This window comes from Colletotrichum paranaense (genome assembly GCF_030867605.1).
Source record: "Colletotrichum paranaense strain IMI 384185 chromosome Unknown Scaffold_16.1, whole genome shotgun sequence".
In the NCBI taxonomy this organism is placed as follows: Eukaryota; Fungi; Ascomycota; class Sordariomycetes; order Glomerellales; family Glomerellaceae; genus Colletotrichum; species Colletotrichum paranaense.
This window is the reverse complement of record NW_026848974.1, coordinates 1-61,896: the sequence shown is the minus strand read 5'-3', so window position 1 is coordinate 61,896 and position 61,896 is coordinate 1. Positions and strand designations below refer to the sequence as shown.

The 61,896-nt window shown below is 51.5% G+C and overlaps 14 protein-coding genes across 14 annotated transcripts in view; 8 read left to right on the top strand and 6 right to left on the bottom strand.

Moving 5' to 3' along the window:
* The window catches only part of CPAR01_14547 (uncharacterized protein), a gene marked incomplete at both ends in the record, with an annotated part of 2,124 nt that extends 580 nt beyond the window's left edge, over window positions 1–1,544 (top strand). The window contains one exon of the mRNA XM_060498798.1: window positions 1–1,544. This exon is cut by the window's left edge and continues 71 nt beyond it. Coding sequence (XP_060342261.1) covers window positions 1–1,544 — 1,544 coding nt within the window.
* A 5,533-nt stretch (window positions 1,545–7,077) lies between these two features.
* On the top strand, window positions 7,078–8,521 carry CPAR01_14546 (Di-trans,poly-cis-decaprenylcistransferase; the record flags this gene model as incomplete). The annotated part of the gene is made up of 3 exons (XM_060498797.1): window positions 7,078–7,230; window positions 7,276–7,497; window positions 7,562–8,521. The coding sequence occupies 3 exons, from the start codon at window positions 7,078–7,080 to the stop codon at window positions 8,519–8,521; spliced, it is 1,335 nt and encodes a 444-aa protein (XP_060342260.1).
* A 37-nt stretch (window positions 8,522–8,558) lies between these two features.
* On the bottom strand, window positions 8,559–9,655 carry CPAR01_14545 (2OG-Fe(II)oxygenase superfamily protein; the record flags this gene model as incomplete). The annotated part of the gene is made up of 3 exons (XM_060498796.1): window positions 8,559–9,195; window positions 9,246–9,508; window positions 9,575–9,655. The coding sequence occupies 3 exons, from the start codon at window positions 9,653–9,655 to the stop codon at window positions 8,559–8,561; spliced, it is 981 nt and encodes a 326-aa protein (XP_060342259.1).
* Window positions 9,656–10,062: 407 nt separating this feature from the next.
* On the top strand, window positions 10,063–11,702 carry CPAR01_14544 (Met-10+ like-protein; the record flags this gene model as incomplete). Its single annotated transcript, XM_060498795.1, has 4 exons — window positions 10,063–10,098; window positions 10,168–10,423; window positions 10,483–10,716; window positions 10,765–11,702. 4 exons carry the CDS (start codon window positions 10,063–10,065, stop codon window positions 11,700–11,702), a joined length of 1,464 nt encoding a protein of 487 aa, XP_060342258.1.
* A 663-nt stretch (window positions 11,703–12,365) lies between these two features.
* On the top strand, window positions 12,366–12,467 carry CPAR01_14543 (uncharacterized protein; the record flags this gene model as incomplete). The annotated part of the gene is made up of 1 exon (XM_060498794.1): window positions 12,366–12,467. The coding sequence occupies one exon, from the start codon at window positions 12,366–12,368 to the stop codon at window positions 12,465–12,467; it is 102 nt and encodes a 33-aa protein (XP_060342257.1).
* Window positions 12,468–25,119: 12,652 nt separating this feature from the next.
* Window positions 25,120–25,948, bottom strand: CPAR01_14542 (uncharacterized protein; the record flags this gene model as incomplete). The annotated part of the gene is made up of 2 exons (XM_060498793.1): window positions 25,120–25,380; window positions 25,469–25,948. Coding segments are annotated over 2 exons (741 nt in total), but the record flags the coding sequence as incomplete, so codon positions are not given.
* Window positions 25,949–31,770: 5,822 nt separating this feature from the next.
* Window positions 31,771–33,547, top strand: CPAR01_14541 (protein phosphatase type 1 complex subunit Hex2/Reg1; the record flags this gene model as incomplete). The annotated part of the gene is made up of 2 exons (XM_060498792.1): window positions 31,771–32,468; window positions 32,515–33,547. 2 exons carry the CDS (start codon window positions 31,771–31,773, stop codon window positions 33,545–33,547), a joined length of 1,731 nt encoding a protein of 576 aa, XP_060342255.1.
* A 9,097-nt stretch (window positions 33,548–42,644) lies between these two features.
* CPAR01_14540 (Rad17 cell cycle checkpoint protein) lies at window positions 42,645–45,278 on the bottom strand (the record flags this gene model as incomplete). Its single annotated transcript, XM_060498791.1, has 1 exon — window positions 42,645–45,278. One exon carries the CDS (start codon window positions 45,276–45,278, stop codon window positions 42,645–42,647), a length of 2,634 nt encoding a protein of 877 aa, XP_060342254.1.
* An 854-nt stretch (window positions 45,279–46,132) lies between these two features.
* CPAR01_14539 (uncharacterized protein) lies at window positions 46,133–47,502 on the bottom strand (the record flags this gene model as incomplete). The annotated part of the gene is made up of 3 exons (XM_060498790.1): window positions 46,133–46,272; window positions 46,328–46,960; window positions 47,013–47,502. 3 exons carry the CDS (start codon window positions 47,500–47,502, stop codon window positions 46,133–46,135), a joined length of 1,263 nt encoding a protein of 420 aa, XP_060342253.1.
* Window positions 47,503–48,863: 1,361 nt separating this feature from the next.
* On the top strand, window positions 48,864–50,769 carry CPAR01_14538 (uncharacterized protein; the record flags this gene model as incomplete). Its single annotated transcript, XM_060498789.1, has 4 exons — window positions 48,864–49,599; window positions 49,650–50,008; window positions 50,087–50,543; window positions 50,600–50,769. 4 exons carry the CDS (start codon window positions 48,864–48,866, stop codon window positions 50,767–50,769), a joined length of 1,722 nt encoding a protein of 573 aa, XP_060342252.1.
* Window positions 50,770–50,882: 113 nt separating this feature from the next.
* Window positions 50,883–53,077, bottom strand: CPAR01_14537 (extracellular alkaline serine protease; the record flags this gene model as incomplete). The annotated part of the gene is made up of 3 exons (XM_060498788.1): window positions 50,883–51,518; window positions 51,560–51,797; window positions 52,032–53,077. The coding sequence occupies 3 exons, from the start codon at window positions 53,075–53,077 to the stop codon at window positions 50,883–50,885; spliced, it is 1,920 nt and encodes a 639-aa protein (XP_060342251.1).
* A 515-nt stretch (window positions 53,078–53,592) lies between these two features.
* On the bottom strand, window positions 53,593–55,205 carry CPAR01_14536 (uncharacterized protein; the record flags this gene model as incomplete). The annotated part of the gene is made up of 2 exons (XM_060498787.1): window positions 53,593–53,846; window positions 54,767–55,205. 2 exons carry the CDS (start codon window positions 55,203–55,205, stop codon window positions 53,593–53,595), a joined length of 693 nt encoding a protein of 230 aa, XP_060342250.1.
* A 452-nt stretch (window positions 55,206–55,657) lies between these two features.
* CPAR01_14535 (uncharacterized protein) lies at window positions 55,658–59,156 on the top strand (the record flags this gene model as incomplete). Its single annotated transcript, XM_060498786.1, has 6 exons — window positions 55,658–55,853; window positions 55,904–56,712; window positions 57,155–58,004; window positions 58,078–58,436; window positions 58,492–58,978; window positions 59,026–59,156. The coding sequence occupies 6 exons, from the start codon at window positions 55,658–55,660 to the stop codon at window positions 59,154–59,156; spliced, it is 2,832 nt and encodes a 943-aa protein (XP_060342249.1).
* Window positions 59,157–60,026: 870 nt separating this feature from the next.
* Window positions 60,027–61,500, top strand: CPAR01_14534 (membrane dipeptidase; the record flags this gene model as incomplete). The annotated part of the gene is made up of 5 exons (XM_060498785.1): window positions 60,027–60,234; window positions 60,298–60,526; window positions 60,583–60,646; window positions 60,699–60,819; window positions 60,872–61,500. The coding sequence occupies 5 exons, from the start codon at window positions 60,027–60,029 to the stop codon at window positions 61,498–61,500; spliced, it is 1,251 nt and encodes a 416-aa protein (XP_060342248.1).
* Window positions 61,501–61,896: the final 396 nt, after the last annotated feature.

The following is a 61,896-nucleotide window of genomic DNA, read 5'->3' as shown; positions in this document are numbered from 1 at the left end:
TCTTGGATCAGGGCTCGAAGACGCGGAGTAACGCCCAGCGCCCTAAGGAGCCAGAGGAGATAACCACTGCGGCATTCTCAAAATTGAGCATCTCACAATCCCCCGCCAAGCTTTCTCTAGCCGACCTCGTCAAGGCTGCCTGCGATCAGGCGGCTTTGTTCAAGGAACGCATAGAGCTCCGCTCAGAGCCGGTTGTTCTTGCACACGACGTCAGTTTCTGGTTCTGCAGCCGGCCAGAGATCCTCCTAGACGAGAAAGGACGTCGTTTGCCGGTGGTTTCCGACAAGTATGTAAGTGCCAGCGTCTTCGACGCTGTCCATAATGCCGTCAAGGCGGCGGTTCTGTGGAATTACATGCATCAGCTCCTCGAGCGTTTCGAAAGCTTGAGCCAAGACAAAGCCCACCGGACTATCCTGCTACAGAAGATAGCCAACGCCGCCCAGCTCGCTTACGTCTCCGTCCAGGCCTTATTCAAGCGGCATATTCAGTCGCATTCGGGCAGCAAGTGGTACAAGCGGATGTCTAATGTGTATGGCAGCGTTGGCAACGCGCGTGTGACGCTCAAAGGCAATCCAGGCGATTTGACGCGAAGCGATCCTCAACTTCACTACATGCTCCGGCTCTGCCACCGTGATACCACTGCAGCCAAGGCCGTCGATTGGCTAAAGAAGTTGGGCGATCTTCATCAGGCTCATCCCGAAAAGCGGGAGAAACTGGTCGAGAGTGAGTTCGAGTCTCTTTGTGACCTGGCCACCACAGTCACCTTCATCCAAGATGTGACCAGTACAATCTCAACGCCAGCTCCATCCCGCAAAATGGGGCAATTGTTCGTCTCCAGGTCCCAAGAGCTGGAGAAAGAATTGAACGAGCTCAAGACCGGCGTTGATCTGAGGGACTTTGTCGTCCCCGTCGACAACCTTCTAGAGCCGGGGATGACCGCCGAAGCTTTAGAGAACCTCAACCAGTTTATGGTTGACAATGCCGGTGCCAAGCTTGGTGCGCTTTACGAAGATCTTGTTTTCGAATGCTTCTCCGACCTTGAGAATCAGTATGAACAGTACAAAGTCAAGATCAGCCAAGGCCAAAAGGAGTGGACACCGCTTCCGGTGCCTGCCCCCAAGCCGCGAGAAACTCTAGTGGAGCAGCGGAAGGAGAAGGAAAAGACTCGTCCGGCCCAAGTATCTGCCTTTGAGGTCAGTCCTCAGGCAAATGTGTCGACTACAGAGCCGGTCGTTGAAAAACAGACTTTTGAAGTCTCACCGGCGACTGCCGAGGTTTTCAACGCCCTCTTCAAGAAGTCAGAGTCCCGAGGTGCGGTGAACTGGACGGCCTTTGAAGGCGCCATGGTCGAGCTCGGGTTTTCGGTCCTGCCCAAGCACGGCTCGGTTTTCACTTTCATGCCACCCGATAGTATGGCAGTGAAGAGGCCGTTCACCATTCACCGACCTCGCAAGTTTCAGATTGAAGGGTACATGACGCTGGTGTACTCTCGGCGGCTCGCGAGGGCGTACGGATGGGATGAGAAGACATTTTCAGTTGCGTGAACAAATTTGCGATGTTCATCGCAAGGAACATGGAATGTCAAGAGTGCGTAGAACTGGCTGGGTTTGGCTTTTAAAGAATGACTCACTTTCTTGTTTGGCATTACGATGTGAGGGAACTAGTAACGATAATATGATGACTATGGGATGATCCGGGGCACCAGAAAGGATTGGGTGATTGGTACGAGGTCGGATGAAGGTCGAGAAAGCCAAGGGATGTTGACCCTGTGGTTTCCCAGACTCAATGTTCAAAATTGCCAGACTTCGCCTGACATCGTTTTCCCTCTGGCTGCTGCGAGCATGGTGCCTTCGAATTTAAGAATGATCTCAGACCCTGTTTCATTCCGCCAGAGTACCAACTGTGAATAAGGGCCGTACCATGCCTGATCAAAAGGTGTCATCGTGGAAGGACAAGGCAGCATTCGCGCCATTTGAGATAGTCACCCAAACGTAGCAGAGCGATCTAGTCTTCACAAGCGCAAGCAATCATCTTCGAATGCCGTTATAGCAGTGGTTAATTCTTGCACCAAGGATGCTGAGTCGACTGATCCTCGTCAATTGGTCACCTGTCGGCATTGCATCGTTGTCGATGTTCAACCCACCTACCAATGGCCGGTGACGTCAATTGAGGTCTGGGTAAAGTCGAGTGTCACGTGCAATATTGGTCTAAAATTGGTATAGCGCTAGCGGGCCGCTCACGAAATGCGGGTCTTATGGCCTGTGCGACCGAGCCCGCGTGTGGGGTGCAGGTCTAGCGCCGAGCGCCGATATCCCCGAGCGGCCTCCTTCGGAACTCCGATGCGCACAATGTCGTGAAGTTCACACGTTGTCCAAATTGTGGCCAACGAACATGAAACTTAGCCAGCAGATAGAGCTCGGTCAGGGCTTTATAACCGTGCCATTCACAACATGGGATTGGACAATTTTCGCTCTGGTGAGTTTACATGCCACCAGCGAGGTTGGTGTTCCGTTTCTTCCTCATGACACTGGACAAGCCAGAGCACACAATGAAAAAAGGAGGTTCGCGTCGCCTGGAGGCAGTGTAATACCAGGGACACTGTGAGAGGAGCCGTGTGCAAGCACAGAGGGCTTCTCTCGAGGTACAAAAATAGGAATAATCACGATTGGTCTCCTTAGAGACCTTTCAGAGATTAAACTGAAAAGAACAGATACTACACTTGATCTAAGCCAAAAGGCAAAGAGAGCTAAAGAAGAAAGAGAAAAAACAAGCAAAGGACGGCGACAGACGGCGCTTATATAGAAATCTGCTGGGCGGTGTTCCGAGGCGCGGCTGGGGCGAGGCGGCAGAATGTGCGAGGACACGAGTCATTTCGGGCGGGGAGAAACCTTAGACCGCGTGGATACGTGCGGAAATTGGCTGCAGATGTGTCCAATGAGCTTGTTGAACCATAGACAGCCACCTGTTTGTCTGGGAACTTTCCGGTGAGTTACGTGAAAGCATCCACCACGAACAGACGGTGAGGCTCGACGACGACAACTATTGGCTTACTGCGACTTCTGAGGTCCACTGTCTTTTGGTTTACCTTGTTGACCGGCTGGTCCATTGCGGTCTATGGGGTCTGGTAACCAACCAGAGTCTGGTTGGCGGTGGAAAGTGTGCCAAACAGACTTCGGGGTTTCACAATGTTATGCCATCATGGTCTATGCATATATGCAGCAGCTTACTTGTGACTTGCACAAATTACTGTATAACCCAGTTGCCTAGTACTTCACCGAACTCACCGTCGCAAGAACACGACAAGGTGATTGATGGGATGGCGGGGATGGGTGTTTGTCACGAGATATGGGTGGGCCCGCTTTTTGTGACAGTGTTCGAGTGTATTTCCAACGACCGACCTGCCGGATCCAGTAAGTGCTCCCAAGTCGTGAGATCTCCTTGATCCGGTTCGGTGCCCTCGGCGTCAGGTTCGGAGAAGGAGTCGACTTCGTGTGCACACTCTGGCCCGTTACTCGGTGTCCACCATGCCCATCACCAACCAAAGACTGGACGAATCCTCTAGATGTCTCTCGAAGCTGGGTTTGGCTTCATTCTAGTAATGATATATAGCACGTACCGTCGCGTAATTACCACCGAAACTCTGCGTGACAACTGGCCCGTAACAGCCGTGTTGGCGATCAAGCGGCTGCCTGCCCTCATCCGAGGACCGTCCGTAATCCTCCTTAATAGCTTCCACTCTGTTTACCTGAGTCTCTGGAAAGGACATTGATCTATGAGATGAAGGTGGTTAAAAAGACTAATATCTGTCCGGCTTTGCGTAATCGTTTTGCCGCGGGCCCGATTATGCGGTCGGTTCTATACTCAACGCCTGCTTCGATAACTTCTTCAAAATGGTAATACACTCTTAGGGTCTAAAGTCTTAAAGTCTAACACGTTAGCATCTTTAGTCTTTATCTCTCCCCAAGGCCCAGGTATATTATTAAAGGAATACACCAAAAGGGGATAAGAGCAATAGTATTAGCAACGACGACAGCAGGAGAGATAGTAATAACAATACCAAGAGAAATAGTAATAACGATAATAAGAGAAATAATAGTAATAATAGTGGTAGAAAAAGTAATAATAATAACTAGAGATATAGTAAGAATAATAGTAGGAGAAGTAGCGATATAAATACATAAGGTAGTAGATAGTTATTAATTTAATTTATTATATTATATACGTGCTCTGAAATCGTATGGAGCCCTATGAGACTGGTCGAGTGAACCGACAGTCCCGACATGACTGTAACTCGATATCCTGCTGATTGATAACGAGTCATAGAACAGTCTGCTCAAAGACATCATTTGCGTATTGTGTCCTGCGCGAGAACTCGGAATCCTTGTAGTCGTCGGGGTACAAGAGTCCGACCACGTAATCGCTACCGCTGTGCCATCACTCGACAGAAGGGTCCTGGTGGGGGCTATAGAGGAGGCGAGTCTTGCTTAGCTCATGACAAACCGTCCCTGTGACTTCGATCATGTGGCTAACCTCACTGGTCATCAGGTCAAAAGTCAATGCAGGCACACCCTAGAAAGCTGAAGCTTCCCGATCGCATGTCGAGCGGATGTTTCAAGTGCGGCCTTGTATAAGTCGAAGGTACCTCGAAAAGAAGGGACTTCTGCTTTCGTATCGAATAACTCAGAGTGCTGTACGCTATCTTCAGTGCTCTTCTGACTTTGACGACTTCCAACTGGCCACCGCACCAACTATCTCTCTTCTACGAACCATCCAAGTTGACGTCCGTCTCACACGCGCAAGTACTTACCTTCACAAGCCAATAATCGCGGCTTGAGTCTACGAGGGCTCTGAAATACGCTTGAGGGAAGGAGATCTACAGTCTCCCGGAATTCTGTGTCAATCCCCGACCTTGGTGTTCTTCAGACAGATTCCTCCTACAGAGTCCTAGTCAGAGTGGTTGAGAATCGAGTTAGACGTCACTCTCACGATGCCTGTCATGTTCCAACTGTCCTCAATGCCACTAATATGATGCCTCTCTCGAGGTTTGTTGGGATTGTCTTGGTCCTTGTGGTTCGGATTATTATTCTCCAGGGGACACAAACTCATCTATATTCACTCGGAAGTCTGTTCAGATGAATGCATTTCGGGAGAGCCCGCGAGGCCTTGACCTTTCGATCTCATATAGACCACCTATGGCTAGCGTTTCTTAACAGGCGCTGTAAGCAGTCTCGACCGTGCCTACTATGCCAGGTACTCGCAACTTGCATCGAGCCATTCGTCCAAGACATGCAGTGTTGTCGATGTCCAGTCTCCCCTAGTGTCTCGGCAAAGGCTACCTCGGAGTCATGGAGTTCGCGAGAGTGACGCTTGTTGACCTGGCTTGGAATCTGGATCTTGTATTGCCGTTCAACTACTCTTCCTGAATAGATGCGAAACAACTTTGGCGGTGAAACTGGCCTTTATCCACTTCTCCCACTGCACCTATACCAACTGACGCAGCAAGTATCGCCCGATCCGATTGAGAATCAAGAGACGAGATCACCGGCACCGAAAGTCAATGCCATGAACCCCATGTGGACCGGCCAGTGATGGCCGACAAACACATTGATACTCTTGAGGTTCTTTCCTCTATCTTTTGAAAGGCTTAGACGATGTTTTGCCTGCAGAAATATAAGCCAAAGTCTGCGTTCACCGTAACGTCTGCATCTATTCAGAAACAATCTTTCTAGCAAGCTCGCCCATCTATGCGATAATCGTACAGCTGTCACCGAGTTCGTCTTAACTGGGTTGGCTTGTCTCCGCCCTCAACCCTTGGCTTCCGTTTGGGTACTTGCAGACCATTGAGTCATCTAAAATGATAAGCATCAATGTGATCTTCTGCAGTTGTGCTATAATCATCCAACATGGCTTGAAGGGATGTCTCTGTTCGGCTGATCATCTTTAGGATTTTGGGCCTCTACTTTTACGATATTCCAGACCCATCTGCTTGTAACATCACATCATAGCGTATTGCTGCGTTTCAAGCATGGGCTGTTGGGTCGTAACATCTCTAGGCGATCTAGAGGTTCTTAGTCGTGGTTATTCATAACTAGAGCAACAAGATAAGTAAAAAGGAACCGAAGAACCAGCTGGCCTTTCCGGCTTCGTCTCTACTATCCTCATCCTAACTCCCTATATCTTTACTATACCCTCTTTGATATTTATGTCAATAGTACATTCGTCCTCAAAACTACTCAAAATAGGTTAGAATATATAAACACTCGAGACCTTACTATCTAACGCTTTATACTTCTATATTTCATTATACTTTCTTAAGTATTATTTATATTATCATCGTCTTTTTCTTTATCGCTAGCTCTTTTACATCTTCCTCCTTTATATATTCCGGAATGTATACTACGAAAATACTGAGAGGTACGATAATTAATATCCCGTTATAGCGATTAAAAATTTAAGAAACAGACGAACCAGAACTAGAGCAAATTAGGAGAGGAAAGCAGAACTATTCTTCAGAACGGCTCATTCTCTAAACAATCCAACGGGAACCATACGAAGACTCAATGCTTTGCGCAAGGCCAGGTCAATAGCAAGGCTAGTTCTTCTATGAAAATTCATCAAACTGCCCTTCCCTTGAAAAGGGTATTCCCCTTCTCAGCGTCTTACGAGGTGAAGCCAATAGCGGTCTGGGATCCTTTAGCAGTAGCCAGTGTCGTTATTCTGGATTTCTGGATCATCTTCCACAGCATATTTACACGTTTATTGAGTCGAGGAAACCATTTCGAGGAGACAGCGATGGCACCGGGATGCCCGTTCAAGAACGGCCCCGGCGTCCCGAAAGTGTGCCCAACTTTTATGGGTCTACCGGAGCTTGTACCGGCCGCTGCCACCGGGTGGCTGGAGTTCTTGGACCTTGCCCAATTTGGACGGGATACGTATCTTTTCTCGCCCTGCCATGTGCACCACGGAAGAGAAAAATTGGGGAAAGAACACCTCAGCTGAGCCCTCAGCCACGGGCAGCTTTGCTGGACGTAGCGGCGCAGCATCCACTAGGAATCCACCAGCCCAACCAATGTGCCAATGTCGTATTCTGTACTCTCTGAGGTGGGAATCCATGGCAGCCGCCGAACCGAACTGACTCTGGGCGACAAGACCAAACTTCGACAAGTTTCCTTCGCCCAAAGCCGTCGTCATCCTGCCAAGAAACGAATGGCAAACTGCGAGCGCACGCGCGTACGACGTAAACCTATTCATATATCCCACTCAGCGCATAGCTAGTTTCGCGCCAACTTTTCCATTGGCCTTTTCCCTCCCTCCGCTCAACAGATTTCCCAAGCATCCCGCCTTGCAGCTACACGCCCACAACCGCGCTTCCCCGACTCATCGCGCCGAGAGACACCACCAAGATTCACCAACATGCCCAGCACGAGGGTTCGTAAGGTCTACAGGACCGACGATGTCGTGAACCTCAAGGACGAAGAAAAGGAGCAACTGCTCGAGGTACGTTGAGCTACTTGCAAATTTCCCAAAGCTCGACCGTTAGCTGACAGCTCTGCCCCTCCAGAGCTACCTCCCAGACGGCCCACCACCAGACGCACGACGACAATGGCGCGACGATGATATTCCTCCCAAAGGCAGGTTCGGTCTGAGACGCGCCCTTCGCTCGAAGCTACACCTTGCGATTTACACAGTTCTCCACGCCATTTTCTCTTTGTATATTCGGATACGACAAGCATGGCATCTCGTGTGCTACCACATATCCTCCATCATGTTCTACCACCACCGAACCCCGGAATATATCGAGCGGGATGTTGTTGGTCTGAAGAAGAAGCCGAAACATCTCAGCGTCATTTTAAAGCGCGAACCAAGTGGGAGACACGGGGCTGAGTTGGAGAGATTGGTCGCCGAAGCGGCCGAGATTGCCGTATGGTGCGTCTGCGCCAAGATTCCCGTCTTGACGGTGTACGAGCGGACAGGTAAGCTGCTGATTCTACATGTATATCTCATCACCCTGCTGACTTTTCCTCCCCCAGGTCTTCTTAAGCACTACCTTCCTCACCTGCAACAATCCATTATCCAGAAGTCGCGATCCTACTTCGGTAGACACCAGCCAGCTTTGACCGTGGCTATGCCGCACGCCGACGACGTCCTCGAGTCCCCAGCCCATGGAGATTTCGCGCGCAACGACCCACGTCACCTCAAGGTTCTCTTCATCTCAGCCGAGGATGGGCGGGCGTCCATGGTTGATCTCACTCGCACCTTGACCGAGATGTCACAAAAGGGCAAGCTCCACCCCCGCGACATCAGCACAGATCTGATCGATGCGGAGCTGTCGGAGGGAATCATGCCGGAACCCGATCTGCTCATTTCTTTCGGTCCTTACGTCGACCTCGATGGCTACCCGCCTTGGCCCATTCGCCTCACAGAGATCTTCTGCTTGCCGGATAACCAGGGTGTTGGATATCAAGTCTTTTTAAGAGCGCTGCTCAACTTTTCCAGCGCACAGTTCCGCAAAGGCAAATAGAGAGTTGTTTGGGTTGCGTATACCCCCATGAAAGATGTCATGACGTTCCCTTGAGCTGGTCTTTGGCGGAAGATACCCGCATTTCCCGCATCGTTTTGTCCCACCGATAGACAGGTCCGGTTCCTACGTTGTAGTTGTAGTAATTATCAGTTCCTTCCTTCACCATCGCTCGCCTGAATGTGATGTTGATTCTCCCGCCATCCTCCGCATTCTTGCCCGTTCGCTTGGGTATCGAGTGAAGCCAATTCGACTGAGTGCGCCCGCGCATGAGGATCATGTCACCACTGGCTAATGGCAACTTGATTTGTTTGGGCTGCGGTCTATCCGGATGCTCATTGTCTGGGGGTATCGGCTTATGTTTCATGAGGAAATCCCTCCTCGCGCCGAGGGAGAAGGAGGCGATGGCTGGATCCGGACCAAGAAACCTCTCATCGTCGCTGTGGAAGGAGATGCTATCCGTGCCTGAAGCATAATAGTTGACGAGACAGAAGTTGAACTTGCAGTCTGTGGCCGTCTCGGCTGAGCGACGGAGGTCATCTAGACATTTGGGAATTGGCCGCGGTGGGTATCTCTGGTACAGTTTGTCGACGACTTTGAAGCCGGACTTCTTGTCTATGACGGAGCCATCGTCGTCGAACCGGGATGTGTCGTCCAAGCCAAATACTGTGGTGTACCTATCCATGTGAGTTGGTTTCATACCTCCAAATATAAACCTTCTGCTTACCGTGGCGTGCGAATGTGAGTTTGGAAGCCGCCTCTCTTAATGTCATACTCCACTCGATAGAATGGCAATTCGGACCGAAGAAACTCAAAGAGATCTTTAGCCATGTACGACGGAATGTAAGGCTCAAAGTACACCAGGTCGAGGTCTGGTTGGTCATTCATGTCTTTGCCTGGACGGGCAGGGAGTGACGAGAGCTCTTTACTGATGCTTGTGGGAAGCTCTGAGATAGGTATGGGATAATTGGCGTGAGTGGACTGGCCGACCTGATACTCATGAATTTCTGTTAGTGGTGAATTCTACAAATGTATTTGAGCCGCAACGAGACATACGGTTTCGCTTGACTCATCTTCCTTACGCAGCTTCTTCACAGATGGCGCGAAGAAGGAGTCCAGGGTTCGCTTCTTTGACATGATATATGAAGGGCTTCCAGACAATGAGAAGTGTCGTTTAAGTTGAGGGCGAGCTTGGATGAACCGGCGCCCGTTGAGCAGTAGCCACATGCAAATGATGGCTCTAACAAATAAGCAGCAGCCGGGATCCCAGTCTGAAAGACTCTTAACTCTGCAAATAAATCTTGACAAGACACAAACTTTACAACTAATACGAAAGCTGATGTGACCAGTCCCTCACATTCCTCTCAGACATGCCTGTCGACCAATCATCAATGACGCTTAGATCACGAAGCTCCAGTGACATCACCCTGTGGCGTCCGGGCCCCACTCCCACACCCGCCAATCCTCAGCCTCGCCAATACGCCACATTTGGGACCCCTGCCCCTCAGCCCTAGACGGAGGTTTTTCCTCAGCCTTGCCCCTCCATGACTGTGCCCGACTATCGACTCATCAACATGGCGGTAAGTCGAGAACCCTGCACGGCCGACCTGCCTTAGCACTTTGAATATTGTACTAACATCATCGTGAAGAACTCGAATTCCGATATGATTAGCCTCCGCGCGCCTCTTGCCCGCGCGGCTACTATCCTTGACCGCTCCCTCTTTTCTAAAAAGTTGGAACTCGCTGCCGCCACGGTCAAGGACCCCCGCAACATCTCAAAGTACCGCAAGCAGCTGGAAAAGGGAAATGAGCTTCTTAGACTTGACCGTCTAGATTCATGCAGAACTGATCCCAAGTCATCAAATTTGAAATGCCTTTTGTTGCGACCTGGCGTGAAAGCTGATAGTGTGTACCCCGCTTATGCTTGCTACATGTCTTGAGCCTGTGACTGACCCAGAACTCAGCACCGACGACATGGGGTCCTGTCTTCCAGGAGGGTATCAAGACTGGAGAGCTGGATGTGGTTCCTTACGAGCTGCAGCTCGACTATGACTACTGGAGCTACCGTGAGTGCGGTTTGTACCGAACAAAAAATGTGACTTTGCTAACCCCTGACGAAGTTGATGTGATGACATCCATCTTGCCTGAGGAACTTCACGTAGAGATCCCAGTCGGGTTCAATACGGCTGGACATGTTGGTACGTCGCCCGAAGTGAAGCCGTGAAACCAGCCACTGACCCTCACAGCGCACCTCAACCTTAAGGAACAGTACCTTCCTTATAAAAAGATCATCGCAGAGGTTATCCTCGACAAGAACCCCAAAATCACCACCGTTATCAACAAGGTGGATGATGTCGGCGGCAACTCTGTGTTCAGAACCTTTGCCTACGAGGTTCTCTGTGGACCCGAGGATATGAACGTCGAAGTCAAGGAGAACGATTGCGTCTTCCAATTCGACTATTCCAAGGTGTACTGGAACAGCAAGCTCGAGCCCGAACACACTAGGCTCATCGGCATGTTCAAACCGGGAGAAGTTGTCGCCGATGTTATGGCGGGTATTGGACCGTTCGCCGTGCCGGCAGGAAGGAAGGGTGTTTTCGTCTTCGCCAACGACATGAACCCCGAAAGCTACAAGTACTTGAACGCAGCTGTCCAGAAGAACAAGGTCCAGCAGTATGTCCGTTCATACAACATGGACGGCCGCAAATTCATCCAGGAGGCCGTTCACCAAGTCTACGACGCTTCTAAGAAGGGAGAGGGCGCTGTCATCAAGCCCAAGCAATCGAGAAGCAAACCCCAGAACCCCCCTCCTCAGCCGAAGCACATCCCAATCCCTCCTACAATCTCGCACTTCGTCATGAACCTACCAGCTTCGGCTTACACCTTTGTGAACCACTACAAGGGCATCTACAGCGGACACGAGGAGCTCTTCGAACCTCACACGTCTGCGAAGCTACCCATGGTTCACGTCCACTGCTTCGCCCTCAAGAGCGACGACGAGGTACCCCTGAATGACATCCTAGAACGTATATACGCCGAGATCGGCGTCAGGTTCAAGCTTGGAGACGCGGATAAGCAAGGGGAAATGACCATTTACAACGTGCGGGACGTTGCTCCGAAGAAGCGCATGTTTTGCGCGAGCTTCCGTATTCCTCCTGAGGTCGCCTTCGCGAAGGAAAGCTGAGATTCGCCCGCTCGGTTTACAGAATCGCCGTCCCCGCAGGCATAGTTCGATGTCACTGTCACCGAGATGGACATGTCGATGCCGGCTTGGTGACACAACTTCTCAGTGACACCTTAACCCGGGGGACACCTCTTTCATTCACGCCACACGGGAAGCCTCACCATCCTCCACGACCGTGACCGATATCCCATCCACGCCGTCCAGGCCTTTACCAACCCCGCCTCGCTTCGCCCAACTTGCAGCCGGTGTAAGGCTGACAAAGCTCTCAGCAAAGAGCTTCCCCGGCGCCTCTCGTATATCTGGTGTACCTAGATGAAGGACTTACCTGATCGGCCGTCGTGCATGAGAGGGGGCTGGTCAACAGAGATAACGTACGGCCACCTGACGGTGTCGTGACGGGAAACCTTGGCCATCCTTCATTAAATGCGGAGAGTGAGGAGTCTGCGAAGTGAAGAGAAAAGAAAGAACAACAGGAGATGGCGGAGGAGGATGAGGCAGGTCCACCTCGTCTCGACCCTCTGTGTCGCGGCGATTACAGCTTCGATACCGACCAATACCGATCTCCAATCGCACATTCCTATATCTGCTCCTCGATATACATGCAATCATGACTACTTGCATTCATCCCAGTTGTGCATATGCGCGCCCCATCCCCCTTCATCTATGAACCCTGGTGGTAGTGGTGGGTTGTCGTTGTCGTCGAACGCCGGAAACCACCACAACGTCCAGCATGTGATACCGCCAGCGCAATCCCGCCCAGTCTAAGGGTTCGGCGTGGTCGAACCGTCGAAGGGACAGCCCCTACCTCACCTAGACCGAGCCTCCATCTCGCGACGCCGCGCGACGCCGTGCGACCCCATCTTCGAGACGACCCCAGTCCCGCCCAGCCGAAGGTCAAGGTGCAGCATCCCGTTCGTCCCCCGCCCCGTATCGCCCCCCTTCTTCTTCTTCTTCTTCTTCATCAAGTCAGGGCCTGGTACAGCTACATCCACACGAAACGCGTCTTCATCATCTGTCCTTCTTTTCGCCTGGTTTTCAGGCGTCGCAGCGGCTGCACCATGACATGTAGATGATGACGAGGGGGTTTGCTCCGGTGAAGCGGGGGCGGCGCCCAGAGGAGGAGCATGGCAGGGCCTAGAACGCGAAGGGACTCGGCACCTCTGTGGTTGTCCCATCCCGCCGCCACCACCTTCAACCACCTCCTGCAACCTGTCAAAGCTGTATGTGTATGTGCATGTCTTGTGCGTGTGTGCTTCCTCTTGTCGACTTTGCGACAATCCGGGGATATGTCTCAATGGGCTGTTGGTGGTGTGTTTTGCGCAGCGCGAATCCAATATCCCGTCAATCCCTCCAATTCCCACCAAACATCATGAACAACGTCCTCAGTATACACCACATACAAGCCTTGAGCATCCACATCACGCATCTATCACTATTTACTAAATCCCGTCGCAGCGGCAGCGGACCCGCGCCGTTGATGGGCCCAGAGTGCCCCCCCTTACCCCCAGCCAGCCTCTCGGGGAGCAGGCGGAAGGGGAAGGCAGGGAACCATTCCTGGCTCGGGCGATAGGTATTACTCAGAAGCCAAAATGATGTTGCCATTTCCCGAACCAAGATTCCCGTTGAGTTGTGAGAACGTCATCTAGTCCGGGAAAACCCACACTCCCTATCGCGCTCATCATTGAGCGGTTTCTCTCTCCACGGGCCCCCAGTGTTCGAGCTCTCATCCAACCGTATAATTTCTCGTCGCAATGTCTATATCGGTTTACATAGATACTGTGGGTACTCCCATCGTATGCATGATATGGGGTAGGGTCTTTGGGAGATAGGGAATAGAGAGACGGCGTTCGTCTCTGCGTGTAAACATATGTAAAAAAGACTGGGAAAATGGGGCATGGGTACGAGGCATGGCGTGCATGCTGTACGTTGTACGCCCGTAGAACGCATGCCGCGACGTTGCAGTATTCCCTGGGGTCAGCAACGCCAGCGAAGCACATGTGCATGTAGATGTATGGGTGTGGATGTTGTGTGAGGTTCAGCATACTCCCCCTCCAAAGATCCCTTACAGTACAGGTATAGATACCCTTCGTGCCTTCGCCAACTCTTACGCCATACAAGGATACCTAAGACGCATGTATTGGCCCAGATAACCTGGACAAGTGACATTCCGGAGCGCCATGAAAGGTTCCAATTGACCAACGTATAGACATGGTTACACAAAGTGAAGAGCTGTGCCTAGAAATGGGAGCTCCGTCTGCGCCAGCTCTCGCAGGAGAGGCACCCTCCCCTCCCCGCTATTTCACCTGCCGTCATGCGAGGCGAGTTTCGGGACTATGGGTGTTGGGCATGATGATGTGCGTAAACGGCTGAATGACACATCTTGAGCTCGGAAAATGAAATTCAACTTCAATATCGCCCTGGATTGTTAGTTCGACCCAGTTCGGTTGTTATGGAGACAGGGCGTGTATCTACACAAATTACGAGACTATCTCTGCAGAGCCTCTTGAATCCTGGCATCGATCGATAAAGTCGACAAGTAACAACTGCATGTAGCTAGTTCCTCTATGGGTCGACCCTCCTCTACTATGGAGAGATACGTGGTAAAAATCCCCGAAAAGAATTGCCCTGTCAGATTGACTCAGTTGGTTGGTTTTGCTGATCTGACTCTTGCAGCAAGTATTGTAGATCAAGTCTTAGTGTACTGTGTACACCACATCACACTCACAAACCAACTAATTGGGCAATCCGAAATCGAAGCAGATGTTCAGAACCCGATGGCTATCTGTAGGTCACTAAAAATCACCTGATCATCTCGCGCTCAATTTTGTTTTCCCACGGGGAAAAAGGCAAGAACTCCGCTTCTGTCTCCATTCCCCAGTCTCTGGGGCGCGGCAGCGGCTCAATCACGTAAAAGCCAAGAAACCCCCCTCCGTCTGCGTCAACCAAGTGAAGTCCGAGTCTCTTTATTCGTGGTTAGTGGAGGAGTACTGGAAGCGGGCGGGGGGATAGAAGAACCACAACTGAAGTTGGTCTCATCCCCCAAACCAAGCCCAGCGTGTAAGCCAAACGCGCGCCGGCGCAAGGTACAAGAATAAAACCACGCATAGAACGAAACATCAACGCCTCAGCGCCTTGATCGACGATCTTCTCTTAGACTAAGACTGAAATCTGATTAACTTGAGCCTAGCATCCGCTGTTTCTCTCCGTTTCTCTCTGTATTCGTATGTGTGTGTACGTGTCTTACATTTCTATAGTTCGTACACCCTCAAACGGGCGTACTCGTGGTGTGATTAGCTTAGCGCCTAGAACCTCGCCAGTCCTATGGATACACACAACACGTTCACGGCGAACCTCCGTTATGATATCCGTATCGGCCCTCCTTTTCCCTCGGGAACAACAAACCAGCGATGGGGATAAAGGAGCAAAACAACTGATCACTGACTGGTCGACGGCCCCCCTCGACGGACCACGAAAATAAAACGGGGGCGGCGGCCCGCCCCTCCAATGCGTGCGTCCCCTTGCGCCCTTTTCCTTTGAAATTCGGCCGCCGTACCACCGTGAAAAACTCCGGCTCTCGTGGGAAAAGCTCCGCAAACGGGGGGCGAAAGAGAAACGAACCCGGAGGCGGAGGCGCCATTTTCACGAGCTTCCACTGGATGCTACTGGGCTAGGTTCCGAACTGCTTGGGTATGCTTAGTGAAATGTTCAAGCCCGGACGAAGCCCGTCGCAGAGGGGAGGAAGAAAAATCTCCTCTCTATCGGCCGGGAATACACCTGAGGCTTGTCCGTACCATGAGGCTTGAGACAGCCAACCCCTTCCCGTGCTACCCACCACATCACGATGCTATCTAGGTATCCATCCTTCGCCTGGCAGAGATGTGAGCCGTCGAATTCGACAAACACGCCCGCCAGAGCCGCCCTTCGCTTGCGGCAGGCACAGATAAGCGTCGTGATCCGCGACAGAGCCGCCGAGAACGAGGAGCAAGCCGATTCAGCACACGCCTCGTTCGCCTCATGCATCCCACCATCTGGGTGCGCCATCACACTATCTGGCAAATACTTTATCCAGCGAGCCTCATTGAGGCTCGGGTGTGTGTGAGTGTGTGTGGAAACTAACTAACCTACCTGCCAACCCCCATCCCAAAGACGACATGGCCGGTCGGCTGGCCGGCCGTACTCATTGACTGACTGATCAAAAGTCCTCGCGATAAACGTCCCGTCACTTGTCAGCTCGCTATTCCTGACGCAAATGACATCTTTTCGCTCTCAGTCCTGCTTTCGTTTTGCCCTCTGCTTTTGCACCCTGCTCCAACCTCCGAATCCTCCTTTCATCGCCCCGATCATGAACCAACAGAAAAAAGTGCTACACCCGTCCAAGCTTTATCAAAAACATAATAATCTATCCGTACCCCCTCCCTCCATCTTCCTCTATCCCGCAGTTGCCTAGCTTCTCCCACCTTATCGGAAGTCCTCCGGTGAAAGCTCCGTAACCTGTTGACCTGGGTAGTTCTAGACCACACCCCCTCGCATAACCCAAAACGATCCCAACTTTTCATCACGTCTTGCTCGGTCTACTTTCCGTGCCCTGAGAGTAGGTAGGAGGAGGCGGGGGAAAAGTAAACATGACGTCTGGTTTCCCCTCCTCCTCCTCCAGACCGGAGACAGAAAGACAGAGCCTCATAGCGGTAGGTAGAGACGGTCCCAAAAGGTTGACAAAACCCAATAAGCCCGTCTTCAACCGCACCCGGCCGCCCTGCTCTGCCCCGCGAGGCACGTCCTCTGTCCCGGCATTACGAACAACATACCGATACCTTACCTTACCTTACCTACAACACCGGCACCCCTTCCCCGGTTCCCCGGTTTGTTAAGCAAAAGCGCACGTACGCCCTTTACCCATCATCTGTTGCAAGATCGTGGGAAAATGGCCCATGCCCTGCTGCAACCCAGGAACAGCACAGATAATCATATACATCATACACACACCCCTTTGACTCTTTTTTCATCCTTCTCATCGTCTAAAGGAATTGAATTAGGTAAACAATTGCCCATAGCTTCCCCCCGACCTGTCCGGTCATCCGCGCTGCCGGTTGTACCTGGCTAGCCCTAGTTCAGACTTGTAGAGTCCAGTTGTAGTTCAGCAAGGCCTTTCCCTGGTCGAGTTGAGTCCAATTCCTATACCGGAAACTCTGTGTCCAATACGAAATATAGTACTCAACACACTCCGCGTTCCTTGCTGAGAAGCTACTGGCGACGACAATCCCATCTTCCTCCCTAACCCCGGATGCCGGCCACCGCGGAAGTCTGGATTCATTGCCGGTGGCGCGGGGAAGCAACGGCACCTTGGCAGGGGTAACTCCATGATGCTGTACTGTCATGGTGCTGCTGACCTGCCTTCAAGACGCCGTGTTCAACATAGAGACAAATTTGGGCCTGCGATCACGAACGGGGGCTGGGGTATGCGCGTAGGAGTTATCAAGGCTCATATCACATCGGCGTTTGCGTCGAGGTGCGCATAGCTCTTGGACCTAGACCGAGCCGCAAGCCGCGAGGCAAAACCCATCATCTCCCGGCCAAGCCTCCTCATACGGAACTTCTGAGTTGGAATGCGAGCTTGCTCACCCTTTGCGAGGCGTCGCGAACGGCCTGGGTCAGTGAACGCCAAAAAGAAAATTCTGCCCACGTCCCTGAATGAAAGCTGTGTAACGTGTATACCTATGCGAAGGTTCCCCGCGGAGAAGAGAGGAAAAGAAGCTCGACGTCAAATGAAGACAGCTTCCGCAGCTTAGGTCTTGGCTCGAACTTGAACTCGTTCGTTTTTCTTTTCTTTTTTCTTTTACTGGCTCGTCGTATGAAGTAGGTACACGCATTCAATAAGCCCTTGTCGAATTATACGATGAAAGCTTCCCTTTTCCCCGCGTTTTGCAACTCACATAGTTTTGTGTCTTGTCATCTATAGACTTTCTTTTCTTGCGGAAACGTGGCAAAAAAACCGTTTGGTTCTTGCGCCGTACAGAAGTATCAGACATTTCTTTTTGGTATCTGCACGTCTGCAGGTAAAAGTATGTAAGCTCACCCTCAAAGGCTCAACCCCGCGTCGTCGCGCCACCCCAAGTCGGGGACAAACAGGCATCCGGAAGGAGGAACCTCAGGAAACCCTGTCCCTGCTTGACTTCGTGGTATATCACCGACCCCAGAAAGTATCTTATTGGTTCCAATGAGAACAAATCTCAAACACGTAAGATTCCCCCAACGTCTGGGGAAGAATGGGGAAGAGAAGAAGACCGAAAGACGTATTGGGTCGGGATTGCTCGGGCCAGCGTTGGGGCGTGCGACTGAATTTCCGCTTACCACCACCACGGCCCATCGGATAGGGAACGAACGATGAGACGGGTATGCCCGGAGCAAGATTTCTGCGTGCGAATACGGCGCACAGTCCGAGATGCAATACCTGGTCAGAGAGGAGACGAGAGGGGGTGTGTGTGTGCAAGTTCCAGATGTTTTGAACCGCCCGGTTCCACGCTGAGCAAACCTGACGGATGCAAGCTGAAGTAAAGAAACGCGGGGAAGCAGCATCAGCAGTTCCGGTTGAGCTTTGAGCTTCAGCGGCGGCACGCACTGCAGTCAGCAAGCAAAGCATTGTCGTTGTTTGACGACTGCGAATAGCCCGCTTGGGGAATGCTCACTCGAACGGAAAGACTCGGCTCTCGTATGGGGTCTTTCCACCGGCCCGTCCGAGAGTTTACGGAGAGCCTCCGGTCATTCAATCGGCTCTCCTCCGTCCAGAAGCCTAGGTAGCTCCCGTCCATAGGCAACCCTGGTAGTTGGCCTCCCGAACCTCTTTTCGGGCCAGCGGGCTTAGGAGGCCTGCCTTTCCACCTACCGCAAACGCGCTCCTTCCTGGATGGCGAAATTGTAGGCGTCTGCGATAACTTTCTTAGTGTCAGCCGCGAATGAGGCCTACTGAGCGTCACATTTCAGTAAGTTACACTTCAATGTGATGAGCTCCAGCCAATTGTCACTGGCCCGCTTTGTCCAGGTAGCATGCCCCAAGGACCATCGTAATCTTCTCTCTCGGCCGGCACGAGCGGATGCGGATGATATGGCGTAATATCCCAAAGATAAGCCGACTTCGGCCTCGGGGCTCGCAGACAGACCGCAGTCTGTCGACAACCTTTGAGGTATCGTGACGTGCACTCTCGTTGCAGCGCAGGATTCTCTCTCCTCTGGGACCAGATGAACGCCCTGCGAGTTGATCACCAAGGCTGGATAGCCCGTACGTATTTACGCTATAGACTAGGTTTCTGGGCGGGAGGGGTCCCGGCCATCTCCCGAACACGGTCGAGGCCGTCACACCGCAGATACTTCTCGGGTGTGCGGCAGAAGGGGCTCGGCCTTGGTCCAAACAGGTAGGAGGTAGTGGTGTACTATGGAAGCCTCTTTCGCAGGCAACCAGCCAGGCGGCCAACAGCGATGAGGTTTCCCTGGGCGACTGATATCGGGTTACCAGATGAGGATATTACGGGGCGTGTCAGCTTGCAGCCGGGGAAAGGGCGGGAGTGCAGATCTTCCCCGTACCCAAAGTGACGTGAAGGGATTCGGCGGAGTCAACTTGCATCAACTTTGCCAGGTGGAGAAGGGGCAGGAGTCCAACGTTGTCGCATAGCCCGTGGAAATCTCACCAAGTCGCCGAATCATCAAAATGTTGCGATAGGTATGATGTGGGCGACGACGTGTGGCCGATATGTGCGTCAGCCAGTTATCATGGCTTCGGATTGACACCAATACTCAGGACGTTTGAGGTGAACCTCCTTCGCCCACCAGAGTGCTTAAGCGAGGTAGCCCGTATCTCGCGTCTTCGGGCTGAAAGATACGCATGCCGGATCGTCAGTCTTCGTGGGGGGTGTTGTTGGTTTCGGGATATTTGTGATCTTCACGATAACGATATTGATACACATGAGGGACCCCAGGACTGTGACATGTGTCTGCAGACGGAGCTGCCGCAGGGCTGCGGCGCCTACGTTCTCGTTCTCCCGGACATGTTGCTAAAAACACAAAGAGGCAACAAGGCCTCCAAGGAGGAGGACAACCAACCCCACCCGCGCACGTAAGAAGCCGAGGGCCCTCCGAGCTTTTCACCTCCAGCTGCCTGATCTGATTGTTTGCAGACGTCAGTTCACAGCTTGTTGTTGTTGGCGGCCGCGCAGGTTGCGTGGTTCCAGAGATCCTAGGCATTCCGAAAGACCTCGCGAGGCTATAAGTGACGAGAGCGGAAGTGCACCCCCACCGAGATCCATAGAATGATTGAATCGAGCCACAGTGCTGACCTGTGAACGACTTGCAACGAAGGGGGCGCAGGAGTAGTGGCGTGGCTTGTTCGTGTTTTTCAACGATAGAAACACCATCGCCGACAGATCTAGACTTCGATTGGGTGAACAGTCATCCAGATGGGCGTCTGTAGACTGTAGGTAGCGTGGGAGTGGGGGGCATTCCACACACAGAGAGGCATCTCGTTGCAGACTCTGGATGCAAGAGGCTGTCCTCCCCGACGAGATGGGGGTTGCGGGCAGGGGTGACAGCCCTTGTACGTTTACCAGGATTCTCTGCATCGTGGGTAGCATTCTGTCAAGTCAACAACTTGAGAAGCACCGCATCGAAAGTGCCTCAATGTGACGAGTCACAATATAGAAGACCTAGATCTTTGGGAAGCGCGCACCTAGGTGTGCTAGGCCAAACTCATGAACCACCACTCAACCGTTGTCGAAGACGTGCAGGACGCCTTGGCCAACGAGCGGCGTCAGTTCCAAGCTGCATGTCGTCTCAGGATTCACTTGGCCCTTCTGACTGCACCAACCTGTTGCAGAGCTGTATCTTCCCACGGATTGTCTTTGCTACAACCATTTGATAAGACGACGGACATCGAAATGGAACAAATAGAGGAGTCAATGACGCGAGAGCTTTCCGTTGTCTGTACTGCATCAGTCACCTTGCGGAGTTCAGTCCGGCAAGCGCAATAAGATAAACCTCGTCGGCTTGCTCTTTCTTCTATGTGACCCTTTTGCCGGGCGAATGGACAACTGATGATACGAATGAGAACCACCTCACAGGGTGGTGATCCGCTGTTCTTTGAGTCTTCCGGAACTAGGTCCTCGGTCTGCTGTCCGGTGCGGGAGGTAAGGCTGGCTTTGGCACGATGCTGGTCAACACCAATTCGTACTTTGGCCCTTGCCAGGCCTAGACTTGTTGGAGGACTTGGCATGGCCTTCACAATGTTCGCATTCGTTCAGTCTCTCTGTGACAATGACTGCGCTCCGTCTGCCACGCGGAGCTGTTCCGTCGCGGTCAAGTAAGCACCTTGTCAAAACTCCCAGTATCAATGCCTCGACTCGGATGAAGTTTGGACTCTTGGGTAATTCAAACCCACTGAGCCGTGGTGAGGCATTATACGGTAGACACTCGACCGAGTTACTGCACTTGCGCCGATCAGGGTCCTAACTCTCATGTGCCCTACACCCTGAAGAAAGTTTCGACGAAGCGAACTCTCTCGCCAGTGCGGCTTAGCGGTAGAATCCGGGTCTATTCACTGTGTCCACCGCACGACGGCCGCGCCCGGACCTTGGGCAGTGCGGCTTGGAGGGTCGGCGCGGGCCCTGTCGCCCCGGATCGTACAAGAGAGGAATGCTGAACACGCTCAGGTTTCTCAAGTACAGTAGCTGCTTTTCCTCGTTGCTGACGACGTGATCAGTGCTACTTGAGCGATGGGGGAGAGTTGTGTTTCCGTCCCAACGAGAAAGTTGAAAGTCGTTTACTGGATTGGGGTCCTAGCAGACGGGCACTGCTGAGACGTCTTCTGTGCGAGAGGTGGCTGGCAGTCGTACGGCATGGACCGTTGACTGTTCGAGATGGCTAACAACATGGGACAGCATAGAAAAGATTGCGAACGGCACTTAGGTACTTCCTGGTTCTGACATCTTGCAGCCCTTTGTTGTCGTCCTTATCTCGTCTCTGGCACCCACACACCCCACTGTTGCCATACTTTCCCAGCCGGGACGAGGTTGGCAACCTGACTCTTATTAAACAGCAACTATGCATATCAGCCGGTTGATAAGGAAAATGGTGGCGGATGGTTTTCTCCGTTGCTAGGTTCGCCTTCGAGTCTCCTGGTAGCATCCCGCCATTGCGTCTTTAGTATGTGAATATGAGCTAGTGTGGCTTGCATCCAGCTGCAAGGTCGCATAGCTTCGATTACCTGGCGCTGCCACTGGCTGGGCGGGGCTGATGAGGTGACGGTACAAGATATCGGCGTCGCTTTGAATGCCCGAGACAAAATAGCTTTGCGATGAGGACGCAAAATGACTGGTTGAATAGCTGACTATCCCATTGTCCCGGTCATGCATCGTAGAATGGTTTACTCCGTTCTAAGATTTTGAACAGAGGCTGTCCGCAAATCTGCATATGCATTCAAGGTACACGTTGTTAGGATGCCTACAGGCCGGTTCTCAGTAAAGAGAAGAAGCGTCATGTGTCACAGCGGAATATACAGCTCTGTGTAGTCAGGATGTTGTGAACTCTGTCCTCCGTCGCGTCGACCTGCAGCGCTGCATTCTTTCGAGCGCCTGGGCAAGGCCTTGAATGAGGCACGGTTTGAAACATGCGCCTTCGATTGGACGACTCAAGCCGTAGCCGGCGAGGCACGGAGAAGAGAGTGTCTAGCAAGGTATAGCATGGCAAGCCAGGCCAAGGCAGGACAACGACCTGGCAAAACAGGCCAAACAGAGTAGTAAGCTGTGCGAATCTGCAGCCGGTATTGCTTCTTCTGTAAGTTTGCGGAGAGAAAGAGAGGAAAGCCTCGTGGGTTTGATGCGCACGACAAGCAACCGCCATCGAATGGCCTCTGCTCCAAAGGTTCGTGTTTGGCCGACGGGCAATGCTTCTAGTGCGGAGTGTGGGGTTGCTTCAGATGGTGGAGGAAGAAACCGGAGAAGCTGGCAGATGGGGAGGATGAGGAAGACAAGTGTCGGACGATGCCGGGTCGGGTGTGTGCGTAGACAGACCGAGGACAAGGGGAAGAAGTCAAACTGTAATCATCAACGTATTGGCAACTTGCGTATTAGTGTTACTCACATAAGATTCGCCATACCTGTGGCAGATGATGCACTGGCTGTCAAGACATGTATGCCCAGATTCACAGCATGGCAAGTTCAACGTAGTCGCTCTCCAGCCCGCGCATTTCATCGCATCATAGGAAATGAATGGATAGGCATTCGGAGAAACGAGGGAACAGACAGCCAGGGTCTCTTCTGTCTGAGCGACTCGTGGTCTAGACCGATCTGCCAGAGCGTCTTAGTAGACTACTGTAGCTGGCACCGTCCCTGCTCTGAAGGGCTACCGTGTTTTCCGACCGAGTTTGAAGGAGCCCCGCCCGCTGTTCAGGGCGGTAATGAGTAGTTCGTCCAGCGAGAAACAGGCGCCAAACAGTTGCTGCTCCATACAGGCCTCCCATCGGTATCTTCAGTGTGCAGCATATTGTTGGAAGGCAGCCTATCCTATCCTGCGAGACACTGAGAGAAAGAGAATGACGGGGCGAGAGAAGCAAATCCAAGGAAATCCAAGGCGAAGCTCCACCGGTTGGCGCTCCAGGAACTGCAACGACCACTTTCATGAGAGCGATACTGAGCTGCATGGCTACAAACGGACGCGTCGAAGGAGAGTGATTAGCTGGGGAAAGGCCTAAGGATACTGGAAATTGAGAAGCCCGTTCAACCCGACGAATGGACTGGCGTGCCTGGTTGATGCCGAAGAGCCGCGGATAGTCTCCTCCAGCTATCAGCTTTGGCATCCTATAGCACTACTACTGTGCGACTGGTAAAATATCTAATATCTGTAAACCGAGCCCGTCAGTTCGTAGTTGTCAAGACCCTCGAGGGTGAACGAGGCATGGATTCTTGGTGTGTGATTTGCTGTCCGCGGGGGATCTTCAAAGCCAAGCCAAGCCGGCTCAACTCTCCCCATCTCTTCCCTGTGGAGTCCGATCCATCCACTGAGAGATAGTCAGGGGCCATTGCTTTCAACCGCGTCGAAATGGCGTCTTTCCCATTCGCCCACTATTTCTTTCAGACTCTGGATGCGTCAATTCGTTCTCGCCAGCAGGTTCCGTGGCCGTAACAGTGACACGCGAGATGCTACGACAAGAATAGCCTACGTTTCATGAGACATCTCTTCTGACTCTAACCTCAGCCTAACTCGGCGTGATTCAGGTCTTGTTGGAGTTGCAATCCAATGAAATACCGTCCCCTATTGGTTAGCAGCTAGTGCATTGTCTGCAATGACCCTGCTTTTGGCTTCAGTCTGGTCTCCTCCTCGCGCCGTGCTCCGTGGTGCTCACAACTTACACCTTCCGTGCATGACATGCCTTTCCCAGGCTCAATGGGAATGGCTGTTGGTGGCACTGACCAAGTTGACTTTGCGTATACCCCAGAGTGTTCATCCATGTGTTTGCGTGTGCCCAAATCCTGGAGTGCCACTAGACACAGCCAGAGACACAGATAGGCTCGCTGCCTACATGATTGTAGACTTTGTTGAAAACTGGGGAAGCCAAGGTAGGGCGTGTGTTGTCGTCCGCAGCAGCACAAAGCACCAACTCGCTGAACCGAGAGTCTCTTACTATGATGCGTCCAGGTCGATATCATTTCATAGGACCTTAGGAACCGTGGTTGGAGCAAGCCAATTGCACGTAGCTTAGGCAACGTTAAACCCACGCCTTGTAGTCCTAGTAGGTACTGTGTATAGAGTCGCGACTTTCCAAGGGTCAATCTTGCCGCATGGCCCTCGCTCTTTGCCTCTGGCCGCTGTCCGTATTCCGTACTACCTACTTCAGCTCCACAACGGCCGCGGGAGGGGCGAGGTATGCGTAAGAAAAGAGCGAAAAGAATGCAATTTCATGGCCAATGATTGGGCTTGTTGAAGGTGAGCGAGGTAAACCAGTTCGCGCCAAGGGGATTGCCTAGCAATCACTACGCTCCCTAGCGGCCGGAAGGAAAAGCAGAGTGCAGTGGTGCGTTGGATGTTGCGCAGCTAACGTCTAGTTGCAGTTCCCTCTTGCGTAAGGTCCCTCCACAAAAGGAACGAAATCCACAGAGGCTGGATCTCAGTCTCGCCATTCTTGTGACGAAAGTTAACGCCAGGCCAGGCGGGGTAAAGACTTTGGCGTAACCATGGAGCGTTCCGCCTGTGATAACGATCTAGGTCGAAGCGACTACTATCAGCATAGTGGCCGGCGGATCTGACGTACTGGGAACTGGGGGGAAATCCGGGTTACATTAACCAAGCTTCCAAGTCGTAGGTCGACAGAGTTTGTCTGATATGTGCAGAGGTCGCTGCTATGCTTGCTTTTGTTGCCTTTTCAGATGTTCCCCAGTTGTTAGTAACTTTGTTTGGTTGGAGACATGGACCCTGAAGTTTGAATAGCCAGCCACCAGGGGGTGGACCAGCCGCTGAGTCCCCAACAAAATGTCGACCGATGTTGACGGTCGGCGAGGGGAAGCCTGAAGTTGGCGCTACCTGTTACCATCGTACATGGCGAACGCCTGATATTGGCAGCCAACGAATTCACATTGGCGGTCAGGGCCCGATGAAGCTGGAGCTGGCGATCAGTGAGCTTGGAGGGATAGCTGACGCACGACTACACGTCAATGGCTAGGAAGGCCATGCTTCCTCGCCTGGTGGCCTGCCATCGCGGCAAAAGAGCATGCCAAAACGCAGTTCCGTACGCTCCCCTCACTGCAGGGCTCGAAGCTAGGACCGGGCGTGCTCATAGTGCACAAGGCGTAGTGCATACAGTAGGACCGAGGAATCGAGATAGAGCATCGAGATGACTGTGGTTTATGGCGAGGAGCATTCACTTGGTCGCCGATTCTGAAAGCAATGATGCCACAACCCAACACTGAGGACCATATGATATCACCATACTGGCTGTGTGGGTGTTGTCTTTCCTTCCATGCTGTGGTGGTGTCAGATCGAAAGGCCACGACCAGCTGAGCCGTGACAAGGGAAAGATAAGCAGGGCGGCTCCAGTGAGCAGAAGATGCTAAGTAAACGCCCTGGCATGCCTGAAGGGCCGGACCCGACAATGCGTAAGAATACAGCAGAGGTGCATTGCGTTCTTGTGAGCTGGGAGATGCTGATGGCGTAAGGTTAGGAGAAGAAACGAAGCGAGACAGCCAAACTTTCGAGGCCCCAGAAACCGTGGAGCCTATTGATGGGGTCTCCGTGGGGGAACGTATGGAGCCCAGAGGAGAGACGCATTGAACCTGCGGACATTCGGCTGTGATGTACCACCGAGTGTAGTCGCCTGACTACCTTATGCAACGAGACTCGAGGTGATGCAGCTACTCGGCGGTTGTTCCGAAGCGGATGGATGGACGGTGAAGATGGAAACTTGAAGGTGTGTGGTTGTTTTCGAGCACTGAGCGATTGCCTACCTTGACATGATGCCTTCCTTCTTGGCTGCAGAGTACTTTGTATTAGCAGTTGCAAGTCCCCCGAAAGCCAGGTACGACCTGTGGCGTCGATGGGGTCTTGCCCACGCGAGTTGACGACATTGTCAATGTGCGTCGCCGCTGGCCCTGTTCAATGTTGGCTGTTGCCATCTCCCTGGGAAAGAAAGAAAGGGGCCCTGCGCGTAATTGTTAGCGAGGTACAGCTTGCCCCGCAATGTCCAAGTCCATGGCACGCTAAATTACAGAGCCGAGTGACCAGACCGTCAGCCCGGGGAAAGGTTCCGGTCATGCGCAAGTCTCCATCTGTGGCCAGCCACGGCCAGGGCCTCCATCATCCGGCGAAATTGCGGGACAGTTTGGTTTTTCTGGTTCCGATACACGCCCCCACGTGATCCTGTACGTTCAGCTTGCCCTCGCCTTACTAAGACCCTGTACGTACCCCTCCTACCTTGGACGGCCTGTCCGAAAGACACACAGCGCAGGAAGGAGGCTCTGGATTTGGATCTTCGCCTGCTCCTTACTCGACATCAGGGCAGAGTTGCATCTTCTATTCTAATTCAATTCTAATCCAACACCATGCCTTCGAAAACGCTGCATGCCGAGCATAGGCACTCTGTCTTGCTCTACTTGCCTGGGGCAATGATCCACGATCGATGCCAGCTAATGTCATTCGTATCCAACATCTCTGCCGCTGACTGGAACCTCCAGGCGGGATCAGCACGAGAAAACCCCCGACTTGCATAGGTATCCGAGCTTTACCAACTGCATCCATAATCCTGGGGCCAAACTTCAAGAGCGAAAGGGAGGAAAAGAAGTATTCCTGCAAACGCGCCCTATGTCTAATACTAGCGCATCATAAAACCCTTGGAGTTTCCTCGCACCATATTTGTCACCTTTGATATCACCTCTCGGCCTCTTCGGTCGTTCCTTTTCCTACTCGCCTGTTGTCGCCAGAGCATCCATTCCAGGCCTGTCTTGGAATCCCCATCTTGGGCCAGATGGTCTTTCGGTCTGAGCGGCCATCCCTCCCGGTAACGACGGCGGCGACTTGATTCTCCCGGGATCGGCACGGACCCTGAAGATTGTTACGCGGACTTGTACGGAAAATGAGAATCATACGGGCGAGACATAAGGACACCAACCATCTTGGCCCCGCCCTTCGGAGAGGTTTCGAGGGTGAGGGCGGGAATCACGCCGTCAGTGGGTGCAGCAACGTGGGATCTGACCGGGGCGAGAGCGCGACAGATGGGGGAAAATTCTTTGCGAAAATAATTTTCGACTCCATTCGCCCTCACGCCTAGGGTCCAGCCGAAGGTCCCCCCTTGTCGTTTGGGACCACAGTCGCCTTGTCAATTTCGAGCCTGCCGAAAGGCAGCCAAGAAGGCCCATTGCTTCCCTCGCTTGAGGCTTGCCTAGCCAGCCCTGGGCCAGCCCTGGGCCAGACTCGGACTGGTTCGGGGCTTGGGGCTGGGGAGCTGGCCCTGCTCGAACCCTCAGACATTGAGGCGTCCGACCATCCGAGGATCACAACTTGGCCCAGGTCACTGGATATTGCCATTGCCATTATCCCACTTGCGCCATCGTCACTGTAGCGGTTTTTGGCTTCATCACGAGGTCTCACTGTGCTCAGGCCTCGTCAAGACCTAGTGCATTCCAGCCAAGAGAAATTCGAATCAAATGCCTCTGTACTCCTTACTGCAGAGATACACGCTGGTATCCGCCGTTGTAACCTGCAAACCGCTGCCATCGGTCAACCGTCTGGGGCCATGCAGACAGCTATTGGCATTTGCAATTGCGTTTGTTCCCTCGAGAAAACGAATTTGTGTTATGCACACACAAAAGTCGATGTATCCAACATGGTTCGACAAAACGACAAACGTCCCCACGTTGACGTCTTTGTGCTAGGAGTACGAAAGTGAGACGGGCGTTCATGACCTGGATATGGCTAAAGATCAGAGACTATCAGAGACCCAGAAACCTGAAGATCACTGGGTATATCACTCCTCTGACCGTCATTCCTTCACCCATGGATTCTTGGGTACCCCATTTAGTACCCTTGGCTGGGTAGGTATGTGTCGTCTCGTCACTTGCGCCAGTAATGTTTTATGCTGGCACTGTCGGATGCGAATGCGCCAACATAGTCATGCTCTCATTGGCACAACATCCGCGACGAGCCTGTCTCGCTTTCTCTTCATCCAATGTATCGTGACATTCCGGGATTAATACAACCTCTACTTCCCCAGGACCGCCACGACCGCCTTACCTGCCGGACGTATTTCGTATGCTCATCTGTCTGGCTACAGTGTTGGACAAGTGTCCACCACACAGTCTCTCACCTCCTTGCGGTAACGGACAGTCCACGCTCATTCTCAAGTCCGTTCCGGTGGCCTCGTTCACTAGACACTGGCATGCATTCATTTATTGCGTAGGTCTTCGATTTACCTGGTTGTCGTACCCGCGCATCCGTGGCCGGGATGGATTCGTTCTTGCGAGGGCTTTTGTCCCTGCTGAGACCATCGTCGTCTCTGGACCATGGTTTACTACCTGAGTGACGTTGGTCCATATCCCTCGAATGGCTTTATCCTGCTTTGCCCCGGATCATCCTCCATGTCTCTTGTTTATTATCCCGGTCGCCGCTACAGACGGCGTGGAGGGGGTGCTCAATCGCTGCTCGCTATCAGTCCGTGCTTGAGGCTTTGAGCTCTGTCTATCCCTTGTGTCCCGGGGAGGGTGAATCCAACTTGAGGCCTATGTCTCTCTATTCCGCCTTTGGAGTGAGCCCTTGAACATCCTGTGTATCTGTAATGAGGAAGCCCCCCATCTTCCCGCCTCCGCACCTACTCACATCGCCTAGTTGGCTCCTTGCGGATTCCATCTCTGCTTCGATGACCTTTTCCGGGTCCTGTTAGCCAATCAGTCGAGCACTCGCTGGACGCCGCATTCGCCGCCTCGCCGTTTTGTGTCTTGTTCTCATTCAGTTATACATGCCTGAATTCGGATGTAGAAGTTTTGATCCAAGAGACACAGATATTTAGACATTATGCATCCCCCTCACGGCCCCTTTCCGTAGCCAAGTTTCCCCTCCCTTCATTATCATCATCATCACCACCAGTATCACCATCAGCAGCATCATCGCATTGCTGGACAAGCCCTGACGAATAGACATTGAGGTAGGTACCGGTGTGTTTATTGCTCGCTGTCTCCTGCACCTTGGATCTCTCTACCCCGATACCCTCCCACTTTCACCCCAGTTGTCGGTCTGGCTGCAAGCTGCCACACTTGCATCTCTGGTGTGTGCATTGGCTTGCAGGGGTCTGATAAACGCTTGCGCAGCGCAGCATAGCGTTGCGCTGCGTTGCGCCCCTACTTTGTTACTGTACACCTGCGCCTCTCTACCTCTCTCTTGCTGTCTCCCTCTCTCTCTCTCTCTTTCTCGCACAGCTTCTGTACTTTCCATTGCCCTGAATTTCCTCGGTATTATACATACCTGCCTCCTCTACGGCCCCAATATATACCGGTATCTTCACTCTGTACTTGCATCCATCGTTCCGGCAACTCTGCCTACCTGACGTAAAGCCTGCGTGCGTACGTCCATTTACTGCTGCCCATCCACTTCCATGTATCTCGTCCTTGCTAAGTGGCTATAAGACTGAGAGAGAGAGTCGTTGTCCCACTTGCTCCTACATACCGGTATTCCGAGATAGACCACAGTAGGTAGGCACTTGACGGGATACAAGAGTACGTATCGCTAGGTCCATCTATTTGTAAGGAACTACCTTGTACGTGAAGTACTCGGTGGCGTGCCGGACTATGGCAAAGTACCTCTTTTCGCATCGCAACTGCACCGCACATTCACCTGTTTTGCTTGTTGCTTTCTTGCTGCTAATGGTAGTGCCCTGATCCCTCCTCCCCAGTCCACGTCCACGTCGCAGTCCCATCCACATTGTTCATCCCCGGGCCCCAGAGCATCTCGCAAGTCTCCAGATGTTTCTCCTCAGGTTCCTGCTGCCCATCTCTTTGTCACTTTCCCCAGTTTCTCGGTGTATGTATTCCTGTCTGTTCATATGGTTTAGCAGAGTGAGGTCCAATACCACCTGGTGAAGCCTTCATTCACCTCTCTCGATCAACCATCACTTTACTTGTTATCCGCTCTCTCTCCATCTCCGAGTCTTAACAGTGACTGCTTGCCTTCAAGCCCGGGTCCAGTCCTCGCTACTTCTCCACACAGACGAGGACTGCCCCTGCCACCCCTTGGACTCCTTGCCCACCATCACCCTTGCTTGCACCATCGAGGCCTTTCCCGAATAACCAGACGCAAAGGCAAAAAAAAAACTGTGTCTGCCACACACCCCGGAGCGTCGTCTCCCACGCCCCTCACTCTCAGAGTCCTCTCTTCTCCCTCCTCGCTCTGCCTTTCTGCATTCTGACCCCCTCCTCATTGACTTGGACCCCCCCTCATCTTCCATCTTTCCAGTACGTCTGCGCCTCTAGCGTACAATACGGAGACTGGTACCTACCTCCTCGTCTTCACGCCCCCCTCCCCGGTCCATATCCTGCCCTGACCTGGCGTACGTCTGCGTGAGTGGTGCCCGTACCTATGGACTCCCACTCTTTCTCCTACCTTTTTCCCTCTCTCTCCTCCTAATCCACTGAGAGACTCCACTGGGGCGGGCAAAAGAACGAGACCTGCAATCAGCCTCTGGGGCTCGAACGTGCCGGTTGTCGTTCCAGTTTCTCGATCCGCTTCCCTACCCAGTATTTTACTTTTTTACCTTTTTTTTCTCTTCCCCTACCCTGCCTCTGGCTATCCAGCAGCCCAAATTCTCCATACACCACGGATTACATTTACCTACCCTTTTCCATCCGTCCACCCATCCCTTCTTCCCTTCACACCTCGGGTGTTCTTCTTGTCCTCACTCTCCACCTACCCGACTCGAGACTCGAGCAAATATACAAACCACCTCCCTCCCGCTTCCTCCCGCTGCCGTCCGCGACTCGCCTGGTATTCACGTTCTCGTTTGTGTTTCCAAACTTGCAGCGACATCATCTACTTCAGCCATCGTCTCTTCTCGAAACCGTCGTCACTGACCCTCACGCGTGTGTACCCTCAGTCCAAGCCAGCGCCAGCCAGTTTTGCTCTTCCGTTTCGCCCTACCTGATCCACGACTCCTCCGCCTTTTCCACTGGCGAATCCCCCGCGCATCGCTCCAGTCACCGCCTTTGTTTCTTGGGACGCCACCGCGCTAGGTCCTGAGCCACCAAAAACCTGCACGGTACAACCAACGGCCTGGTGTGGGAGGAATAAGAAAAAGGGACCGTCATCCTCCCGGACAAAACAGCCCCCTCTCCGTCCTGTGTAGCCGTCGCCCCGATTACCGACTCTTTGGTCCACGATCTACGACCTGCTGCTATCACCTCCTTCTCACTCATCTACAACAACAATAACAACACCAACACCACATCCGACGACCTCAGCTTCTACTTGAATACTTATGATCGATCTTTCTCGCCTCTGTACTGAATTAGCGGCGATCAGGAACTAACGTTCCTCAATTCGCCCAAACACCTCTACGATGGCAGTCGTTTTATCTTCAGAGGAGAATACCTACTTCTCCTCGTCTAACCTGCGACGTTCGCACTCACAACCAAAGTTCGTCACAAAACAAGCGAGCTTCCACTCTGCTCCCGCCACTAGCCATATCAGCGACGTTTTTGCGGACGCGAAGGTGTATCCCGACTCAGCACCGTCTTCTGCCCCCTCATCTCCCAGGACCATTCACGCCGAGTCTACCGACCTCTCTTGCTCCTCAACACCAGCCAGCAATGTCTCCATTGCATCCGACTGCGACGACACGTTAGAACTTGCGGTGCACGCCAACGACCACTTTGTCATCCCCCACTATGGAGAGTCTGGCTACTTTGACCAGGTTGAAGACCTTGAAGCACCAACAAGTCCCCGGACTGGAGACTCGTACACTGTCTCACCCGTCGACAACGACACCGAAGGAAACACATCAAGGCCCAACACTCCAGAGTTCATTTTGGATGTAGAACACGCTGAGGACGATACCGCTGTCCGAGCACAACCCTCGCGTCACGTTGACTATCTCTCGCACAACTGGAAAGAGGAGGATATTTGGTCATCATGGAAGTTCATTGTGTCCCGAAGATCCGAATACAGCAACGCGGCTCGCTTAGAAAACGCATCTTGGAGGACCTGGATGAAGGCGAAGAACCACCTGAAAACCGTCTCCCCCGAGACTCTGAACTGGTAGGTGCCGTGGAAGCGTAAATCAGTCCAAACTAACTCTTGGCAGGCTCAAGGACTGTGATGTCACCTGGCTTTATGGACCCTTGCAGACAGGTCCAAACACTTTGAACCCCATCACTACCGACCCCAACAGCGCTAGGCTTACTAAGAACAACTCGTTCGTAAACAAAAAGCCAATCCTCAAGAAGAGGAGTATGTCGGAAGTCATGCTGCAGAGGTCGTTATCCGCGTCCTCTCTGCTAAAGCAAGCTGCCGCGGCAGTCCAGGCTCAAGAAAAGGACGGACGCAGACGTCTTGCTCGACCAACACTGGAGCGAGCCACCACAGACTACGTCACGTTTCCATTTTCATCGAGGAGGCTGAGCCGTGAGAGCTCCAACCTGTGCCCGTCAAGTACATCATCCGGCATCATCTCGCCGTGCAGTGAAAAGAAGCACATTCATTTCAACGAGCAGGTGTCTCAGTGTATCGCAGTTGATATGAAGGGCGACGATGACGATGATGACGCCGACACCGAGCGCTACGACAACAGCGATTCTGACGAAGGAGCTATCATGATGAAGAGATCACGAACAAAGAAGAAGGCACCCTTGCTCAGAAGGAAGTCGTCCAAGGCTTCCGCAGCTGTTGAGGGCAAGACGATTGCGATGTTGCCGTCAACCACTCTCAAGTATCGCGAAGATACTCCCGAGCCACAAGAAACAGCAATGAAGCACAGCACATCGTATAGAAGCCCCATTATGTCACCATCCTCTTCTCAAGAAACTCTTCGACCCTCCAAGGGCTCCGGCAAGTTTTTCTTTGATGACGATGACGATGAAGAGGAGGAGGCCGTTTCCATGGGTTGGCAGTCACCGAAAAAACCCGACGACAAGTCTACGGGCTTACAACGATCATCGTCCACCAACAGTCTGAACGCCGAACCAGCTGGCATGCGTCGGACCTCGTCAGGTATGTTCATGCCATATGAAGAGGGGGAATCATCTTCCAACGAAGGAATCATCGGCCGGGTCATTGATACAGTTAATACAGCCCGGGATATTGCTCATGTCATTTGGAACGTGGGCTGGAGGAAGTAAAGAGCTCAGTCGAGATGGTTGGGAGCTCGGGTTTTTCTTGCTCCACTCCAGCGAAACTCAATCGGCACGTCGTTCTTGGTAGTCGGTGTACGATACGGGGAAAAGCGGATGCATCTATCCTCATGCATCTGCGAGAAGTTTGTGGGATTTCATCTCTTGAAGCATCCACGAGGATGTAATCAGGCCAACGCAGATGGCCCAAGGACGACTTTGGTCTAAATCACATCATCACACACGGGGAGCATCATCATGCAGCGCGTCGACGGCTCCATCACATTTGGTCGCGAGCCCCATGAGGAATGGCACATGGTGGGATACCGGCGCTTAGGCCTGCGAATCATGGTAATGGAATAGTCAATGCTCTCACTATCATGGCAACAAGGAATGTTGCGTGGGGGTTTAATGACGATACACGGAATATGCTTGTAACAATCATTCTTGGGGAAATCTTGGGTACCAGTTGGTCTTCACCAACAAGGCCTGGCACGCGAATTGGGTCCAGGTATTGGGTTTCAGCAATGGCGCAATGGGGGAAAGATGGACGGGAAACAAAAGAGAATGGCTCGTTTCACAATAAGAGTTGGCTGGGTCTCATCAGAGTGTGGTGCAGTCGGGTTTGGCTTGTTTCTGGCACTCATAACTTGCGCCGTGGAGAAAGGTGGAAACTTGGGGGCCGCGGTGTAGCTACGAACTTGACGTCGACTCCCGCAATGCAGGTCTTGTCCATATCGGGCTCGGCGTGCCTTGCGTGGAGATGTCGAGCATTCTTGGCGGCTTCGGCTTGCAGCAAGCAAAACCCCCCATGGGTATCAAGGGATGAGGCAGTGGGAAAGTGGCGTACAATTGTGTATCGCCGAGGGAAACGGAACACACATGGATGAGACCTGGATCCAATGTATATAGAAAGGTGGGAAAAGGCTCGAGCAAATGAACTCGCCGTGGCAAATGTGCCAAAATTTACACGATTTAACAATATTTGTTCTCGTCTCCCGTGATGATTTCCTGCATACTCACATCATGACCACGAGAGTGATTGTACTTGTGCTTGTTCATTTGTATACCTGTCCCGGCCGTTAACCTCGTGGTTTACGTATATCATTACGCCAAATGTCTCCCAGTCTCTCCAATGTCTCAGTATATTTGCTTTTTCCCATGACCATCTCTGGGAAGCAAGGGATGGGAATGGGATGGATTGGTAGCTAGGTATTGGGCTTGACCGCCATGGAGGCAAGGAACATTCACGCCTCTTGCTGCTGGGGTGTTGTGCGAGGGTGTGTTTATTTGATTCGAATCTGGATGGGAGAGAATAGGTATATTGGATTTTCTTTCTTTTGGTACGGGATGACGTGCTTCTAGATTATTCGTATTTACGGATTTAATCGTGGGCTTTTTGTCACTCTAGCTTTCTCTCTACCGTATGCTCTGGACCTCCTCGGCTACTCGTTTGTGTATCTGGGGTCATTTGTCTTGGTATGTATTTGGCTTCCCGCGGCCGGCCGGGTGATGGACCGCGCGGGAAACCCTGAGGACCTCTACGGACGGGACGGGGAGACGGGGAGGACGGGGAGAAGGTAAGCTAGATGGCTAGCTAAGGACCTAGGTGTGCCTGAGCCTTGGGAAGGGGGGAGCATAAGGCCGAGGTGGGTTTACCTGGGTGAGGTGTTGGAATGCGGCTGATGGGGTCTGGATGATGAGGCTCCCTTGAACCCCTGCGGAGATCCCTCTCTCTTCAGTCCACACTTCTATAGATATCGGGGTGTGATGGCCATCTGCTAATTTTACTGTATCTTTTGACATTTGAGGGAAATCTACAGACGTGTTGTGATATTCGATCCGGTTAGGCTGCTTACGTTGGAACTCAAAGATTCATCGGCTCCTTCCGGGGGTGTTACAAGTGTTGCTTACTAGGTTAATGGTGGTGATGGTGGTGGTGACGGTGACGAGAGAGGTGTGGGAAGCGTGATATTGGTGGCTGATGATGTAAACGCCATTCTCTACGCGCTGACCGGGGAGGGGGGGAGCTTAAGGAAGGCAGTCACGGTACGGGCCTAAACATCGATACCACATGTGTATTTTCTTATTTACAAGTTTGTGGCTTTTTTACCCTTCCCGCGTGCAGTAAGTTAGGTTTTCTGTAAGCAGAAAAAGATGTTCAGGGTCCAATACGTGGCTCAAAGTTACCTTGCGCCATCTCGTCGTTCGGGGCGTTTTTACCACAGTCTGTGGGCTTTTTTTGGTTGCTATCAGTGTTTTACGTACGACATTGCATATACTTTGCCTTTTCTTTGATTTTCTTTTACGGTGTTTGCCCCAGCTTCCATTGATTTTCCCCTTTGGACTTTTGGGGAACATGCAGCGCCCTGAATCGTCGTGTTTATGCAGGCTTATCTGACGATATGCGTGTCACTATACTCCGCGTCTATCTAGCCTTTTCCGCGCCCTTCTTTTTCACTTTCGGTTTCCGTTCAGTTTTGGGCTGAAGTGTGTAAAGTGGGAAACGAGAAGGTTCACGTCTTATCTCATGAATCGGGGTGTTTGAGTAAGGGCCCATCTCAGATTACGCGCGGAGAATCCTGGGGAGAGAGGGGGGATGGGGGCAGGGGAGGTAGCCAATGCTACATTGATCGGACGATTCCATCTACCCTCTCTTGTCTTCTTTTCTTTTTTACCTCGGTGATTTTGAACGATTTTAGGTTGCGGGTTGCACCGATATTTGAGGGACCAACACGGAGCAGCGATCCGCAGTGGTACTCTCACACTCAAGGTCACCGGGCAGGCTCGCGGCAGGCCGTGGCGAGGTGAATGGAGGAAAAAGCGAGGATCCATGTGGCAAGTTGGCGATGATATGCACGATGAGAGCATGATGCCGAAACGGAACGGTAATCGGGAGGACGCGGAGTTTTGGCACCCACCCACCAACACCCCCACTGAAAATCAGGGTCCTGGAGCGCAGGGGACTGCAAGGTCAGAATGCACACACGTAACAGGGGGAACAAACAGGGGATAGGACTGGAGTTATTGTCTGGAGACGTGTTTCTGTTTTTGGTGGAAGAGGATGAGCTTCGTGCGGAGGTGGAGGTGGCAAAAAAAAAACGGAACCTGGAAATCGAGGAAGAAGAGGGCGAATACCCAACTCGCATTGGCAGTGGTTCCGCTTGTCAAGTTGGACCCGTGTCGATCACTCCTTCGAGGCCGGAGAGAAACCCGCTTTTTGGGCGTGGGTTTTTTTTACTTACATGCCGCATATGCTGCTTCTGCTTACGTACATGTTGCAGCGACGATCTCGGGAGTTCCAGAAGAGGTGATTATGGTAGGTACACTTAAGTGGCTAGATAGGTGGAGGCCTGGAAGAGGCTTCTCGTACGCCCTTCTTACAGCGCATTGAGTATCGTGGTCCTATCTTACTGTGGTGCCCTGAGATACCCTTCCCTCGGTGAATGGATGCCGAGCAAAAGGGCTCGGACTAGGCAACTCAACTGACTACTTACCACCCCCATGCCGATCACCCTCCGCGGTGCCGAGTTTAGTCAGCGAAGCGTAGTTGGAGAAAAAAGGCCGTCTGCCGGACCGCATGGTGGTAAGTGGCTGAGCCGGGAAACGGAGTGCGTACTCGCGCCGTGTGCAGTGTTAGTCTTATCCCGCTGGCGAGATGCATCAAGAAGACGTATGTTGGTGTAACGAGGCACGAAGTTAGTTTGAATTATCGATGGAAAGGAGGCAAGTATAGCGAGCCAAGCGAGTGAATGAGATAGTTGCGTATCAGCTACGGATAGACGGATCCGAGATATGTGCGCTGACGCAGAAGGGCTGGAGGCCGACGGGCGAGCAATGGAGGGTATGTTCACCTACATTGGAGAGATAGTCAATGGCGCAGCCAGGCGTGGGGGCCCCCATGGGGGCCCCCATGGGGCCGTGCTACGGTTCCATGGCGGCTAGGCGGCTCTGGAAGGGCTTGGAGAATTCCTTGGTGGAAAGGGGTGGGTGTGAGAAGTTGCTGTTTATAACTCTGGGCGATTCCAAGTACACCTGGGCGATTCAGATATGTGTAGGTCTAGCAAAGCAGCTATGGGAAAGTTTCTCACATCTAGAGCGACCTGAGGAGGGAGACCTTCAAGGAGTCTGAGGGTGTGGTTGAGACGACAGGATGGCGTGTGCTTGTGTGGTGGTGGTGGTGGTGGTTTCTGTTATCATGGTCCTTCTTGGGAATTCGAGTGTGTAACACATACGCCCGTAGCTTTATCTTGGACAATAGGGATTGGACGAGGTGAGCCATTGACCAATGAGAGTACTGAGAAGGAAAGCGTGCCCGTTCGGTGCGTCGTACACACTCTGTCGGGACGGATGGTGTGCTGTTCGAAGTTGGATGACCTAGTAGGAGGGAGCCGCAATGTTCTAAGACTTGGTTTGGTCTCGATGGCATCGGCGTCGGGCGTGTGGGCATCAAGAGACACCTTGTTTCCCTGGTTGTGGAGAATGATCTGGATTGTTTACTTCATATCTTGGGGAAATGGGGTGTGAGGATGGGTTCTGGATGTAGACATGGCTTGACGCCCCTCAAAGTTTGGGGGTCCTTATCTCACGGATACGCTACGTTACCATGCCCTATGTCTGAGCTTGCAAATGTCTCCCACTCCCTTGCTTGGCGCTTCTCCACGGGGAGAGGCGGAGAGAACGTGGAGATGGGAAGAAGTTTGGGGGTGGGTGGGATCAGTGAGACATTGATCTGGGTTTGGGCTTTTGGTGGCTGACCGCGTGTTCCACCCGTTTGTCCAGCGACGTCTGTGATTGTGTCTCTGTGCAACCAAACACGAGGGGTGAAAGGGGTGTGTGGCGTGAATTTGTGACGGTCTTTCGTAATTATAAGGGATGATGATGGAATCTGCGTGAACTTGGTTTTCTGCCCTGAGCAGATAGACTCGAGGAGTCAAGATTGACGACAGGCGTGTTTGTGTTGATCATCAACCTTTGGTGTCTTTACGTCAGTCATGTCTGTGTGAAATAATGCTCTTTAGACGGTGATGGGGTAGTGGTATCTGGTGATGCTTGCATAGCTGTATGCATTGATGCCAACGGAGTTCGACCTTGGGAGAAAGAGCACAACCTGGAAGTGGATAGGAGATTCCCATTCTGTAACAGTCGATGGCGTGTGAGGTTCGGTGACTGAATAGGCGCTCGCATGTGTTCCCAAGTCATACCTTCCAGAGTGGTTGTCGTGTCGTACTTGCCTTTTGACAGAAAATTGTTAGTGACACCGACAGTTTCGAGTAGGCTCTTCTCACATGCAATAGAGGATTGAGAGAACCCTGCAATCTTGATATGGAGGTTGGTATATGTAGCACTACTGACTCGAGGCTAACTAACGCTCCTGCCGCCGCGCGAGCGGAACCGTTGCATCAGTTACCCGGGATGCAGAGCATTTACGAGATGGAGGGCTACTTGATAAGTAGCCGCAGCTAAGGATGATGGAGCCTCACTAGGGTTGACGAGGCCAAGGAGGCAATGCTCTCCATTGGAGATGGAGACGATAAGACCGATCGCATAGCGTCTTGGGAGTTCAAATCTAGAACTCCATGGTACTACATTCTACCAGGAAATTTGTGGAGAAAATAGTGATGGGCGATGGCGAACTTCGATGTTCAAGACTTTAACGTTCCAGGCTTGAGTCTTCACATACACAGAGTGTTTGTGTTGGTGAGATGGCAACTCCCTACTCTTGCTTTTGGACATGTCCGGCCAGGCAGCAGTCTAAACCTTCGTCCGGATTCTTGTTTAGACTGCGTCAGAATGTGAACGAGAACCTAGGGTGATTGATTGAAGAGATTGTGCGTGGTGCTCAAGCAGCATCTCAAGCTAACGGCCAGGATTTGAGGGATAGTTTCTTGTCCCTGCTGGGGCTGTTTACTTGGCCTTGGATGTGTTTGCCATAGTACGTAGTGGGATTATTCTCATGACAATTTGGTAGTTGACCCTCCATTGTCATTAGTACTGCTGCTTGTACGTTCACGACCAGGGGTGTTCAACGTTGATAAAAGGGTCTAAACGGTACGCTCCTCGGTGACCCGAATTGAAGAGATTCGTTGCTTCAAATCACTCGCTTTCGTCTTGTTCAAACAACAGGAAACTAATAATTGAGTCGGACAATCAGATATTTAAAGGCTCTTATTGTGCTTGGTAGATTCAAATCCATAGTCACTTACCGATCCACAGGACACAGATGCGGGCGCGGTTATTTTGGAATGACTTGCGATTCCTCTGATATGAGAATAGAAGGATCTGGCTGCATTTCTTCGGCCAACCCGTAAGCCAGCCCTCAGTTAATACAGGGAGCACTTAAGGCCAACTGCTGGGTTGACCAGGACATAGTGGAATTTTCAAATACCACAAGGCCCTTACGTACTTTGTAGTAGAGCTCGAGGACGATATCTCAAGACAGGAAACTCAAAAGTGCTTCGAAAGTATGCTGCTCAAATGCCAATCGTCCCAAGCAGATTCCCCCTCAGTTCTCCCTACTCAATTCTCCTTTGAAAATTCCCTTCTTCTCTATTTTTCCTCAAACGGCCACTTATACCGTGCCACAAAGCTGGCCTTATCGCCGACCATGGAATGGATTGCGTTGACGTGGATCTCTCCTCTACTATCCCCGTCTTTAAAAACGCTATTTAGAAAGTCTTCTAATATGAGAATGGTTTACAGTTTGTCGTGTCTGTCGAAGTACTCCGCAAGGAACTCATCTGGGTTTTCGGTCGGCGGGGAGAAGTCGTAAGATATGGCTTTCCCAGCTTATCGATGGTGATCTTCTTGGCTATTTTGTCAGACTACCCTGGTTCCTGTTTTCTTACGTTTATTACAATTAGAATACTCTAGTAAAGGTGATAGGCTAGAATTGGACAGGCTGTTTGGTATAAAGACACGGGAGTCGCTAACCGTTGACTACCTTACTCTGTGTAATGTCCAGCATGCTTCTTAACGAAAAGTTTCAAATGATAAACGTTAGAAGAACCACGGGTTTCTGCGTCTGTTGCGCCTTGTAATACTAAAGGCTCGACTGCCTAATATAGCTCTTGCTCCTTTATACATAACTACTTCGCACACGACATCTTTAGATCCAACTTGATGATAAGCCGGGGTTTTCTTCGCGACGCGTCTCGAATGGCGTTTAACCTGGACCCGGAGTATTAATGTGTTTTCAGCAATGAGTTGCCTCTTTTTGGCAAGCATAAGGGACCGATATAGATGCCTCCAGTTTTAGCTTGAATTTACAACTATTTTATGATTTGGTACTCCGAGAACATGTTTATCTCGTACATGCAACAACGTGGAGTTGGAGCAGGGCTCATAACCAAGTTTTATCAAACGTGGTATGAAGGCGCCTGATGAGTAGTAGCCACATGCAACTGGAAGCTCCAACCATAATCGCTTCGCGACATGCATGTCTCTTGAATTCGCAAGAACAAAGAATGCGGTCGCTGGTGAATTTGATTTTTTGCAACCGTTCTCGCGATATCTATACTGCCAGTGCTGGCATTTCTATCTTCGATACCTCAGTTTGAGGATCAAACACAGGCGTATGCTGCACTGTTCAACCAAGTACGAGATGCAACGTGAGTAGTTCCCTTCTGGATGAGACGAGACAATGGAGTGCTGTTCATTACTCTAAACCTCATAACCAGCGGTGCTTCAAGAATAGCCATGTCCTCCTCCATGCGCGGCACAGGCGGATATAATCCAGAGGAAGGGATCAGGAGGATGTACACGGCATGCTCATCAATACGTCGTTTCCACATGAGAACCGCTTTCTCTTCCTTCTGCGAACATCCTCATGTTATCGAGACGCTTTCCGAGCGCCAACATTTGGAACCGGCTATGTATTGACACATTTTGGCGGCAGTATAACTGAGAAAATCCAAGTTGAATATCGAAGAATCTGGAGCACTGGTGTTTACATGAGCACGCCTACCAATCATGAACTGAGGGGATCATCCTAAGTAAAGAGGCGAGCTATTGAACAGGACTAACTCCTTCTTGACTCACAAGTCCGAGTGCAGTCACAAACAACGACGGCCTCACAAGAAACGGATACACCTTCACCGTCATGGGGCGAGTCCAGCTCAAAAGAGCATCTTTCTGAGCCTGATCGTCGGCAACCGGCTCCTTCTGCCTCGATTTTTTTGTTTTCGTCATCCGGCAGCACTTATAAAAATGCCATTCATGGAGGAACTCTTACTTCTCAGCTCCACAAGCACATCATCTGGTTTTCCATTCTGGTACCACGTGGTTGAGTGTTCACCGGATTTTATTGCCTTAAAATTAGCGGTAGACAACATTCAGTACATCGCACTTAGATATCTGCCCCAGATTACCTCTCTCCAACTCCGGCCTCCCCTTCTAAGTATTCCAGCCTGAATACTATCAACGAGCGAGGCTAAGTTAAGGGACGAAGGTATAATATAGGTGGGAGACACGAGGTATCGATATAGACCTGTTCCCTTGGCTGAAAACCCGTTAAACAGACATTTCGTTCTGCTTCAGAACAGGGACAACTATGCGCGCACCGAAATGTGTATAAGATGACACTGGCTTGCCTCGCTTCACCAAAAGAGCAGTCAACAGTAGCCTTTTTATGAGGAAATAACTAGGCACCACGGTTCCACCTCTCAATATCGGTTTAGACAGCACCCAATTTGGCAAATAGAATTCCTGAACAAGAGCCTGGCGGTGGTTTGGGGAACACCAAGCACACATTGTGAGAGAGTCACCAAATGGGATTGAGCGCCAGGCAACGCTCAACAACAAGTACAACACAAATGCTAGACTCACGAAGGACTAGTTTCTCAACCATAACACTGCGTATGAGACAATATGATGATCAAGACATGGTTTAAGCTTTATATATTGCTCTACAGAGACACCGTTCCCCCATAGTGTCCCATCCTACGTAGGAACCTCATCCTTTTAAAACATCAAACACAACCCCGTTTTTCCACACCCAAAAGAACTCCTCGCCAGCCCAACCAGAAAACACTCTTTGTCTCTGGAGTGTATTTGTACAAATCTAGAACCATCTCTCTTCCTCCATCGCACTTAGACCACATCACCCTCAATCATCCTCAATATCGTCATCACTAATGACCAAATTCTGCACCGACAATCCAGCAACTGACCCATCGCCCTTATGCCGGAACGCAGAACCCTTTTTCCGCGGTGAAGCCTCTTCCGAAGGCTTATCAGTAGCCCACGCGTCACCCGCCATCACACCATCATTCTCCTGCGCGTCCTCAGCCTCAGCTTCATCATCGTCTCCCGTCTGCGGACCAATGCCCTGGAACGACACGACCTTTTCAAGATCCTTGAGCTTGAATGAGTGCAGCGTCGACTTGCGCCCGCGGACGATGGAAGCCATGTACGGCAGACGCTCGAGTAGCATCTCCCTACGAGCCGAGCTGCCTAGAGAAAGCAACGGCGCCGATGCCATACTCGTGTCTGTCTTTGACGATGTTTCCCTGGCCGACTTGGGCTTCGGTTGGTGATTAGCCATCCAGCTACCCATATCTGCCTGCTTAGGTTTTCGAAACGCGCTGGCGCCCTCCGTGAGACTCTTCCGCGGCGCACTTTCCTCGCCCTTCATGAGCTTCGTCGACCAGACGTCAACAAGGCCCTCAAACTCCTCCTTTGTCCGCCACAGCTTGAGACTCGTCGGGTAAAACATCTTGAAGGCGTCCGCACCCTTTGCACCGGTCGAGGCCTTGCGTTTGACGGGCGACGGTAACGAGAAGAGCATACCGCGAACGGCGACGTGGAAGGCAATCTCATCTTGCCGAAGGACATGGCTTCCCGAGTCCTTGCCAAAGTTGGAAACGCTCCTGCCGCCGAAGAAGGAGTCCCATGACGGGAGGACCAGGTCGCTCTCGGATAGGTATTCTATACATCCGTTGACGTAATCCAGGGGTGTCGACGCGTCGAAGGGGGGCACATTCTCGCAGGAGAACATGTAGTTCTCGTGAAGAGCAGAGATGAAGGTCTGTGTATCTGTACCGGTTTCATCCACCAACGTATCAACCGATACCTCCGATGGCTTCGGGCGGGAGTGATGCGCGAGGTAGCTCGGTAAGCGTTCAGCTGGGTTCGTCGTTGAGGGCGCCTCCTCCCTCTTGTTGTAGACCACTTTTCCAACCGCGTGAAAAATACCAAGACTCGCCTCGCGCTGAGAAATGAGCTCCAAGGTATCTTCTTCTCCTTTTGTAAGAGAGATGCCCGCCTTGGCGCCCTTGGACTGCTTGCTCAAGGCAACCTTGGCTCCCCAATCCGCGTCTTGATCACCCTTCAAACACATGAATTCCAGAGAAGAGATTGCACTGCGGATATCCCCTATCTCGCCCAGGCGTTTCAGCACTTGAGGTCCTGGCGTGCGCTTCCTCCCGGATTTGCGTGCTTCTTTCATCACGGTCAACTCCAGGGCTTTCGCGAGCAGGGTAGGCGCAACGGCATTGAACTCGATGACCCGTGTCCCAGGGTGCCGCAAGATCTCGGGGCCAAGCAGTCGGTGGGCAGTGAAGCTATCTGCCGAGGCTGACGTTGTGGTCAGTAGTGTCTCTGAGATGACCAAGACGACAGGCGTGATGGGCTCATTGGCAGATCGCCGCCCGTAATTTGAGAGCGAGGGCATGTTCGACGCCAAATACTCCACGAGGGTGTTTCGAAAGGAGGTCAAGGCTGTCGAAGACCTTGAAAAAGTGTTGGGAAACTCTTCCACGAGGATGATCTTCCCCGATAAGTCGGGTTTCGCGCTGGCGGTACGAGGTGCCTCGGTCGTCAAATCAGTGTCCAACTGGCCAAACTTCCCGCCTCTGCCTAGGAATTCCTGAAATTGAGCAGAAGCTGATGTGTACCCGAGATGTGCGCCAAGTGCACCGGTTGGATTCCTCCACTCCAGGAGCTCGTAGCCCATGTCCCTAGCTAGAAGTCGCATGGTGGTAGTCTTTCCCGAACCCGCAGCACCCTTGAGAATCAGAAGCCGCTGGCGTATCCGTCCGGCAAGAACATCTTCCAACCACTTCCTCACGTCCGAGACCTTCCTCTTGTGTACCGCCAGCTCGTCCAAGTTTATGGGCCCAAAGCGTTCCGACCAAGGTCGCAAGTCGTCGTTGAGAGCAGCCGGCTTATTCGGGCGCGGTGGCTTGAGGAACCTCTGGCTCGATGCTAGACCTGTTGACGACGAGACGGGGGTATTATCTCGAAACCGTTTCCGCGCATTCTGCCCGACAATGCTAGAGGTGCTAGCTTTCTGCTCTGCAACATCATCGTCCTCGGATATCGGGTCGCTTATTATGTCGTCAAGAGGTACTGTCCTCGAAGGAGCAGCTGGCCTTGCGCTGGATTTTGATGCCTGCTTGGAGAACAATGTCATGAGGTTCCCATTGCGGTCCTTCTCTTCCACCTTGACGCGCTTCGTCTGTTTGCCCTTGGCCTTTTCGGGGCTGGTACTCGGGCTCTTTGTGTTCTTGTTCGATGGACCATTGCGTGATTGGAGTATAGCTGACGCCGCGGTGGCTCGACGCTCATCGGGTACACGGCTTTGTGATTTCGTTGGACTAGGAGATGCAGTCGTGCCTCGCGTTTCTGATTTGGTGGGCGAGGATAGGAGGAAATTCGTGAGTGTATTCGTCTTGGGTAGGTCTTCCTCATCGTCTGACTCGACGACATTGCGCCTTCTTCGTTTGGCTGGCGGAGCCATTGGGCAGGATAGTGGTAAAGAAGCTCAACATGAGCGCATGTTCTCTGCAGGTTTGCAGGCCGACCGACGCGTCTGATTTTTTTGCCGGGCAATTCGGAGTTGTTGAAGGCGTGGGCAGGCTGTGAACAATCTGCAAGAAGGAATGACCAAGCATGCACTTACCTACCTCTCTGCCTATGGTGCTTTTGGTGGGCGGCTAAAACACAGCTGCATCCTCGTCATTTTGGAGCCTCGCCAATCTGGATCTGGTCCCCACTTTGATGCACTTTACAGCGAGTGGACACTAACTCATCGCTAAATCATCTGGTCTTGTTGGTACCTGGCGGAAGCCGTACCTACCCATTTTAGTAGTAGGCTTCCCCTTCAATGCTCATATCCCATATTCTCACCTGGGCTTGTGATACCCAAAGAGCAAAAGGCATACAGACACATTTCGGCGAATTCAGCATAGCTGGAATGAGGGTTACACATCACTCAAGCTTCCTGACCACAATCCTTCAACCGATGACAGGACTAGCGTATTTTTGGAAATATAATTCAAGTGAGTGAAGAAGGTCTCAGGACCTAAGATTCGATGCTTCACTGAATGGAGTGAGACCGTCGTCCAATAACAGTGATGCTCCCACACGATGGCGTCGATCGAGGAGGAAAAGTAAATAGACACACAACAAGTCTGAGTTGAAGGATTTGACATATTGACAATTTCATTACACATTCAAAGTCATTTCCATGCTATGTACCCACATGTTGTACAGTAGAGCTAGATTAAAGACAGTCCAAGCTAAGTGAATCCAGCTTGTTCCCAGTTATGTGCCACGCATCAGGACAATTTCGTTTCCCAAAGCATGTTTGCTTCAATAGTAACCTCCAGACTTCAGGTCAGCTGCTCCAAAGGTCCACCCACGGAAGTTGTCGACAAATGTTAGAGCAGACGCCAGGTACCGCTCATGTACGTCACCCCAGGTCCTAGAGGCCTCTTTCATGGCGCGAATCGCTGAGAAGCTGTCAGTTCTTGCATGCTAGGACTTGAGTGCAATAATGGTACTGACCTTTAACATAGTGAGCGTCGGTGGCCCATTGAGAGTTCAAAGCCTCATGCTCAACATGTCCCCAGTGACGTTGCTTCAAGTCCGTCTCTACATTATCGGGGTCGATCTTTGGCCGCAACAGGGAAATATAGACACCGAGTACTAGCAACCACCACTCCCTTACTAAGCTTATGTGAAACTTGGCCGGAATGACCGGGAGGAGAATTCGGACGGCGTGGCTCGTTGTGAGGAGATGCACTGTGAAGAAGTTGTATCCGTGGGTGCCGCTGGGTATGGTCGCCACTAAGAGCGCAACCGCAAGCTCCTGTGACTCTTCGAACTGCTTCACCGGGTCTGTGATGGTCCAGGCATTCCAATATTCCAGGACAACGTCTTCATGCTTTGCAAACAAGACGTCGAGATTGCCCAGGGATGGTTCCTTAAACAATCCATCGAGTCGCTTATCATCTGCGACTTTGTGAATCAGCTCGAACGTCGACTTTGAGCTAAATGGTGACGGCTTCGTGTATTTCTTTTCGTCGAGGTATTGGTGGAAGAAATTATATTGCGTGGCAGCCAATGCCAGGGCCTCGATCGCGATCTCCTTGGAGTTCATCTCGTAAGCGTATCCGAGGTGGATGAGGGGGTGGCCAACTATATGAGGGGTCAGCAAATGTACTTCGTCATTCCTCTGTGCAATACGCACGACCACCAATAAGCCCATGGACCAAAGGCTCGTCGCCAGTAAACATGAACTCGTCGACGACCTTCTTCCACTCGTAGGAGTTATTCGCCAAAGAGTCTTCAAAGAAGTCGACATAGGCCCTCTGGTATGTCTTGTCGCCAAGGAGGTCTCTCCAGTCATCGTCGGTAACCTCGGCGGGAGATTCCCTCCATGGCTCCAGCTCCTTCGCTTCGGCTTCGTAGATATTTTGGAGCTGGCGGTCATTCGCACCTAGCAGATACGCAGACGAAAGAACGTGTGCCGTATGGTTGTCGAACTGGAGGTTGTGGTAGATTATGGAGTGGTTGACGTGGTTGGCCCTCAGCAGGTGCTTGAGGCATCTCGCTCGCCGGTCGTGGTCGGTCTCGACATCGTGAACTTCGACAGGAGGGATGTTGATGGTTTGCGCCTTTTCGCCGTCTGAGACGAAGAGGTTGACGATTGGAACGTAAGAGAGAAGACTGGGCGCCATTTTTGCAAGTGAGACCTTCAAGAAGTTCCCATTGTTGGAGGAGGGAGAAGTATTGCGACAGAGCTGCAGATACAAATTGCCGTTAAAGACATGGCGCGACCCTCCGAGAAGCGTTGGGAAAGTGACGTTTGATGGGTTTGACTGAGTGGGGCTATTGTATGCAGGGAAGTGCGGGCACGTCCTCTTTTCGCAGGGACCGTCCCACCTCGGCGCACTTTAAAGTGCCCAGCGCGACCACGCCCAAGCTGCTGGACGCTGGCACCTTCAACTTCTCAACCCCGCCATTCCCGGCCGGCTGCCCCGCTAATTATCGGTCGTCCGGGAACGGAACGCCAGCAAAGGCATTCCTTCCGAGGGCCCTTTCCGGCGCTGCCTCTTCAGTATATCAATCTTCTCAGTGATCCTCCTGATACCTATTGAGACACAAGTTAGTCTCGTACAGAGCTGTTCAAACCTTGTTCTATAAGAATTGCTGAGCTTTAGAACCCTGCCTCAAAGCTCAACACAAGTATAGTGCTCTCGTCACTCGTCGTTGCCATCACCATCAAGAAGGAGGATAGAGCAACGTTCGTAAGTCCTAAGTCAGAAGCTCCCATGGTGAGAGAATAAAACACACAGTTCACAATCTTCGTCTGAGATGACAGAAAGCCCTGTGACATCGCCAAGTGTGCTGCATGCCGGGCAATACGCAGGGGGGTGTAGCTGAAGGTAGCACGCGGCTGCCATCGTTCCATGTAGAGACACAGAGAGTCTTGCAAATGAAACCTATCGAGACAAGATAAATAATCACATATCCCCCATGGTCTAGGTAATTGGTTCTCACATGGTCGACCTCGACATGGTCTTCCTCCATATTTCATCCCAGTTTGTCAAAACAAAGGCTCGAGGTCATCCATGCTCTTGGGTGAACATGAACTGCACCATCCTCCAGACACGCATTCACGCTGTCCGGCGCTTACTGGTCATCTTCAGCTGCGATTCCCGGCTTATGTAACGCCGGCCGGGGAGCCATAGGTAGACCGGTCTACGCTGCGCGCATGAACGGTTGCAATTCTCGGTCAAACATGGGTGTCTGATTGGTATTCCGTTTTTACGGGGCTTATGTGAATTGGCCAATAGCGTGTACAGTTGTCACCGAAATCTACAACACCATGGCTCGCGATGCATGGGATTGAAGAGCCTCAGCACGAGATGGTCTATAAACTATTGAGGATGTAGCAAAACCCCTCACAAAACTTAGAAACAACACATCCCGGGGATCACATTACAGCTGTCAAATCCTGCAATCCTTGCCAAACACTGGGTCTCTGAAATTACCCTTCTGCAAGACCTATCCAGTCACATCGACTTACATGACCGAAATGGAGGTTGGGAGTGATATCCACATCTTCTTGGGCACCTACCCGAGGAGGTCGGCAAACAGCCCAGCATCTTTCTATGTCACACCTAGGCTTGCTCGAGGCGGTCAAGAAGTCTTTTCAAATGAACAAAGGCCTCAAGAGACCTACTTCGAGGAGGCGACCTGGGCCCAGTACATTGGGGACACTTCCAGCTCTTCAGGACTCTCCTCAGATGACGGCCGAGTGTCCGAGATGTTCCCTACCTATCCAGCCTCCGTTGGCACCCGCTCCATTACGGACGACTCTTCCTCTGTTCACACCCCGGAACCTGTAACGCCCAACGATGAACCGGCTTCCATTCTATCCAGCTCCCCATCCTCTCTCGAGGTTCAACTACATGGTCAGGGATCCTACGGCGACCTTAGCCGGCTGCGTGGATACGACGACAAGTTGACTACGCCGCACTACGATCCAACTCAGAATCCTCCCAGATCTCTGACTCTTCAGGTCGATGCCCCTACACGCGTTACCAAGAAGTCAGCAGCCTCCAGACAACGGGTTGTCAAAGATGTCAGAAAGGTTAATCAAGTGAGAGGGACTGGAGCTTGCCTGAAATGCCGAATCCAGAAGGTACCCTGCTCGACTACCGATCCGTGTGGTACATGCACAACCTTCAGCAACAAGGAACAATCTGCTGAGGTCTGTTGTATCCGGGGAGATTTGAGCACCGTTGCCAAGGAGTGTTCCTCCAGGAGATGTGAGCCGTGGTACTTCCAGCTTGATATACTCAAACCTGACCTATTCTAGTCACTTGCTTGGCTCAAAAGGAAGACCGCGCTGTTAATGATACACTGAGACAAGCACGGCCTGAGTTCCGAGGGCCGGTCTTTCACGGGCAGATTCTCTTTGAGAAGGACTACAGTAAAGCTTCGATCCCTGCAGCCTTGAGGAATTACTATTGCACAGCACCTAATCACGGCGGTTGCACCTTTTCGAGAGATCATCCCAATCCCGCATTGTCGCAGGAACAGCTCGTCAAGTGGGCCGAACGCCAGGTTTTGCCAGAAGATCATAGGACATTCGAAGGTGGCATTGAATCGTTCATCAGACACTACTCCAAGCCTTCCCAATGCAGCCGCTATAGCGTTGTTAGTCATCGGCCCCAGGTATGAACTGAATGCCTGCATGAACGTCTCCGTACTATATGCAGGCGTCCGAGAGTGGCCACCTCTAACAGCTTCCAGATGCAACTCTTGCAAAAGGTACATACCTTCAAGTCAATGTACAAAGTATATCGGACGCCAAATTTCTACTTCGCGCCATCGGACAATAGTCCAATTACCGAGCTGTCATTCTCAGCACAAGCTCAGATGAGAGGCGTCGCCAAGTCCGCTCTGGAAGCATCTGAACGAGATATTCTCGCCGAATTAGACAAGTATCTGAAGAACAAAATGGATATCAACGACAGGCCAGCTGTCTGGGCCGCATTGTGGCAAATGATGCTCATCTATCGAGACTTGCTCAAGAACATACGGTCATGGCATACCGCCAATAATGCCGAGTCTCTTCTTAATGCCATGGCGGTCTTCTACGGAAGTTCTTTTCGCACATCAGCAGCGTTAAGAATGACTCTGGATAAGACCAGTTACGGAGAGATTGCCAATTCATTTGAAAATGCCTTGAGCCTCCGCGATACCTTCTGTGAGCATACTCAGATTACCTGTCACCGTTGAGTCAACAAGTCTAATCTCCACCAGATCGACAGATTACTGCAGGCGTGAACGTTATTGATCAGCGTCTCAAGACTCTAGTTGTAGATCCAGAGATGAAGGTTCTCAAACGAAGGCAACCCAAAAAGTCGGTCGGTGGTAAACGCTCCGCTGCTGGAGAACAAGACGATGAAGACGATGTTATGGGAAGTTGTTGATAATGACTTTGATTTCCTTATCCCCACCGATGGCTACCGGAAGACTTTCTTTACTCAAATTTGACTAGCGAGCGGAACACGATTGAAGTTCATAGAAGCTGAATCCATCTCGTCTAACATGTTTCCAATGCTCGGATAATTGTGATGCGAAGGTCTTCCCGTGCTTCAGCTTTATTAACTGTCTCATGGCGCAATCTCTGAGAAAGGATTTTCCATGGCGCTATACAGTGATAGCCATTGTCCTTATCTTTCGCCATGGCCGAGAAAACTGCAGACATGCCCTCTACCGTGCGTATTTTGTCAGCGCAGGGTATCCATCCATGAGCATGTTCGTGGCGAACGAATTCGAGGATTTGCCCTGCGATTGCCGCCGCAATTATGGCGGAAAAGGATGTTCCACTGAGCTTGAACGGCTCACTCGATAGAGCAGGTATTGGTAGCTCGACATCTTCACCAAGTACTGCGAAGTTGTATTTCGCGTGCGGTGATGGCGAAGGATTGAAGTCGCAATTCGCTCGAATACCGGCCGTCGTAGAAAACATGCAGAATAGTTTCAGGCTGGTGTAAAGACGGGCTGGAAAGGCAATATCTCTGATGTTGCCAAAGTTGGATGCCGCCGCAAAGGTAAGAACTTTGGCATTGCAAGCATCATTGATGGCAAGCTCCAGATCTGTATTTGCTGCGTCGAAACCTGAAGGCATTACTATGATGTCGGCTTCCCAGACAGTCCGAGCATGGTAAATCGCCTTCTTTGTTAGTCACGAGTATTCGGAAATTGGACTTCACTCACCCGTGCCATTAGACTGGCTGTATCATCGGAGGCATTGTGTCCCTCAAATACTCTTCCGACATAGATCTGCGCGGACGTGTATATCTTTTTAATCAAGGCGACCGCGCAGGTCCCATGATTCGTGTTGTCCTGGTGGTTGAACCCGTTGACCGAAATGAAGTCTTCGTAACTCGTGGTGAGGCTTCTTAGTTCACGTCGAACTCCAGTGTCCAGGATTGCAATCCTTGATGGCTGAGAACTATAATTCTTGGATAAAGGACTCCGAATAACTCGGTCGAATGTGTCGAACTCTTCGAACCAATGAGTTGATGACAAGGTACCGCTACATCACCAGCTGTCAGCTTCTACTCCATTATTCCATTGGCTGGGGCATCATACCTTGACATAGGACCGTAGGCGAGCGATGTAGGCAGAGAAGAAGCACTAGCTCGTTAGCTCCTTAAGACAACCGAACCCGGGGAAAACAACACACCTGAGATGAGATACGTTGAGATGATCTTGCGGTGAATCCCAATTGGCCTGGCTGTTCGAACCGATGAGCCTTGCGCCATGCTGGTCATTGGATGCTCTGCCAGGAGACTTCAGTGTTCGACTTGACGTAGGAGGATTCAGAATGACTGGAGTTATTTCCTCAAAGTCGGGGTCGTTGGTCCAATTGGTACGGTAACACGAATGAAGAACGTTAACGATGCGCTCCTCTATTGCGTGGCGGAGGCCCTCGTCATCATCTGCATATTCCAGAAAACTGTGTATATCAAGACACCGCTCTACTACGTCTGCAAAGGCAGCAAAGAAGTCATTCTCCGCTCTCTTCGCCGCAAGTACTCTTTTTCCAACAATAAGATCCGTATTCGCGTGTGGTCTACCGTCAACTTGCACATCACTGGGTAGTCTGAGGGTCTCTATACCGACACCGAGCTCTATTTCGAGAAGCATAGTCCCTAGAGCAAGAATCTTGGGGAAAGAATGCACCATCGCGGAATTCTTTGACTCCGTACAGCCGTCAAAGTGTGCTGAGAGGAAAGGCTCATTGACATAGATGCCAGCGAGTTTTTCGCCCCGCTGTTCGAACATGAAATGAACGTCGCTCTTGGTCCATGGGTTACGCATCCATTCGGACCCATATAGTTGCCAGAAAGACTTAGCTAGCACATAAGATAGCAAGATTTTGCGTGACGGATTCAGCCTTGCCCCGTGATGGGTCACTAGATCGTGGAGTGAGATGCTGGACTCGTGAAGAAGGAAGCCGACAGAGAATCGTTGCATAGGCTGCATGAACACCTTTCCATCGCTTAGTGCTTCGAAACTCAACTGGCATTGGTTTCTGCATGTTATGAGTTGACAGAAGGTTTGCTTAGAAACCGCTATGGCATTTTGCGCCATGGGAGTAGAAGATGGATCATCCGCATACCTAGCTCTCCTGCAAGCAATGTCAACGTACGGCGACCACAACCTTAAGTCAGTGATTAAGGCACTGCGCACCTGGTTCTTGGGATAGAAATTTGCACGTCCTGCCATTGAGACAGGGCGGGATGATCCTGTCGATGCGGATGATCCAGGAAGAAGAGTCGGAATTTCATAGCATCAGGGGGTTCGGCATGAGAACCACACCCCCGAAGCTGTAAGTTTGCCGTGATGTGGCCCGCCATATTATCCTGAGAGCATAGACATATAGGGGATAGAGTTTCGTATAGCGCGCTGATATACCCTTGACAGTCCCATCGCTGCTGCGCCTTCAAATCCTTGCTATCAGGCGTTACTTCGAGCAACTCGGTCATCCGACTTGGCTGAGTTGATATGTGGATTTTGGCCAATGCTTGAAGAAAATGGTCTTGTCTTCGTAGTTTCTTATACGACGCTAATATGCGCATAGCCTGTTTGAATTTGCTTCTGCCTGCATCCCGGCGTTGAAGGATCTCGTATTGGCTGAGATCGCCTGCCTCGACAGTAACCTTGAAAGTTCTAGGGTACTAAAGCAGAAGTCTTCGTCAGTTCGTTGGGCGTTATGTAATTGGTGGAAGTCAAGCTTAGCACTATGAACCTACTTGACCCAGCTCCTCCAGGAGAGCTAAAAGCTTCAGAACGCGGTCGACATTATTTGGGAGCTCGAGCCCTCTCGTCTCCTTGAGCCACTCAGCTATGAAAACCAGCTGAACCCTCAGATTGACCAGGAATGCTTTCGGGGTATTACCACTCCTGAAGAGTTCAGATACCGTATCGGAGATAGTTCGCAGGCCATGGTTTGCGAGTTGGAGCGCATCGCGTCCCAGCGTAGGGACCATTGCTGCTATTAGGGTGAGTGGTGAACGCGACTGTTACGTGTTTACAAAAGTTGCGTATGCGGCAGCTAGACGAAAGAATCCCCAGAGATTTGCCTTCAAGCCTTCTCATGTGGGGTGACCAAATCCTGATTGGTGCATTGATCAGCGAATGAGCTGACTGCATGCTGCGCGGGCACAGGATAGATATCAAGGCTGGCAAAGCCCGGCGAGTCTTGTAAACGTTCGAGAGATGAATGATGAAGCTGCCTCGGGCCCTTGGAAGCATACGATGAACAGTGAAGACGCTCCTTGCGTGGTATCTACAAGCACCCTAGGGCCTGGCCAAGTAAAAGTAAGTAAGTAAGTAAGTGGATATAACGGGGGTTTGGAGCATCAATCAAAGCAGCATTTAATTCCCCATCATGAACTTCAAATGGCTCTATTATCGGGTGTTGGCAGACTATCATGGTTCAGAACAAACACATCGTCATTGATGTTCATTGGGCATGGGCATACATCAAGCCCTTCGTCTCGCAATGTTTGGGTGACTTCACCACCGATATCCATTTCGCTGTCCAAACTTCCAAATGTTGCGCCATGTGAAAGCGTTTCAAAAGACCACTTCCGATCGATAAAGCCTTTTGATATCTTTGCCAAGCGAACTGCCCATACGAAGTCGGTCAATCTGTGTGCCGATGTTGCAACGGCTTTGTCCTTCGAGCAGCCAACTTGTAAGTCCATTTCAGCGATGCCGAGCGGAGCTTCACTATGCGTACGTGCGGTCAGTCCTACACCCAATAGTTGCTTAAGAGAGGCCGTCTGGCGACTACTCACATCCCTGGCCCCCCAACTGTCTTCTTAATTGCAGTTATAGAAGCCCCACTGGAAGCGCCTCGCGCTATGGCAATCCCTGTAATCATGAACATCGTCGATGTCTTCAACCGACCTTGCTTCTTGAGATGGTCGCGAACTTCATTTGTACTGACACTTTCCTCGACGAAATTATTGGTAGGTTGGATAATGAACGTCTCGAGAGCTTCGAATTCCCAATGATTGCTGACACTCTTGTCGAAAGCAAACCCGGCATCTAGCTTAAGCGTCACCCCGGCAGCCGCAGCGATGGGCGCGCTGGCCGTCGCGGTAATCTCTGCACCGCGGCCAGTGTCCATCTGCCGGTTTAGCCCCCACGCCTTGCTCGGATGAATCGGCATGTTCGGCGGGATGTCGAGCGGTTCGTCTCGATTGATGATGTTGTCGAGATGTCGGAGGTCAGGTATCAGGTGTCCTAGACAAATCGGGCCTCGTGAAGGCCCGAATCCGGTTTTGGGTATTTCCGGCGGAGGATAGTGCGTCTGTGAAAGGACGAACCAGCATTTCGAACCCATCTTGATCGAACTGTCAACAAAAATTCGATTCCTCGGGTTTGACCAGATGGTAGAAGTACTACCAGGCAGCGTCCTTCCTTTCCAAATATTTGTCAAGAACGAAAGTGTGCTGTATCATGCAGCCATCTAGGAACGTTATAGGCCCACCAACCTCACGCTATTCGCTCTATTAGCGAGTCACCTGATAAGCACTTCTCGGACTGAGCCGCCGGGCAGGAACGTCCAGCTACCTCAAACACACCATCTTCCCAATAGGCATCGCAGCTTTCAAATCCTCATCTGTGATCAACGCCAAGGCAATGTTAACATACCGCCGAGATTGAGAGTCTCTCCTTCAAACCCGTTGTACCATGGCGCCGAGAAATTTCCAATCCCGCTCCTCTCTTCACAAAACAGACATTCGTCAACGTGCGGTAGCATGTCAGGCACTATTTGCCACCCCCCGTTATTCTATGCCAGACATATCAGAATTGGACTGGTTTGAGTACCGCGAAGCCGAATACAACCTCTGGTGCAAAGTGATGAAAGCGAATCAGAAGGGCAAATCGTCACTGGACCATCGAGTCCGCGACCATGCCGATGCACGTCAATTGATTCAAGATCTATTAGATGGCTTATGCGAGTCGCTCGAAGATCTCTTGAGACTAGGTAAATGATAGTACTCAGTAGTGTTTTCATTCTTTCACTAATCTTGATAGCTCGCTTGAAGCCATCAATAATCGCCGAGTGTGCTTTTAAACGCCAGGATGGCGAGACAACAGACGAAGCTAGCTCATCAAGCGGAGATTCTGAAGATGATAGCGAGATAGAGCTTCACCAAGACGACATCCACCGGCGAGAAATTGAGTACCACATGTTTTACATCAAAGCAACTATCTCACAGCTTGTCAATCTGTCGACCCGGATTCGGCAATCAGGCGTCAAGTATCGCTATCAAAAAGCCGATGAATCACTCAAAGAAGGGGACTTCGACGACTACGTACAATCCTGGAGGAGCAGTATTCTTGGCGGCAAACTTGCAAAAGCGACTGCTACTGTGCCCTATCAGACGGGCGCAATCGCTGACTTCCTCCACGAAAGTCGACTGACGATTGTGCAAAGACGCTTGATACGTGCTAACCTTCTTCGTCGGAATAGGATCCGGTTTGTTCGAGAATCACATATGAATCGTGAGGAACCCATTGCAGAAACGGAAGCGACATTTGAACCGCAGTCTACAAACCAGGAGATCCTAGATTGCGAACCCGACGTCGTGTCTCAGGCTCTACCTGACGAGAACATTCCTTGTCAAACAAGTCCTAAGGTGGTCCCATCGGTGGTCCCTTCGATGTCGCATACAGCCACGGAAATTGGCTCTCAATTTGATCTATCAGTCTTCTTGAAAGAAAAATCACCATCTGTTGCTACTCGAGCCACTCGAATCGGAGGTCGAGATGATCTAGAGTACCCGAAATGTCCTAAACCACCCACGATTGGCACTCCACTAGCTTGTCCTTACTGCGCCGATGTAATACCAGAACAATGTCACAGGAGTCCTTCATCCTGGAGGTAAATCAAATCAGGGCTGGGAACCTCGTAGTTCTGCAGACGCAATCATGGTGCTAACTTCTGTCAGAAAACACGTAGCTAATGACATATTGCCCTATGCTTGTTATTACGAAAACTGCGACACGCCTGATCTCATGTGGTCTACTTCTGACAAGCTGATGAATCACCTAAATCAGTTTCACTCTCGGATCGAATGGACTTGCCCATGGTGTCCTTCAGATCGTGGAGGCAAGCATTTTCTTTCTTTCAGCAGCCGGCAGTGTTGGGAAACACATGTGACCGAAAAACACCAAGATACTGCACCGTACACAGGACTATCATCTCTATCTGAGGTTTGCGAGCGCATCACGCTGGAACCTGTATCGTGTCCTTTATGTACACACGGCAATGACCTCACTCAGCTAGTCGACGATGATCACATCCTCTGGCATGTACACGAGTTCGCGCTGAAATGTTTTCCATGGGAAGACACTAATGAAGAAGATGACGACGACCAAAGCATGATTGACATTGACTTAGAATTAGTCAGAGAAAGAACCGAGGACCTAGTGAACTTTTCCCCGGAAGACGGTAATGCATCATTTCTGGAGGAACCGGCACGTCACTCCGATGGTTCAGACTCGGACGTGACACATCTTCAGCCTGGCAAGGGCACAAGACAAGCAGAAATCTCATCTGAATCCACAATTCCAAGCACTGATCCAGAACTCTTCGAGTTCTACTATAGGGTCTGCTCTCCCACTGGAGCTGGAGTGATCCCTCCATCCCCTGGTGGAAGACGACCTCCATCCCCTCTAGATCTAGGACAAGAGAACCATCTTGAATCTGAGATAGGGGCCGCCACGGATATCAGGATTTCTTCAGGCAGCTACTCAGGGCAAAATGCAGTACCAACATCGCCAAATACGAGCTCCTTTTCTGAAGTGGCCTTGTGGGATGGGCATTCCCTAGACGGTTGTCCTTCATCCCTTTCATCTCTTCTCGTTGAATCTGGAGATCAGGAAGACCTGGGCAAGCCCAAAGTACCATTGTTCAACTCATCGAGAAAATTCTCTCCCATGAAATCGGACAATACCAAAACCAATATGGTCCGCACCGTCGGTGCTTGTATGAGATGCCGTATACAGAAGGTTACATGTACTGCGGAGGGTGTTTGTGACAGATGCGTCAAGGCTCATCCGAAGGAACCCCAGAGCTCCTGCTTTCGGGAAGACTTGATTGTGATCGCAAACAGCTTGACCCAACAGCGCTGTGAGTTTACGATCATCGTCACTGGAAAATCTCCAGTTAAAACTATGCTCGTTAACAAGCTAATACGTCTCAGTCGCTGGGTTGGACAGAGTTAAGGACATTGAGGTCAAGGAGCTGCTCAGAACCGCCCGACCTCAATACTTAGAGCCAATCTTTAAGGGAGCGGTAGTCTTTACTCGTGGCTGGCCCCAGTTTCGGCTTCCCACCACGTTGCGAAACTACCAGTGCCTGGATGACATGTCACGACAGGTTCACTCAGGTTGTGTTCTTTCCAGAGAGCATGGGGGTGTTCCCTCATATCAGGACCTCGTCAAATGGGCAGAGCAGATGATATTACCCGAGGACCGCGGCACCTTTGAAGGGAGCATCGAACATTTCATCAAGATGTACTCCGCGCCTCAAAGGTCGCGCTCATACGTCAGACGGCCACAGGTATAGCGCAGCATCTACCCAACGCACATTGCTCCCAGTGCTGACTGTGTCACAGATGGAACTTCTGGACAAGGTCCACACCATGAAATGCATGTACAAGATCTGCTGCCAGGACGACTTCGTCTTCATTCGCGACGATACTGGAGCAGTGAAATACCTGCCCTTGCCTGCCAAGGCAGAATTGAGAGCCATCGCCCGCATGGCTCTCGAGACAGCCGAGAGAGATATCCTCAAGGCACTCGACAAGCTCAAAGCTGCTGCGACTAAAGTTCCCGAACAAGACTTGCCTGCTCTGTGGGCCACCTTGTGGCAGCTGATTTTCATCTACCGAGACCTCCTCAGGAACAGGACACCGCGAGACAACGACGCGGGAGCTCTCCTCAACGCGGTGGCCGTCTTTTACGCAGCCCACTTCAGGACTTTAGCCTCACTTGGTAAGCTGTCTATGGACAGCCTGCAACGTCATTGGGGACCTGGCGAGACTCAGCAGGCGCAGCTGTCTGGTGCGTTTGACCATGCTCTGAGTCTTCGCGATACTCTCCGTAGGTCTACTACCCACGCTTTTTGAGCTGTGAGCTGTCACTAATAGAATGGCGGCTAGACCGAACAATCGCAGCAGGTATTGACGAGATCGACCACCGCCTCAAGGCATTGGTTGTTGATCCCGAGATGAAAGTGCTGGGACGACGTACGAATAAGAAAACGAGCGGTGGCAAGTGACTTGCTGCACCGCTCAAGTGAAGTGTGAAAGTGAGACTGTGGAAGCCCGAGGGGCCCTGTCTTCTGATGACGTTATGAATACCCACGAAGATTATGATGTACGACACGAATGATTGATTCTCCTTTATTTCTCTCGATTATAGCGCACCTTTATGCTGGCCTTTTTCTTTAATATGTAGGATTGGCTGGTGCTTTGGTTCATGGGAGTTTTGCGTTCACACGATATCAGGGACCTGGTCTCTGAAGTGCGATGGCGTTCAGCTGGTCTTTTGAATCTGACGTTTGGATTCCTCCCCTTCAAAGGCCTTGCTAGAAAATAAGCCAACAATTAATCCATTGGTCTGAAATAGAAATGATTCTCAATCCGAGAACCAGAAGCTTATTTCGTCCCATTTTAGCTCGCGAAGCTATTCTCTTGCACAGTCTGGATGGCAAGTGACGTGGGCTCACGATGATTCGTCGACCCGGGATCTTGGAGCCCAGAAGTCAGCTTCATTGGCATCAGCGGGTTCCATTCTCAAGATAAGCCCCAACTTAGCTCTTATCTGGGTCCGAACCAGCGGGGTCAAGGAAGACCCTGGATCTTATTATCCGAACATTCAAACATGACTCCATGGGATATGTGGCGGCCAAATCAAAGGTCGGGTTCATATCTATGGGTCCCTTCTTTTTGCGCGGGAAACCCACACTGTTAGTCTCTAACAATAGTTGACCGAGGGAACGTAGACACTCAGACTAAACGAAAATGAATAGCAGCTTGACGAACTCCGCGCATAACTTGATTCTTTAATTATCAGACCCTCATCAGATCAATCGTATACTGAGGCTGGCAGCAATATCCGATTGAACGACAAACCGTGCACTCATACGATGGCATCGTCAGACCATCCCTATCAGAAGCTTGACATTGACGAGCGAGTCAAGCGTGTTCTTCTCAGGACGCCGCTCATCGACGGCCACAATGACCTGCCTCAGCAACCGCGGGCATGCTTTCACGGCAAGATTCACAACAATCCGAAATTCGATTTCGCAAATGGATTTGAGAGGGGAATGACGGATATCCCCCGACTGAGAGAGGGTGAGTTGCTAGATCCTGTCTCGTTTTACCCCCGTAGATCTACATGACTTACACGACATAAAGGTGCCGTCGGAGGCCAATTCTGGTCCATTTGCGTCCCTTGTCTCAGGTCCGCGGAGAACTTTTCGACAGCAGAGTACTCGGACATGGCGCGCGACGCCATTGAGCAGATTGATATGACGCTTCGGCTTGTTGAGTCGTACCCGGAGACGTTTGAATTGGTGAATGGACCAAATGATGTGAAGAAGATATACGAGTCTGGGAGGATAGCTTGCTCCATCGGTATTGAAGGGTGCGTGTTCAATTTGAGGAGTTGAGAGGCTCACGAGAGACTGACCAGATTGGTAGATTGCACATGGCTGGCAACAGTATTGGTATTATCAGAGCATTTTACCGCCTGGGCGTCAGATATGTAAGTTGGAAATGCTTAGAGATGCTGGTAGTTTTGGTACTGATTTTGCTAGTGCACTCTCACTCATGTCTGCAACAATGCATTCGCCGATAGCTCAACATCCAAAGTCGGCGCTGTGCACGGCGGACTCTCTAAGCTGGGACGTGCAGCATTGATCGAGATGAACAGATTAGGTGAGCAAGACAGTTCGGTCAAACAAGCAGCCCGCTCACCAGCCCTCCGCAGGAATGATTGTAGACATCTCCCACGTCTCAGAAGACTGCGCCAAGCAAGTCCTCGAGCAGACCCGCGCACCAATCATGTTCTCCCACTCCAACGTCAAGGGCGTCTTTGACTGTCCCCGCAACGTCCCGGACCACATCCTAGACATGGTCCCAGCCAACGGTGGCATCGTGATGGTGACCTTTGTTCCGGAGCATGTCACCACACGTAGGAGGGACGCCAAGATGGATATGGTTCTCGACCACTTATTCTACATTGCTGAGCGCATCGGCTGGGACCATGTCGGTCTCGGCTCCGACTTTGACGGTATCGCATCTGTCATTCCCGGCTTGGAGGACGTCAAGTGCTACCCGAGACTTCTCAAGGCTATTCTTGACAGGGGTGCAACTGAGGAGCAGCTTGCTAAGGTCGCTGGTGAGAATATCTTGAGAGTGTGGCGTGGTGTTGAGAAGGTCAGGGATAAGATGAAGGCTGAAGGAGTATTGCCGGTTGAGGATGTGTGGGAAGATCGGACTTGGTGGAGGTATGATGGGTACTACCAGATGCCGGATCCTGATCCTGAGGATAAGCTGGGCTTGGACTGGTATGGTGTTCCGCCTCCGGATGAGGGCTTGTATCTGGACGACAAATAGGACTAAAAACTATCCAATGAAATTTCATGAAATGATTCTCTTGAATTGAAAAATTGCATGATTACTCCTTCGCAAGTATACTGTACGGATGATGTGAGTAATCCATTCAAGGTTCACGGTTCATCATATCGCCCCAAATTCTGAGCTTATAATCTCACTGAAGCCGAATCCTGGTGACTGATACCTGATACTGTCTTGATACCTAGTTCGACTGTCTCGACGCCTCCCAAAAAAAAAAAAAAAAAAAAGGGTCTATAAAATCGCAAACTACCCATTCTCGGAAGCACAGCTGGTCGCTGCAACATTATGCGCGGGGTAGCATCTGCACAAGTCATGGCCGCGGATGACTTCAACCGTGATAAGACGTTTCCGCGGGAAGCAATAACCCCCCCCCCC